Here is a 72,089-nt window from a genome sequence, read left to right as displayed (position 1 = left end):
GGTTGTCTAATCCTTTTTTTTTAGATTTCCCGGTTGCAACAAATTATCTCTGGGTTTCTAAAATCAATGCCTTTCCTGTAATCTATTAGTCAAAAGGATGCCATATGTCCTCTTTCATGCTGTTGTTTCTGTTAAGGCTACGGGAGACTCTTCTAAAAAGGCCTAAGGATAAAGAAGTGTACTGGGTGTATAATCTATGTTTTTTTAGATTTCACGGTTGCAACTAATGATCTCTGTGTTTCTAAAATCAATGCCTTTCCTGTAATATAAATTTCTAAAGGATGCCATATGTCCTCTTTCATGCTGCTGGTTTTGTGGAGGGTCCTGGAGCCTCTGCGAAAAAGGCCTAAGGATAAATAAGTGTACTTGGTGTATAATCCATTTTTTTTTAGATTTCCCGGTTGCAACAAATTATCTCTGGGTTTTTTGAGATTGCACGGTTGCAACTAATGATCTGTGTTTCTAAAATCAATGCCTTTCCAGAAATCTATTTTTCTAAAGGATGCCATATGTCCTCTTTACTGCTGCTGGCTTTGTTGAGGGTCCTGGAGCCTCTGCTACTAAGGCCTAAGGATAAATAAGTGTCCTGGGTGTCTAATCCATTTTTTTTTAGATTTCCCGGTTGCAACAAATTATCTCTGGGTTTCTAAAATCAATGCCTTTCCTGTAATCTATTAGTCACAAGGATGCCATATGTCTTCTTTCATGCTGTTGTTTCTGTTGAGGCTACGGGAGACTCTTCTAAAAAGGCCTAAGGATAAAGAAGTGTACTGGGTGTATAATCTATGTTTTTTTAGATTTCACGTTTGCAAAAAATTATCCACGGGTTTCTAAAATCAATGCCTTTCCAGTAATCTATTATTTACAAGGATGCCATATGTACTTTTTGATGCTGTTGTTTCGGTTGAGGCTCCGGGAGCCTCTTATTAAAAAGGCCTAATGAAAAATAAGTGTACTGGGTGTCTAATCAATGTTTTTTTCTATTTACCGGTTGCAACTAATGATCTCTGTGTTTCTGAAATCAATGCCTTTCCTATAATCATTTTTTCAAAAGGATGCCATATGTCCTCTTTCCTGCTGCTGGTTTTGTCGAGGGTCCTGGAGCCTCTGCTGAGCATAATTTTTTTTTTTTTTTATTTAACTTGACTTAATAACTGAAGCATGACTTCAGGAGTCAGGTGTGGTCATAGGTAGTGGTTGTTGTTAGCAGATTATTTTTATTGCAAATTGCAATTGCCACAGTGTGCATAAAATGTGCGTCACTAGTCCAAATTTTAAGTTTTTTTTTTCATGCAGGATTAGTTTGTGGACCGGCGCAATATTGGAAAGGCAAAAAACAGGTCTCCGTACCCGTTGATATAAGGGGTGACTACTACTGCTTTTACCAGGCTCCTCTTGGATAGCCCCAGAAAGTGTGACTATGAATCCCAAAAAGAAAATTAAATTAAGGTTGAAAACTAACTCCAAAGTAACTTGTAAGACCTGGAGCTCCTCAAACACACGTCCTACCGCAACAGCTATAGGCTCCGCCACCCACAAATCTTAACTTTTTCATGCCAATTGATATTGCCACAGCTGGAACAACAGTAAATAACATGTGCGTCACCACAGTCTCCGAAGCTGTTGTCGGATGTATACAAAAACACTGATAAAGTATTCCTTTAGGAGCGCAAAGAGATGGCTACCGGAACACTCCAGGAACTTCACAAGAGTGGCTGTATTGTGTTTCTGGTGATGTTTGAGATATCTGGGTAGTGTACAGAGAGGGCAAAAACCTCTCCATCTCTGTGCACCACAGGACAGGACGTCCTTGTCATCCATAAGCACATGAAATTGGTGGCATTTTCGTTGCTTCAAGAAGTTCAGTTTTTGTGGTGATAGATAGTACAGAATTAAATAAACTTTGGTTTCCTACCATACTCAAATTCGTACTTGCTGTGGGAAACAGTGGCCTGTCCATACCAGGAAGATGATTTAGACAGAAGTAACGAGCTCTGCTTGCAGGTGACACATGTTTATCGTCAATCATCAAAGGGGTTGCGTGCAGAATATGGCTGATGGCCCCTTATTCACATGTTTGTCCAGAGCCACAACATTTGCAAACAGCCAGAAGAAAGGTCGGTTCTCACCAGCCTTAAGTTGAGCTTCATTTACCAAATGCTGATATTCAAAAAAATAGACAAACAGTGCCTTAAATAACACATTTGCGATATGGATTCACCAGAGCAAGGTCATTGCAAGTACTAAGTTCCCACGATAACAAAATTAAAATGCCACAACTATGCAATCTTCACCTTCAGATTATTATTGTCACACTCCATTGTACTCCTATGCCCAGCTCCCTGCTCTTGTTTTTGTTGAGGGTCCTGGAGCCTCTGCTGAAAAGGCCTATGGATAATAAAGTGTACTGGGTGTCTGTTCAATGTTTTTTTTTATTTCCCGGTTGCAAGTAATTATTTCAGTGTTTCTAAAATCAATGCCTTTCCTGTAATCTATAATTCAAAAGGATGACATATGTCCTCTTTCATGCTGTTGTTTCGGTTGAAGCTCCAGGACCCTCGTATTAACAAGGCCTGAAGATAAATAAGTGTAACCGGTGTATAATGAATGTTTTTTTCTATTACACGGGTCATATAAATGATCTGTGGGTTTCTAAAATCAATGCCTTTACTGTAATCTTTTATTCAAAAGGATGACATATCTCCTCTTTCATGCTGTTGTTTCGGTTGAGGCTCCGGGACCCTCGTATTAAAAAGGCCTGAGCATAAATAAGTGTCCCGGGTGTCTAATCAATGTTTTTTTCTAATTTCATGGTTGCAAATAATGATCTGTGGGTTTCTAAAATCAATGCCTTTCCTGTAATCTTTTATTCAAAAGGATGACATATCTCCTCTTTCATGCTGTTGTTTCGGTTGAGGCTCCGGGACACTCGTATTAAAAAGGCCTGAGGATAAATAAGTGTAACGGGTGTGTAATCAATGTTTTTTTTCTATTTCACGGTTGCAAATAATGATCTGTGGGTTTCTAAAATCAATGCCTTTACTGTAATCTTTTATTCAAAAGGATGACATATCTCCTCTTTCATGCTGTTGTTTCGGTTGAGGCTCCGGGACCCTCGTATTAAAAAGGCCTGAGGATAAATAAGTGTCACGGGTGTGTAATCAATGTTTTTTTCTATTTCATGGTTGCAAATAATGATCTGTGGGTTTCTAAAATCAATGCCTTTACTGTAATCTTTTATTCAAAAGGATGACATATCTCCTCTTTCATGCTGTTGTTTCGGTTGAGGCTCCGGGACCCTCGTATTAAAAAGGCCTGAGGATAAATAAGTGTAACGGGTGTGTAATCAATGTTTTTTTCTATTTCACGGTTGCAAATAATGATCTGTGGGTTTCTAAAATCAATGCCTTTACTGTAATCTTTTATTCAAAAGGATGACATATCTCCTCTTTCATCCTGTTGTTTCGGTTGAGGCTCCGGGACCCTCGTATTAAAAAGGCCTGAGGATAAATAAGTGTAACGGGTGTGTAATCAATGTTTTTTTCTATTTCACGGTTGCAAATAATGATCTGTGGGTTTCTAAAATCAATGCCTTTACTGTAATCTTTTATTCAAAAGGATGACATATCTCCTCTTTCATGCTGTTGTTTTGGTTGAGGCTCCGGGACCCTCGTATTAAAAAGGCCTGAGGATAAATAAGTGTAACGGGTGTGTAATCAATGTTTTTTTCTATTTCACGGTTGCAAATAATGATCTGTGGGTTTCTAAAATCAATGCCTTTACTGTAATCTTTTATTCAAAAGGATGACATATCTCCTCTTTCATGCTGTTGTTTCGGTTGAGGCTCCGGGACCCTCGTATTAAAAAGGCCTGAGCATAAATAAGTGTCACGGGTGTCTAATCAATGTTTTTTTCTAATTTCACGGTTGCAAATAATGATCTGTGGGTTTCTAAAATCAATGCCTTTCCTGTAATCTATTATTCAAAAGGATGACATATCTCCTCTTTCATGCTGTTGTTTCGTTTGAGGCTCCGGGACCCTCGTATTAAAAAGGCCTGAGGATAAATAATTGTGTAACGGGTATCTAATGAATGTTTTTTTTTATTTCACGGGTCATATAAATGATCTCTGGGATTCTAAAATCAATGCCTTTCCTGTAATCTATTATTCAAAAGGATGACAGTACTACCAAAATACAGCCAATGAAGGGCCTTAGGAAGACTGAGCCAAGGTTGGATTGTAGTATTTGGTTAGGCTAATCATGATGGCCATGTAGACCACCACCACCGAGAGTCCTGGAAGTAACAGGGATGAGATGAAAGAAGTAAAAATATTAGAACTTGAAACAACAGAGTTAGCCATGGGTGTTAGTGCAAAAGCGCTTGGCTTTTTTTTGGCTTTGGGTGCGGCTATTCATGCAGGCCATATAGAGCTGCCACCAATCGGTGTCGTATCAGCTATTAAACTAATAAGAACAGTACTACCAAAACACAGCCAATGAAGGGCCTAAGGAAGACTGAGCCAAGGTTGGATTGTAGTATTTGGTTAGGCTAATCATGATGGCCATGTAGACCACCACCACCGAGAGTCCTGGAAGTAACAGGGATGAGATGAAAGAAGTAAAAATATTAGAACTTGAAACAACAGAGTTAGCCATGGGTGTTAGTGCAAAAGCGCTTGGCTTTTTTTTGGCTTTGGGTGCGGCTATTCATGCAGGCCATATAGAGCTGCCACCATTCAGTGTCGTATCAGCTATTAAACTTATAAGAACAGTACTACCAAAATACAGCCAATGAAGGGCCTTAGGAAGACTGAGCCAAGGTTGGATTGTAGTATTTGGTTAGGCTAATCATGATGGCCATGTAGACCACCACCACCGAGAGTCCTGGAAGTAACAGGGATGAGATGAAAGAAGTAAAAATATTAGAACTTGAAACAACAGAGTTAGCCATGTGTGTTAGGGCAAAACCGCTTGGCTTTTTTTTGGCTTTGGGTGCGGCTATTCATGCAGGCCATATAGAGCTGCCACTATTCGGTGTCGTATCAGCTATTAAACTAATAAGAACAGTACTACCAAAATACAGCCAATGAAGGGCCTTAGGAAGACTGGGCCAAGGTTGGATTGTAGTATTTGGTTAGGCTAATCATGATGGCCATGTAGACCACCACCACCGAGAGTCCTGGAAGTAACAGGGATGAGATGAAAGAAGTAAAAATATTAGAACTTGAAACAACAGAGTTAGCCATGGGTGTTAGTGCAAAAGCGCTTGGCTTTTTTTTGGCTTTGGGTGCGGCTATTCATGCAGGCCATATAGAGCTGCCACCATTCGGTGTCGTATCAGCTATTAAACTTATAAGAACAGTACTACCAAAATACAGCCAATGAAGGGCCTTAGGAAGACTGAGCCAAGGTTGGATTGTAGTATTTGGTTAGGCTAATCATGATGGCCATGTAGACCACCACCACCGAGAGTCCTGGAAGTAACAGGGATGATGAGATGAAAGTGCTAAGAATAGTACTACTTGAAACAACAGAGTTAGCCATGGGTGTTAATCCAAGACCGCTTGGATTTATTTTTGTATTGGGTGCAGCTAATCATGCAGGCCATATAGAGCTGACAACATTCGGTGTTGTATCAGCTATAAAAATAATAAGAACTGTACTACCAAAATACAGCCAATGAAGGGCCTTAGGAAGACTGGGCCAAGGTTGGATTGTAGTATTTGGTTAGGCTAATCATGATGGCCATGTAGACCACCACCACCGAGAGTCCTGGAAGTAACAGGGATGATGAGATGAAAGAGTTAAGAATAGTAGAACTTGAAACAACAGAGTTAGCCATGGGTGTTAGTGCAAAACCGCTTGGCTTTTTTTTGGCTTTGGGTGCGGCTATTCATGCAGGCCATATAGAGCTGACAACATTCGGTGTCGTATCAGCTATTAAACTAATAAGAACAGTACTACCAAAATACAGCCAATGAAGGGCCTTAGGAAGACTGAGCCAAGGTTGGATTGTAGTATTTGGTTAGGCTAATCATGATGGCCATGTAGACCACCACCACCGAGAGTCCTGGAAGTAACAGGGATGAGATGAAAGAAGTAAAAATATTAGAACTTGAAAAAACAGAGTTAGCCATGGGTGTTAGTGCAAAACCGCTTGGCTTTTTTTTTGCTTTGGGTGCGGCTATTCATGCAGGCCATATAGAGCTGCCACCATTCGGTGTCGTATCAGCTATTAAACTAATAAGAACAGTACTACCAAAATACAGCCAATGAAGGGCCTTTGGAAGACTGAGCCAAGGTTGGATTGTAGTATTTGGTTAGGCTAATCATGATGGCCATCTAGACCACCACCACCGAGAGTCCTGGAAGTAACAGGGATGAGATGAAAGAGCTAAGAATAGTAGAACTTGAAACAACAGAGTTAGCCATGGATGTTAGTGCAAAACCGCTTGGCTTTTTTTTGGCTTTGGGTGCGGCTATTCATGCAAGCCATATAGAGCTGACACCATTCGGTGTTGTATCAGCTATAAAAATAATAAGAACTGTACTATCAAGATACAGACAATGAAGGGCCTATGAAGACTGAGCAAAGGTTGGATTGTAGTATTTTGTTCGGCTAATCATGATGGCCATGTAGACCGCCCGTAACAGGGATGAAAGTGCTAAGAATAGTACTAATTGAAACAACCGAGTTAGCCATGGGTGTTAGTCTAAGACCACTCTGTTTTTTTTTGGGTTTGGGTGCAGCTAATCATGAAGGCCAGATAGACCTGCCACCATTTGGTGTTGTAACAGGTATGAAAATGCAAAGAACAGTACTACTTAACAAAACCTACTTACCATGGGTCCCAGAGCATATGTTTGGTTGTTATATTTTGTAAGGGTAATCATGCAGGCCATATAGAAAATGCCCGCTTAGAAGGCAAGAGTCCAAAATGAAATATCTAGGTATATATATATCCCCCGACCTGCAAGAGATATTTCAGGCCAATTACAAACACCTAGAGAGCACCTTAGTAGCAGACCTGTCAAATTGGAAAAACAAAACGATATCCTGGTTAGGCAGAATAAATGTTGTCAACATGAATATACTACCTAGACTCCTATATATATTACAAACAACACCTATCCCATTGCCGCCACATTTCATACCAAAAATCCAAGGTATAATAGAACAGTACATCTGGGGGGGCATCAGACCCAGAATAACTAGGAAAACGCTATATCTACCAAGGGATAGAGGGGGGCTAGGACTCCCTAACATATTGATGTACAAACAGGCCATTACCTTGAGGACATTGATAGACTGGTGTAATAACACACAGGGCAAATTATGGGTGCAATTATATTGTGACATTCTGGAAACTGGAAATGTTGGGGGCATAGCTTGGTTACCCAAAAAGAACAGACCAGGTGCGGTCTCCACATACCCATTGTACATAGCGTTTTTTGCCGGCTGGGACAAATTGATGAACACTAACACAAACATCTCATCCCCACTATCACCACTAACCCCCTTGTGTCACAACGTGGAGATACCATGGATGAGCAGGGAGTCTATTTTAACAAGCAGAGCACATATTAGGGAAAGATCAATCTCGACAATAACTGACAAAGGGAAACTGATGGCTCTAGAGAACATAAGTGACACAGAGATAGGAGAGAGCTTGAACTGGTTGGCACATTCACAACTAAGCCACTACTTGACAACACATAAACAGAAACACAACTTCCTCAGACCGCTTACTCCATATGAAACTCTATGTTCACGGGAAGAACCGATTACGCATGCAATCTCTCTATTATATAAATTACTATTGATAGATGATACACAAACCCTACCCACATACACAAAGGCATGGGAAAAAGAGCTAAACACAAACATTGACCTACAGGACTGGCTGACGGCATTTCAAATCACTAAGAAATCCTCAATTTCGACAGGAATACAAGAGTCCAGTTACAAATTCCTATCACGATGGTACCTCACTCCCCACAGACTAAAACAAATATATAAAACGACCACAGGAAGATGCTGGAGGGAATGCGGTGGGGCAGGCACTTTAGCGCACATATGGTGGGACTGTCCAGGCCTAGATCAGTTCTGGACTGACATACTAAACCATATCCAGACGGCGACAGGGAAACCCCTACAAAATAGCCCCACAACTTTACTGTTCCTCTCGTTACCCCCTTTGGAGAGCAAAGCTCTTACCGCACTCAGACTAGTTATGTTGGATGGGGCGAAAATGTTAATCCCCAAGCACTGGAAAAGCAAAATACTTCCAACAGTGAAAGAATGGACATTCTGGAAACTGGAAATGTTGGGGGCATAGCACAACAGGTAGACTCCCTATTACACTTAGAAAGGTACCACCATCTACAACACAACACAGTGGACATACACGAGATCATGTTACTACAATGGGAGGACTGCCAAAAAAGAGGCAGACTCAAAGATAGTTAAAGTAGCACTAACTTGTCATAGGGAACCCGGCGGTGGGGAATTACATAAATGATGTAACGGTTAACACCACATGTTTTTTCCTAAAAACCTAATCTGCACAACAGAATGCTGAAAGACCAGCGATATCTAAAAGCAGACAGCCAGGACTTGCAAAAATGAACATTTACTTTCACTTTTATAAACACTGGATCCAACCTAAACCATGGACAATATGAATCTTCTGCAGATAATGGACTTGATACCTCTATATTGTGACTTTCTTTCTGATGTATATTGAACAATATTTTTCGTATACCATGTTTGTCTATAATTTTCTCAAATAAAGCTTTTTTGAAACTTAAAAAAAAAAAAAAAAAAAAAGAATTTGACTATATGTAAATGTCCCTAAAATACCGTTTTTTTTCTGCATCCCCAAATTACATAAAAATATGCAAGATCCCCCCGGGCGTCCTATAATTTCGGGGATAGGTAGTGTCACTGAACATATTGGTAACTATGTGGACAATTATCTTAAACCTTTTGTTTTTTCTTTGCCCACATTTGTACAAGACACTACCGATTTGTTAAGACAACTAGATGGGATAGAAGTAGAGGAGGATACTTTATTAGTATCATTGGATGTGGAAGCTCTTTATTCCTCCATCCCTCACTCTTTAGGAATTGCAGCAGCCCAACATTTTCTTGAATCTAGAGGTATTCAGTTTGATAAACACAGTAAATTTGTAATTGATCTGTTAAAGTTTATCTTGGAAAATAATGTTTTTAAATTCGACAACAAGTTCTACAGACAAATAAGAGGTACAGCGATTGGGGCAACTTGTGACCCCTCATATGCATGTCTTTATTTAGGCTTATGGGAGCTTCTTGTCGTCTTTGAAGAATTCAATGAAATAAATAAATTCCTCAGTGTTGGTGTGGCGTCGCTATGTGGACAACATATTCATACTGTGGAAAGGTTCTGTGGCCATTTTAAAAGAATTTGTATCTAAATTGAATAACAATAATCTAAATATATTCCTTACTTATGAATATAATACAACCACATTACCATTCTTGGACATTATAATCAAAAAAGAAGGAAGTAAGCTTACCACAGAAATTTACAGAAAAACTACTGCAACTAATACACTATTACAGGCCTTCAGCCATCACCCACTGTCCCTCATTAGAGGAATACCTACTGGACAGTTCCTCAGACTTCAGAGGAACTGTTCTAGTAGGACTAAATACAAGACACATGCAAAAGAAATGGCAAACTGGTTTAAAGTAAGAGGATATTCTAATCGTAATGTAAAACTTGTAATGAATCAGGCGCTTAAGATTGATAGAGACTCCCTGCTGTGGGAGAAAAAGGAGAAAAAAAATAGGGTAAGGTTCATTACAGAATATAATGGACATTGGAATCAAGTCCGAAAGATCTTAAAAAGCAAATGGCAATTTCTACTCTCAGATGAAAATGTTAAAAGTGTAGTGGGTGATTTTCCATCCCTAGTAGCACGTAGGGCTCCCAATCTAAAAGATAGATTGGTTAATAGTGATTTTACACACAATCCAAAAGCACAGAATTGGTTAGAAAAACAACAAAAATTACAAGGTTGTTTCCAATGTGGTAATTGCGTGTTTTGCAGGTTTGTTGTTAAAACCAGACAGTTTGGTACTGGTGATAAAATATATGAAATCAGACAATTTATAAATTGTAAATCTGATAATGTAATATATCTATTGTACTGTCCGTGCCCTCTATATTACACAGGGAAAACTAAGAGAATTCTAAAAGATAGAATCACAGAACATTGTAATGATATTGCTAATGCAAAGGAAGGAATCATTAATAGTAATATAGCTCTACATTTTACATTTTAAATTATGCCATAATTGCTCTATAGATGACCTTAAAGTAATAGGCATTGAGAAATGCTCTCTTCATGGTAGAGGTGGTGATATAGACAATCTGCTTCTTAGAAAAGAAGTGGCTTGGATATACAGATTAAAAACTTTGTCACCAAAAGGATTGAATGAAAAATTGGATTTTGCCCCATTTCTCTAGTATTCTTTAAAATATTCATATTTCTCTAAACCCCAATACTACTATTAATAGGTAATAACAACCTTTAAATATACATTCCCATTATGGATAATGTATTTCCAATAGCTAATATGGGGACAGTGTGTTTTTCCTGATGCTCGTTTTTGCCTGTATCCGCTATGCTGGAGGTGGATCAAAAAAGCTTAACAATATAATTAAGTGCAAATATCGTTTGTATAAATTTATGACAAGCACTGTGAATATATTATTGGAGTTGAATAAATTCATTGATTGTGTGCGAATTGATACACTATACTTTCTTTTTTTTACTTTGTTTATTTTTCTTTTGTTGTGAACAGCATATAAATATATGTTGTGTTAATACCGCAAATAATTTCACCAATCCAGGAGAAGGGCTGAGTTTAAATAGAACAAGCATGGGACTTTGAATTATACGCCCTGAGGAAGCCCCAATGACGTTTGAGTCACGTGGGGGGTGAAACGGCCGTTGGCATGGTATGTCATTCTGCACAGCTGGGAATCAGGCCCCAATTCGTTGCTTGATGCAAGTTGCAAACACAGCTTTGGAACCATGCAGGTTGTAAACACAGCTCTGGAACCGCAATAAGAAGCAGGCTTTATACCCGGACCAAGTTACTTTATGAGGACATAACAGAGAAGGATCTCATTACCCAGAAGTCCTGTTTAAAGTATCTTTGGACTGTCGAGTCTATTTTTTAAATGGAATACATCCTTTGGGTAATAAAGTAACAGAATGAACCCTATTTGCAACAGTTTCAATATATGTTGCAATGAAATACAAGTAACTCTCTATAATTAGGGTGCAAATGTCCATTTTTTACCTGCTTGATATGTATAATGAAATTGGTTCATATTTGCTGTGATTACACAAGTACGGCTAGATTTAGAGTTTTGTCGGTAACGACCCGAAAAGCTAACGCCGGCTTTTTTCTGGCCGCACCATAAAAATAACTCTGGTATTGAGAGTCCACAGAATGGCTGCGTTAGGCTCCAAAAAAGGAGCGTAGAGCATATTTAACGCAGCTTCAACTCTCGATACCAGAGTTGCTTACGCAAGCGGCCAGCCTCAAAAACGTGCTCGTGCACGATTCCCCCATAGGAAACAATGGGGCTGTTTGAGCTGAAAAAAAAACCTAACACCTGCAAAAAAGTCGAGTTCAGCTCCCTACGTCTGCACCTAACACTCTAACATGTACCCCGAGTCTAAACACCCCTAACCTTACACTTATTAACCCCTAATCTGCCGCCCCCGCTATCGCTGACACCTGCATATTATTATTAACCCCTAATCTGCCGCTCCGTAAACCGCCGCTACTTACATTATCCCTATGTACCCCTAATCTGCTGCCCTAACATCGCCGACCCCTATATTATATTTATTAACCCCTAATCTGCCCCCCACAACGTCGCCTCCACCTGCCTACACTTATTAACCCCTAATCTGCCGAGCGGACCTGAGCGCTACTATAATAAAGTTATTAACCCCTAATCCGCCTCACTAACCCTATAATAAATAGTATTAACCCCTAATCTGCCCTCCCTAACATTGCCTACACCTAACTTCAATTATTAACCCCTAATCTGCCGACTGGAGCTCACCGCTATTCTAATAAATGTATTAACCCCTAAAGCTAAGTCTAACCCTAACACTAACACCCCCCTAAGTTAAATATAATTTACATCTAACAAAATTAATTATCTCTTATTAAATAAATTATTCCTATTTAAAGCTAAATACTTACCTGTAAAATAAATCCTAATATAGCTACAATATAAATTATAATTACATTGTAGCAATTTTAGGATTAATATTTATTTTACAGGCAACTTTGTAATTATTTTAACCATGTACAATAGCTATTAAATAGTTAAGAACTATTTAATAGTTACCTAGTTAAAATAATTACAAAATTACCTGTAAAATAAATCCTAACCTAAGTTACAATTAAACCTAACACTATACTATCATTAAATTAATTAAATAAAATACCTATAATTACCAAAAATTAAACCTAACACTACACTATCAATACATTAATTAAATACAATATCTACAAAAAACTACAATGAAATAAACTAACTAAAGTACAAAAAATAAAAAAGAACTAAGTTACAAAAAATAAAAAAAATATTTACAAACATAAGAAAAGTATTACAACAATTTTAAACTAATTACACCTACTCTAAGCCCCCTAATAAAATAACAAAGACCCCAAAATAAAAAATGCCCTACCCTATTCTAAATTACTAAAGTTCAAAGCTCTTTTACCTTACCAGCCCTGAACAGGGCCCTTTGCGGGGCATGCCCCAAGAAGTTCAGCTCTTTTGCCTGTAAAAAAAAACATACAATACCCCCCCCCCAACATTACAACCCACCACCCACATACCCCTAATCTAACCCAAACCCCCCTTAAATAAACCTAACACTAAGCCCCTGAAGATCATCCTACCTTGTCTTCACCTCACCAGGTATCACCGATCCGTCCTGGCTCCAAAATCTTCATCCAACCCAAGCGGGGGCTGGCGATCCATCATCCGGTGGCTGAAGAGGTCCAGAAGAGGCTCCAAAGTCTTCATCCTATCCGGGAAGAAGAGGCGATCTGGACCGGCAACCATCTTGATCCAAGCGGCATCTTCTATCTTCATCCGATGACGACCGGCTCCATCCTGAAGACCTCCACCGCGGACCCATCTTCTTCCGGCGACGTCCAACTGAAGAATGACGGTTCCTTTAAGGGACGTCATCCAAGATGGCGTCCCTCGAATTCCGATTGGCTGATAGGATTCTATCAGCCAATCGGAATTAAGGTAGGAATATTCTGATTGGCTGATGGAATCAGCCAATCAGAATCAAGTTCAATCCGATTGGCTGATCCAATCAGCCAATCAGATTGAGCTCGCATTCTATTGGCTGATCGGTACAGAATCAAGTTCAATCCGATTGGCTGATCCAATCAGCCAATCAGATTGAGCTCGCATTCTATTGGCTGATCGGAACAGCCAAAAGAATGCGAGCTCAATCTGATTGGCTGATTGGATCAGCCAATCGGATTGAACTTGATTCTGATTGGCTGATTCCATCAGCCAATCATAATATTCCTACCTTAATTTCCGATTGGCTGATAGAATCCTATCAGCCAATCGGAATTCGAGGGACGCCATCTTGGATGACGTCCCTTAAAGGACAAGTGCAAGTCTTGCCACAAGTTTCCATTCTAATTGCAAGATTAAATTATTTTGCTCTCTTATAAGCAAATGGTGAGTTTTTGAAGCACTTTTGGCATGTAACCTGCTTAAATTTCAATAAAAACTAAAGAAATGGAGATGTTGTAAAACAAAATGCTAAAAAAAAACAAATTAGTTAGCAGAATTTAAAGTTAGTAACTGCTAGCGTTTGATAAAATAAATAAATAACATATTGCACTTAGAAACAGTAATATAAAATGTATTTCAAGAAAAATTCTCACATTAACTTAAAATGAGAAGTGGGTTCCTCTGCATAATTTTAGCATCTTGCTGTTCTTTCTACTCCTCTTCCTTCACAACTCTATTTGCCTACTGCATATAAATCTCACACATGGCAAGCCTGGAGTTCCACCCTTGAATTTTCTTTCACTCCTCACATTTCCATGTAAAAACATTTTCAAAATTAGCCACTTCCTCACACAGAAGACAACAAAGATTTGAATCCACTCTCATTGTCTCCCTCCTTGACTATTGCAACTCCATACTCGTTGGTCTCCCTAGCCGCCATCTATCTCCTTTAAAATTTATAACAAATGCATCTGCCAGGTTTATTTTCCTTACACGTCATCTGCAGCACCTATCTGCAAATCCCTTCACTGACTTCCTCTAGCCTACAGAACTAAGCACAAAATCCATTCAAGGCCCTAAATAACACTGGTCCCCCTATATCTGACCTTGTCTCCAGAGACTCTCCTTCACTTGCTTTGCACATTACTTCCTCATATTCTAATCCACTGAACTTCTCCAGAATGATACTATTTTGTGGAACTCTCTGCCTAGCTCTTCCCTAGTTTTCAAAGTTTCACGCGCTCCTTAAAGATTCTACTTTTTGGGGATGCATACAATATACGCTAACCTCAGTTCCTCTTCTCCTTTTGTCATCCTCTTATCATGTAAGCCTACAAGCCCAGTTGTTTTATAGCTCCCCTAGCATAAGAGCTGATGACAACAATGCAACTCTTGGCCCTCTAGCAATTTGTCTCATAGAAATGCCACCTTTGCATATTATACTTAAAATCTGTTGGCACACTTCAAATATCTGATGATAATAAAAATAATGGTATTAATAATATTGATAGCCATAACACTATCTGCAGGCAATCCTGATTCTATCCCTGAGCCTCCCATTTCTAGTTACTAGCCCATACATTCTGGAAGTTATAATAATTGGATAGGTTTGAATACAATTGTAATGGCTATGAGGCTATTATTAACTGCATTTTACAAAAAGCAATCAAATACTTTGCATTTAGATCACCACTTACAATTTTTAAATAATTTATTAACTCTTTTTTGCAATCAGTTTTTATAAATGATTGTGGGTTAGATTACAAGTGGAGCAGTATTTTGCATTTTCGATATAGCGAAAACTCTGCTAAGATTTTCATTTTTGCGCTAGTCGGTATTACAAGTTAAAAGTAAACAGTTTTTTATCCAGCGGTAACACCCACTCTCACGCAAACACCATGGGGGATATTTATCAAAGCCTCAACTATGCTGCATTTGCCGGCACCAATACGCTCACCTAATATCGCGGCCGCGGACTGGAATACGTTGTCCATATTTATAAAAAAAGCCATCAAAAAGCCGCACACCAAGTACAGGGCAATGAGCATCAGACTGTTCTTAATTAACAGTCATCTATCTTGCTGCTATTCGGCTTTTTGCCAACTTTATTTATACCCTGTCACTAAATGCCGCCACTATACTAAAATGTTTAACCCCTATCCGGACCCCGCCACAACTAAATAATGTTTTTCACCCCTATCCCGCTGCCCCGGGCCCCGCCGCCACTAAAAAAATGTATTAACCCCTAAACCTCTGGCCTCCCACATCACTACCATTAACTAAACCTATTAACCCCTAAACCGCCAGCCCCCCACATCGCCATAAACTAAATTAAGCTATTAACCCCTAAACCTAACAACCTGCTAACTTTACCTTACAATTACAACATCCCTATATTATAATAAATTAAAACTTACCTTTAGAATTAAAATAAACTATATTAAACTATTAATTAACCTACCCTAACTATTATACTAAAATTACATTAAACTAGCAATTAAATTAACTACATTACATATTTAAAACCCCTAACCCTACTCAAATTTTTTAAATCTACTATTATAAATTACTAAGTTACATAAAAAAATAAACAATAAGTTACAAAAAAAAAAACACAGTATCAAAAATAAAAACGAATTACACCTAATCTAATAGCCATGTCAACATAAAAAAGCCCCCCAAAATAAAAAACCTAGCCTACAATAAACTACCAATGCCCCAAAGCTCTCATCCTATTGGCTGATTGCAACGGATGGATGAAGATAGAAGAGACCGCATGGATGAAGACTTTGCCAGATGAATAAAGATAGAAGAGGCCGCCCGGATGAAGAATTCTTGCCGGCTGGATAGATCCTTCAAGCGGAACTTCAAAAACTGTAAGTGGGTCGTCGGGGGTTAGTGTTAGGTTTATTTAAGGTTTTTTTTGGATGGGTTTTATTTTTAGAGTAGGGTCTGGGCAGGTAAAAGAGCTAAATGCCCTTTCAAGGGCAATGCCCATACAAATGCCCTTTTCAGGGCAATGGGGAGCTTAGGTTTTTAGATAGGCTTTTTATTTGGGGGGTTGGTTGGGTGGGTTTTACTGTTGGGGGGTGTTTGTATTTTTTTTCCAGGTAAAAGAGCTGATTTCTTTGGGGCGATGCCCCGCAAAAAGCCTTTTTAAGGGCAATCAGTAGTTTATTGTAGGCTAGGTTTTTTTTTATTTTGGGGGCTTTTTTATTTTGATAGGGCTATTAGATTAGGTGAAATTTGTTTTTATTTTTGATACTGTGGTTTGTTAGTTTTTGTAACTTAGTGTTTGTTTGCTTTTGTAACAGCGTTTTTTTTGTAATTTAGTAATTTGTAATAGTAGATTTAAATAATTTGAGTAGGGTTAGGGTTTTTTAATATGTAATGTAGTTAATTTAATTGCTAATTTAATGTAATTTTAGTATAATAGGGTAGGTTAATTAATAGTTTAATATAGTTTAATTTAATTCTACAGGCTCTGAGCAGGCGGACAGACATCGCCGCAATCATACTCGATCTGGTTGATTGACACCCCCTGCTGGCGGCCGATTGGCTGCAAATCTGCAGTGGGCGGCGTTGCACCAGCAGCTCACAAGAGCTGCTGGTGCAATGCTGAATACGAAGAGCGTATTGCTCTCCGCATTCAGCGAGGTCTGTCAGACCTGATCCGCACTGTCGGATCAGGTCCGACAGACCTTTGTTAAATAGGCCCCATGGAGTGCAATTTTTAACTCTCAGTACATTATGTTGTATTAGGCCTCACATAATCATTCTTCATTGGTTATTACAAGATGTTGGTTAAAATGTTTTAAAAAAGCAAACAATAACCAATATATATGAAACCTTATACTGTCAGAGGATAGTATTAAATGGAAGTCAAATGCTCATTGTGCCTGTTTTTCAAGTTAATGGATAAGTTTGCACTTGTGCGCTATTTATTCTTATTTGACAATTTTAAAACTAGACATGTGTCCGCCGGAAAATTTAAATGATTCAGTATTTTTTAATTTAGTTTCGGATGCATTCGCATCTATTCATTATATCGTTCATTAGTTTTGGATGCATTCGGATTGATTCGTTATAGCCGGCATTCGTTTCGGATGCATTCAGAAGTTTGGTATGTTTGGATTTATTCATTATGTTATGTTACATTGATTCGGATAGTTCCAACCAACACAAAAGGATTAATTTCACTGTTCTATCTCACTATATTTAATTGTAATATATCTCTATTAGTTTTTTTTAATAATAAATATGGAACGACAAAGAAATTGGGATTAGTCCAGAGTGTCAGACTAATTTGGATTTTTCGTTACAAATTGATTCGGATTAGTTTAGTTTTGTTACTAAGGTGATTCGGAGATTCGGATACATTCGAGTCTCCAAATCACTCAATTTTCATCCAAATTTTGATTCAGAATGAAACAAATTGCACATGTCTATTGACAACCTGGCATTCACTTTTAGCAATTTCTAGTGTGCATTCATATACACTTTAAAATATATATAGAAATAAATCATAAACTCCATACCTGAACAGAACTGGCTTTTTGCATTGTCATTATCCGACATGAATACATTTAACATGGTCCCTCATAGGAATTTATTACATGAGGGAAATTACACATTCGTACTTTCCAACATGAGTACTGTATTATGAATTATACTACTGTGATAAATAATAACTATAAACTGTACTTGCAACAACAAAATCCAATATGATAACAAATGGATTAGGATTAACTAACACATCTGTTATAACTACATATGTATAGAACAAGATAGATAGGGAGTTAGCATTCCCCATTCCCCGAATAAAGGAGTTTATTTGCTGATAATACACTCAAATATATATATATATATATATATATATATATATATATATATATATATATATATATATATATATACGTTGATTGGAGTAGCCGTGTTAGTCCAGAGATTTAGATATCAAAATAACAATTTAGATATCAAAATAACAAGAGTATTGCATTGTAATAAGTTTTATTAGACTATACATTTATAAGATGACAAGCTTTCGGAAGAGTGTCTTCCTTTTTCAAGTCTGAAGCAATACTGACCAATTTGATGGAATTTACAGAGGTCTGAATGCAGGGGGAGGAGGGTGTCGTAAAAATCCTGATGAGGGTTTAGGAGACAGGCAGATAGTGTCAGTAAAAGATTACAGGCAGGGGAAAAAATATGGTAATACACACAGCATATACTGACATAAAGTTATATATCAACATAGAATCCATATGAATAAAGATGGGAAATTAGGTATACAGGATATAAAATAGTCAAAAAAGGAGAAAGGAAAGAAAGAGGAAAAAAGGGGAATAATAATAATGACAAAAGTGTGGACATAGGCTTACCTGTGTACCTATGCATAGAGAGTGTGGAATATACAATGTAATTGACTACAGTATATGAAAGTACCACATTTAGTCCAGAATTTAGCAAGTTGAAGTGCAATATAATTTTCATTTCAAAGGTTTTTCTTTCCATGGTGCTTTTGAAGTTGCCTCTGAGAATCTTGATTTTGAGGTTTTGGATGGAGTGGTCAGGTTGGGTGAAATGGTGACCAACAGGGGTACAGTATTTTGTTTCACAGTGGTTTTTAAATGAGTGTCTGTGTAAGTTCATCCGAAGGTGCAGTTTTTGGCTTGTTTCTCCAATATAATATTCCCACTTCACATGCAGTGCAATGTATCAAGTATACCACATTTGCAGATATACATGATTATGCCCTTTTAATGTTATAGGATTTGCTTTTGTGATTAGCTGTGTTGCTTTCACAAATGTGTTGACATAGTTTGCAGAGAGCTTTGTTGCAGCGCTTGGTTCCGTTCTGGGTGTTCTTTCTATCAAGGGGTAGCTTTCTGTGGACCAGTTTCTGTTTTAGATTGGGTGGTTGTCTGAGTGCCAGGATAGGGGGTTTTGGAAAGATTTTTTTGAGTGTGGGATCCTCTAAGAGTAGTGGCTGTAAGTTTTTTATGATTTTTCGTATTCCTTCTACAGAAGGGTTAAATTTGACAACTAGTGGCATATAAGATATGTTTTTCTTCATGTGGGGTATTAAGGGCAGAGTTAATTTGTTTGTTTATAACCCTTGTTTGGTAACCTTTTTCTCTGAATGATTGGGACAGTGTGATGAGGTGTTTGTCACGGTCTTTGGTGTCTGAGCAAAATTCTGTGATATCTGATGGCCTGACTGTAGATTATGGATTTTTTTATGTGAATGAGGTGGGAGCTGGAGCCGTGGAGGTAGCTGCATCTATCTGTTGGTTTCCTGTATACAGATGAGTGTAGTTTGCCATTTGTGATGGATATTGTTGTATCAAGGAAGCTGACACAGTATCTAGAAAAGTAAATGTTAAGCTTGATTGATGCATGAAATAGATTAAATGATTTATGAAAATGTTCTAGGTTTTTTTCTCCTTCTGTCCATATGATGAAAATATCATCTATGTAGCGAAAGTATTTGAAGGGTTTGTGAGGGTGAGTAGCTAGGAATCTCTGTTCTGAATCAGCCATGAAGAGGTTTGCATAATGTGGTGCCATTTTGGTGCCCATGGCTGTTCCCATGGTTTGTAAATAGATGGAGTTATTGAAGATGAAATAATTGTGGGTGAGTATGAATTCTGTAAGTTTACTGACTGTAGAAGCGCTATATGTCTGGTTAGAGCTGTCTGAGGAAAGAAAGTTTAATCAAGCATCAATACCATCTTTATGTGGAATATTGCTGTACAGGGATTCCACATCCATTGTCACAAGTATAGTATTCTCTGGCAATTCTGTTATCTGGCTGATTTTGTTAAGAAAATCGGTGTCTTTTATAAAGCTAGTGGTGTTAATAACTAAGGGCTTAAGAATATTCTCCACTAGGCCCAATATTTGCTCACTCACAGTGTCCATGCCAGTTATTATTGGTCTCCCTGGGTTCCCTGGTTTGTGGATTTTTGGGAGCATGTAGAATGTCCCTATGCTAGGGTTAGAGGGCACCAGTTTGTCCAGTTTAAGTTGCCTGTGTTTAGGGAATGTTTTTATTAGTTTTCTAAGTTGCAAAGTATATTCCTGGGTGGCGTACTTTTCCAGTTTATTGTAATAAGTTTGATCTGATAATTGTCTATTTCCCTCTGTGAAGTAGTTCTGTGTATTCATGATCATCACTGCTCCTCTCTTGTCCGCAGGCTTAATGGTAATATTTTCATTGTTTTTTAAGTTTTTTATAGCGTTTTTTTCTAAATGTGAGAGGTTATACATTACTTTTTTCTGCTGTGTGTTAAGCAGGATGCTGTTCTTAACCAGATGCTTTCAATATAGCTGTCTAATTTTGTGTTGCGTCCTGGTGCAGGTGTGAAGATTGTGTTCTTTTTGCTTCCATTGTAGTCCTCCATAGTGCTGGTATTTTCTTTGTCATAAAAAAATTATTTTAGCCGCAATCTCCTGAAGAATTCTTCTAAGTCTGAGTACAGTTGTATGTTGTCTAGATTTGTACTTGGACAGAATGATAATCCTTTAGACTGTACTGATATCTCTGGTTCTGATAGGTGGTAGTTTTCTGAGTTACTTTCATGTAATGTTTTAAGATATAATCTGTAAATTCCATCAAATTGGTCAGTATTGCTTCAATACTAGTCCAATAAAAAAGTATCATTGCTCAATGCAATACTCTTGTTATTTTGATATATACAGTATATATATATATATATATATATATATATATATATATATATATATATATATATATATATATATATACATCAAGAATCACCCCCCACCACACGAGCACATACACATAGCACAGTTAAAGGGACAGTCAACACCAGAATTTTTGTTGTTTTAAAAGATAACCAACACAGTTATAATTATACATGTTTTACCTCTGTAATAACCTTGTATCTAAGCCTCAGCAGACTGCCCCCTTATTTCAGTTCTTTTAACCAGGGCCGGACTGGGAAAAAAAAATCAGCCCTGGAAATGTATGAAGACCAGCTCTGAATTCCATCGATAGAATGTACATGCCCCATTTTTCTCAAAAGGGATTACTGGGACACTCCTTCCCCAATATTTTTATTTTTCAGAATTAAATTATATTACTTTGTATTAAATAAAAATGTCAGATTGATGTTATATAGCAATGCTACAACCCAATTGCAACCATTAATCACCCCTTTAAATTGTAGCTTTCCAGCCCTAGCTGCTGCAGCCCACCGGGAAATCTCCTGGTATCCTGTTAGGCCAATCCGGCCCTGCTTTTAACAGACTGCAGTTTAGCCAATCAGAGCTGTCTCCATGGTAAATTCACGTGCATGAGCTCAATGTTATCTATATAAAACATGTGGACTAATGCCCTCTAGTGGTGAAAAACTATCAAAATGCATTTATATTAGAGGCGGCATTCGAGATCTAAGAAATTAGCATATGAACCTCCTAGGTTTAGCTTTCAACTAAGAATACCAAGAGAACAAAGCAAAATTGGTGATAAAAGTAAATTGGAAAGTTGTTTAAAATTACATGCCCTATTTGAAACATGAAAGTTTTTTTGGACTTGACTGTCCCTTTAATAAACCCATAAACATTAAGGGCTAGATTACAAGTGGAGAGCTAAATTATCACCGGCGTTCAATAATTAACCAGCCATTGCAAGTGGCTGGTTCTTGCTACCTCAAGCTCACAGTAGCAATTAGCACTCCGAAAATTAACCAGAGATTAGATCTCTGGTTCATTTTCTAAAGGTGCCCCAAATGCCTTCAAAATAATGTGCATTATGGTTTTTTATTTAAAACATGTAGCATTATTTTAAATAAAAAACAATTGCACTAGGAAGTTTTTGAGCGGGTGTGGGATGTTAGAAAAAAAAATCAGCAATGAAAGTGCCTTTACATTGAGTGCTATGAGAACTGTATGTTTGCAGTAAATATATATTTATATGCTTGCATACATATATATTTATGTGTTAATATGTGTATATACTTCTATACATATATATTTAAAGATGCTGCAATTGCTGCACTACTTACCCCTTCGCTGTGCGAGGTTCTGATGCCATCTCTGACGGCATCAGATTGAGGCTCACATTGGAGCCATGGAAGCACACACTCGTGAGCACAATGCTTCCTAGCAATGCAAAAGTGAGGTCACGTTCACATTGCTGACAACTTGTAACCAAGTAGAAATTCAGCAGCACAGCAGCAAATAATAGAACTAGAAGTTTATTTTTTCACATCAAACAGGTACAGCACATGGAATTAATGTCTAGACGTTTAATCCATGTGCTGTACCTGTTTGATGTGAAGAAATAAACTTCTTGTTCTATTATTTGCTGCTGTGCTGCTGAATTTCTACTTGATCTGTTCACAGCAGTTGTTTACAGCTTTCCCCGGCATTGCACTCGGCCCATGTGCATCATCATTACACTTGCCGTATGGACTTATGGCGTCTGACATAATTAGGGAGAGCCAATCAGGAGCGCCCCATGGTGAGTTTGGAGCGGCCGCTTTGAAATTTCTGCCTGACAACTTGTAATACTATTATTCAGTGGAGCGCTAATATCGCTTGTCCTAATTCAATGGGTGCAGGCAGCATGAATGAACATAATGCATATGGTCATATGCAGGTAGAATGGCTGCTGGGCATGTGAGTTTGTGCACACTGTTAAAAATTTGCAGCAAAACTATATTTTAAAATATAGTTAAACTCTCATTTTATGACTAATAAACATTATTTTACTAAATATTAAGCTCCCCTGTCACATAAGGATAGTTAATGCCGTTCCTTTCATGCCTTTTTTCTATAAAATACATGTATGTGATATAAATAATAATACACACTATTGTTCAATGACACTTTCAGCTCTGGTATTTAAATAACACTTCTTGTTTTCAATGTAGGAATTATACAGTAAATTAATTTTTTCCACAGTTTCTTTTATTACAGTAACACAAATACTTCAACGTAATATTTATGATGAAAACAATATATAGCAACTCTGATTAATTTCATGGAGACATATATTAGGATGAATTCATTCCAAGTGGAAAACACTTCTAACTCAGCATGAATGTTTTCACAATGACTTTTCAATACCTGTATTCCCGGTGTCAAAATTAATTTACGCATAAACAAAGTATACTTTAGTTAGTATATTTAAAGGGAGGGAAATTTAGGGCTCGATTACAAGTGAAGTAGGATTTTAATTTTTGCACTAGCCGGGTTGCCCTGGTATTACAAGTTGAAAGCAAACAGTTTTTTCTCTAGCGGTAACCAAAATCACAATTAAAGTCAAAATTCGAAAATCGTGATCACATTTTCACATTCCCCTATAGAAGTCAATAGAGAAAAAAAAGTGGAAAAAACCGTACTCTCTCGCACAAACACTATAGCCCTTATAACTTTTTTGTGCAATAGTTTTTATAAATAATTATTATTAGATGGTGCTAATATGAGAGTAACTGTACTTTGTAATTTATTATTGATGTGTTTTGTGCAACACTTAACCACAGCTCTGAGATCGCAGTAAGGATTGAAGTGTAAATCGCAATCCCGATTTCTCTAAACTTGTAATATCAGTGCAATTAAAAATGCTAACAAAAACACGATATCGCTTGCACAAAAATGTTTACACCTCACTTGTAATCTAGCCCATTATGTTTAAAACAATGCACACATATATACATACACATACATAGATATACATAGATATACATACACACACATATATACAGTATCTCACAAAAGTGAGTACACCCCTCTCATTTTTGTAAATATTTTATTATATATTTTCATGTGACAACACTGAAGAAATTACACTTTGCTACAATATAAAGTAGTGAGTGTATAACCTGTATAACAGTGTAAATTTGCTGTCCCCCCAAAATAACTCAACACACAGCCATTAATGTCTAAACCATTGGCAACAAAAGTGAGTACACCCCTAAGTGTAAATGTCCAAATTGGGCCCAAAGTGTCAATATTTTGTGTGGTCACCATTATTTTCCAGCACTGCCTTAACCCACTTGGGCATGGAGTTCACCAGAGCTTTACAGGTTGCCACTGGAGTCCTCTTCCACTGCTCCATGATGACATAACGGAGCTGGTGGATGTTAGAGACCTTGTGCTCCCCTACCTTCCATTTGAGGATACCCATAGATGCTCATTAGGGTTTAGATCTGGAGACATGCTTGGCCAGTTAATCACATTTACCCTAGCTTCTTTAGCAAGGCAGTGGTCGTCTTGGAGGTGTATTTGGGGTCATTATCATGTTGGAATACTCCCCTGTGGCCCAGTCTCCGAAGGAAGGGTCATGCTCTGCTTCAGTATGTCACAGTATATGTTGGCATTCATGGTTCCCTCAATGTAGTTCCCCAGTAAAATAAGTTTATCTTGGTCTCATCGGACCACAGGACATAGTTCTAGTAATCTATGTCCTTAGTCTGCTTGTCTTCAGCAAACTTTTTGCAGGCTTTCTTGTGCATCATCTTTAAAAGAGGCTTTCTTCTGGGACGACAGCCATGCAGACCAATTTGATGCAGTGTGCGGTGTATGGTCTGAGCACTGACAGGCTGACCCCCCACTCCTTCAACATCTGCAGCAATGCTGGCAGCACTCATACGTCTATTTAGCAAAGACAGCCTCTGGATATGACGCTGAGCATGTGCACTCAACTTCTTTGGTCGAACATGGCGAGGCTTGTTCTGAGTGGAACCTGTCTTGTGAAACCGCTGTATGGTCTTGTCTACCAAGCTGCAGCTCAGTTTCAGGGTCTTGGCAATCTTCTTATAGCCTAGGCCATTTTTATGTAGAGCAACAATTCTTTATTTCAGATCCTCAGAGAGTTCTTTGCCATGAGATGCCATGTTGAATTTCCAGTGACCAGTATGAGAGAGTGTGAGCGCGATAACACCACATTTAATACACCTGCTCCCCATTCACACCTGAGACCTTGTAACACTAACGAGTCACATGACACCGGGGAGGGAAAATGGCTAATTGTGCCCAACTTAGGGGTGTACTCACTTTTGTTGCCAACGGTTTAGACATTAATGGCTGTGTGTTGAGTTACTTTGAGAGGCCAACAAATTTACACTGTTACACAGGCTGTACACTCACTACTTTATATTGTAGCAAAGTGTCATTTCTTTAGTGTTGTTACATGAAAAATTATAATAAAATATTTACAAAAATGTGAGGGGTGTACTCACTTTTGTGAGATACTGTATATACTGTATATATATATATTTCCTCTGATGAAGCAGTGACGTAACCGCAAAACGCGTAAGGCCACGCCCACCTTGCGTCAGCTACTAACGATCAGCTGTATGCCTTTGCATTGCTTGGTCAGTTTTCACAATACACAGGCTATTTGAGCGGACTTTTACAGACTGAAGGAAATTGTGAGATCGCTCTGAACATCAGTAATATCCTGGATTTATGGTGAACATTTAAGCGTCTTGGACAGATCACAGTGATCAACAATCTTCAGCTGTATATTTACCGACACGCTTGTACATACCTCACATGTTTGAGGTTGGCTTCTGTGAGTAGATACCCTACAGGGGATTCTCTTTTTAATGTGTTAAACTTTCTGTATGATTAAATTGATTTGCACTATGTAGGTGCTTCTGTACGCTTCCTTTTTTACTTGCCTATATATATATATATAAACAATGAAGAATGCGGATTCTTTTTCCTGATATATATATATATATATATATATATATATATATTAAACCACACTTTATTTGAAGACCAGTGAGTACCCTCCTTTTGTTTCTATATATATATATAATCAACAAAGAATGTGGATCCATTTTCCTGAAATATATATATATATATATATATATATATATACTGTATATGTATATATACACAAATACACACACATACATAGATTGTTGAGCCCTTCCCAAGAGCTACTGGTGCAATGCTCAATACGGAGAGCGTATTGCTCTCCGCATTCAGCGAGGTCTGTCGGACCTGATCCACACCTGATCAGGTCCGACAGACCTTTATTAAATAGACCCCAAAGTGAGCATTAGAAATACTATTACAATTACATTGATTAAAATGTTTCTAATTCAAATATTGCATAAATTGAATATTACATTTAAAAAGAGCATTAGAGGGGGGCGAAGCCAAGCCATGGAGGAACATGGACGTGTAGTACACTACTTCCGTGAATGAATCCCTCCATTGTGCCTACCACAGCATGCCGCAGTGACTCTAACTACCTTACAGACCTCTCCTAAGAACCTGGGGACATTAACATCCAGACTGGGACTCCAGAGCCGTAGCTCATAACGGAGCCAGGCAGAGAACAGGCCGCAACCCAGAGGCGCCATCATCGCTGTACCCGGAACGGAGGTAAATCAGCCCTTACAGCCCCACCTTAACCACTTTACATCAGATGGCCAGATAAGTACCCTGGAAGGGGGATAGAAGCGGAGACCGCTTATCTGATTGCGCCACACAAAGAACGCCCACGATCCGGCAGTTTACTCCAAACCGAGGCTCAGAACGTGGCCTAACTTAAGCGACACACTGCTGCGCCTGAAAGTCCTAACCTAAGCAGGCCTCTAATACATTGTATTATTAAATACATACGAAGATCCACAAGACTGGAACTGTTTCAGTAGCTATAGACATAACGCCTAGCAGTGACTGTACACAGAAATGCAACTAGCAACACAGGCTTATAGATCCACAACAGATCATTTTTAAGGAGAATAAAAAATAAAACAGGGTACTCCTACAATATACGCATAAGACTGAGAAATAAAAGTAACTATGACATCCAAGATGCCTTCTTCTCTACACAAGAGATTACAGAAAAAGATTCTAAAAGTATTTCACCTACCAAAAAAGACACGACAACATTAGAACAGCCAAGTCATCCCCCAATGCTGACACAGGAACACTTCTAAACAAACATCTTATATAAGCCTGAGCTACCTGTACACTCCCACACCCATAAAACCAAAAAGACCAATCACAATAGCCCCTTTGTTTAATTGCTCGTTAATTGAAGCACCTGAACACTTCTCATAGTATACCCCAATGGGAAACAATAATAAAATAGATGAATTAATAATAATATACCCCAATGGGAAAGATTAGTAAGATAGATAAATTTAGAATACACACCAATGGGAGACAGTGATGAAATAGATAGATTCATATTATGGATACATACTATGTAAACTGTGCACATCTACATATATGTGACCGCACTTAATCTAGTGCTCGCCACACTTTACTATTTAATATAAAACAATCCTACCTATTTTTCCGCTGTGTTTATCACGAGACACAGCAACACAGCTAATGCTTTCATATACTCGTAACCTAGTTTCTCTACTTCATACCGAGTTTTTGAATGTGGATCCTTTCACATTATTCCACAAATATAAGCCCAATTCTTACACTCTAACATTTGAAAAAAAATGCCAGATGAGTCGTGTAAGGTAGGTGATAATCCCTGATTGAATGGCTTCTGACGTGGCAACAGATGATAGGTTAATTTACCCCGACCAACAGGCCAATCAACAACGTCAGCAACTACACTCCCCTACTGTTACGTGAACTGACATCTTAAGACTCGCGGCAGTAATCTAAGATAGTCCGATAACGCCCCCGACATCATCAGTGTACAACATCATTCACTTTAGGCTCCAGTCCGTCAGCGCTAACACTGGCACCAATCCGATACAACAGAGGGACACCGCCCCCACACTGAGCCTGTCACTGACAAAGCCCGCCTCCTCTCCACGTCACAGAGCTGTCAAAACAAGCTTCCACAAACAAACATCCATAAATAGATCCGGTCATAGGACACAAGGGAACCCCAATAAAAGCATCCATCCATGCCAATCAATTTATAAATATTGGTATTAATAAGCGTCTCATAGGTGAACAATACTGAGTCTTTTCAAACTCGCTAATGGAAGCACTTCAGTCTAAAACAATCTCTACATACACAAATCAACCCATATCTGCCTAATCCTCCAATCCGGAGCATTGACAGTTCGACCAGTCCTTAACTAGTTACCCTAATGGGTAATGGCAAATTAGTGCAGACCTCTTCTCTATAACATGACTATTGCTATAGTGTTGCAAACTACAACTCCATGTAAACACAATTACCTAAACAATAGTTATAATTTACATTCACAACCTAGTTCTTCTATAATGTCCTAAATCCACAAAAAAAAAAAAAAAATATCACACTGTATAGGCTATTGTACTCAATTAAAATGTGCTCAAAAGATTGAAGCCCCCCTATAGGGATACAATCTGTATACTAGTTAATGTGATATAATAAGGATACCTCAATCCCTCTCTAAACTACACTACAAAATACCCATTAAACCATAATAAAGTGGTACGATAATAATCATCAACAATAAGTATAACAAAAATTAAATAGCATATTAGTAATAATGCCCCTATTTGTGTATAGCCTAAGTACCAAAAATGATATGCTCAATGGTCATGAATATACAACCATGGTCCTAAATAGACCATAATAATAATAGTGCCTACACCCTCATTAGAATTATCTGTGATAATGGTACAACCTATACTAAAAATATATATTACTATATATTCTCTAGTGCTATATTGTAACAAATAATGATAATAATAATCCCCTAATAATAATAAATTATAACCAAAGTATCCATATATAATAATAATAAGTTATATAATAACTGTGTCCTCCCTATAATCGATAGATCTATTAAATTTATTTATTATGAGAAGTGGACAGATGACAACAGTCAATTAAACTCCAGTTCACAATAATATGTATGAGATCATACATATCATCCCTACAACCATCATAATATTCAGGTTCACAATGCATGTATGGATGGTCATTCTCAACCTAATAGGAGCCTATATACCCCCACAAATATGTCTATGTACTAAAAGACCCTCCCACGACCAAAATTGAACATCATACAAAACTAGCAGTATCTATCACTTCATTTAAACCTAGTGGAAATAAGGTTTTAAATTTGTAGATCCAATAGGTCTCTCTATGTCTAAGTCGTGAAAACCTATTGTATGAATGGCTAGATGGAATACTTTCTAGTGGGGTGATCTTAAAATTGCATCTCAATTGCAATATGTTCCTGGCAAATATGCCTAGGTACACTGTGTTTCAAAGATTTGTTTTTAATGTTCCTAAGATGTTCGCTCCACCTGATTCTTATTTTTCTGCAGGTTCTCCCAATGTATTGGAGCCCACATTCACAGGTAAGTACATATATCACATATGAAGAATCGCAGGATTCTTGTTCTCCCGTGGTGTTTGATTTAACACTAGAGGCTTTATGAGTAATATAATCATACATATAGCACCGGGTCTTCCCACACCTAAAACTACCTTTCAATAGGTGTCGGGTAGCTGAAGACTCAGATTTCTTTTTAGCATTCTTCTGTATTTCACCTTTAGACAACATGACCACTTTACTGGGTGCTAGTCTTTGTTTTAAAGTGGATGCCCTTTGAGATACAATTTTAGGTTGTGTGGGTAATGTTTTTTTCAGAATAGGGTCTCTCATAAGGAGAGGCCAATGTTTTTCTAAGGTTTTTCCTATAGCTTTATAATTGGTATTATATTGGGTCACAAAAAGAGGAATCTCTTTATATAAATCCACATTATTTTTCTCATCATAGTTCTTTGTTGACGAAAGCAGTTTTGTACGATTGAGTTTCCTAGCCCTATTATAACTGTTGGTGACTAATTGTGACGGATAGCCTTTCTCTAGAAATCTCGACATTAATGTTTTAGATTGTTCGTCATACTTATCTATAGAAGAACAATTACGTCTTATTCTACAGAACTGGCTAAAAGGTATATTTTTCTTCCAGTTTAATAGATGGTTACTGACAAAATGTAAAAAATTATTACAGTCAACTTGTTTGAAATAAGTTGCAGTACAGACCTTACCATCAGTATCCCATGAAAGGCTTAAATCCAAAAACTCTATTGTTGATTGCTGGATGTTGGAGGTAAATCCAATACCCATACTGTTGTTATGAAGGAGTGATACAAATTCTTTTGCCTAAGCTAGAGGACCATCAAAAATAAACAAAAGATTGTCTATGTACCGGCCATAGAACACCAGATTGCCCCACCAGTTCGAGTCATAAATATATAACTTTTCAAAATGACCCATAAAAAGATTGGCAAAACTGGGGGCAAATCTGGTGCCCATGGCCGTACCCTTAATCTGCAAATAAAATTCATCCTGAAACTGAAAATAATTATGATGTAAAATAAAATCAATCAATGTGAGTAAATATTCTTTTTGCGTCTTGGGCATATAGATATCTCCCTCAAGATAGAGACTAGTGGTAAAGAGACCTATCTCATGCGCAATATTGGAATATAAAGATCCATCATCACAGGACACCCATAAGGTGTTAGTATTCTGATTCCGTTTAATCTGTGATAGTTTATCCAGCAAGTCTTTGGTGTCCTTGATGTAGGATGGTAGATTACAGACATATCTCTGAAGAAAAAAATCAACATATTCTGACAACTTGTCAGTCAAACTGTTAATGCCAGCAATAATTGGTCTACCAGGAGGAACTTTATCATCCTTATGTAATTTTGGAAGATGGTAATAAAAAGGTATATCAGGATGATCTGGTGTCAGATATCTTTTTTCTTTTTTGTTTAGAATAGGTATGACCATATTCCAATATTTTGCCCAAATTCTTTGAAAATTCCAAAGTAGGGTCAGATGTCAACTTTCTGTAATACTCTTGATCCCAAAGGATGCGTTTGGCTTCCTTAAGGTAATCACATAAATCCTGTAAGACAATCCCACCCCCCTTGTCAGCCTGGCGATTGACCAAACTGTCATTCATCATCAGACTGCGTAATGCTCTTGCCTCATTTGGCCAGATTTTTTTATTTTTTGGAATATGGTTAGGAATTCTTTCCCAGTCTTCCAATACAAGCTGTTGAAACAGGTCGATGTAAGATACATCCTCCTTAGGGGGGGACCAAGTGGAAGGAGGATTGAGGGGAGTATGTATATATTCTTCAAAAAGTATTTCTGTAATTTGGCTAGGATCACAATAGAGAAGATTAGAAGATTAGCTGATTCTCTTTCTCTTTGCGTGTCTAAAATAATAGACATACCCGATATATTGCGTTTCTTCATCATTTTTAGCGCAAAATATCTTTGTAGTGACAACTTTCGTGTATATCTATTCAGATCCATGAACAAATTGAATAGATTGTGTGTGCTTGGGGGACAATAAGATAAACCCCTACCTAGAATTCTTACTTCATCGTCCGTGAGAGCGTGTGAGGACAGATTGAAAATGCCACTTTTCAATTTTTGTAATTGTGCTTTTTTGTGGGTTTTCCCTCTGCCTTGTTTTCCCCGTTTGGGTACGGTCTCTTTTTTTTATTTGATACTTGTGGTGTTGGTCTCCTCCAAAGAGGGGCCAACTGAGGGTCTCTAAAAAAAAACCCACCAGAGGTAGATGGTAGGTTGTCCCTATTCAAACTCTCTCCAGGTGCAGAACGATTATCATCAATCTGACTTAAGGGCTGGTATCTGTTATGTATAGGTATATAATTAGGATTGTCAGAATCCTGATGAGACAAAATTCTCCTATAGTCTCTATCACTATGGGGTGGTCTCTCGTTCTGTGGTTGGGAATTTCATGAATACCTATGATGATTTATATCATATCTGGGAGTCCACATATTCCCATTATGATTGTTATGGGGCCTATTTTCTATATCATGGCCCTCATAAGCTCTGTGGGGCTGGTAATTATTGTGACTCCAATAGTTTTGTCTAGGCCCCTGGTGTTGCCTAAAATTCCTATTATTTCCATTATTGTTATAATTGTTTGCTTTTTTATTGTTTTTAGAGTTTTGGTCTGTGGTTTATCCCTATTAAACGTGTATATTTCTAACTCCAAGCACTTAATGCATATACTTACGGTCAACACCAAGGGGTTAAATTCACCAAAAAAAAGAAATATAGCTCTAATAGACTTTAAGAGGCTGGCGGGTGACATTATTCTATTAGAGGAGACCCACTTTATAAAAGGGAGAGAACCCAAAACTTTTCACTATAAGTTTGGCACTAGCTATTATGCCTCCAATGCTAAAAAGAAAACACAAGGAGTGGGAATATTGATTAAAAAAGGGATACCATTCCAAGAAATTCAAATAATCAGAGACAGAGAGGGACGATATATACTGATTAATGGATTAATGTATGGCCGTCCAATGACACTATTATCTTTATATGCCCCATCCCTAAAACAACACCTTTTCCTTCAAAAAATAAACAACTTGATCTTTGAATTCTCAAAAGGCACACTGATAATGGGGGGAGACCTAAACTTGGCACTGCAACCAGAACTGGACTGCTCCACTACACACTCTTCCTCACCTAAATCCACCATACAAAAATCAAATATGCTCCTGAAGCAAATCGCAGTAAAAGATGTATGGAGGATACTAAACCATAAAAAGAGAGATTATACGTTCTACTCCTACCCCCACAAAAGATACAGTAGAATAGGCTACATTTTCACTGACGTCATAGGTCTTACTCTGTTCCACTCAGCAAAGTTACACACGACAACCTGGACTGATCACAACATAGTGCACTGCGCATTTGCATGGCCAAACAAACCAATTCGAGATTTCATATGGAGATTAGATGAACGCTTGATAACCGACTTAGATATCAAACTTAAAATAACAAAGCGTATTACGGAATACTTTGACCTCTCCCCAGACTAATTGGGAAGCTCATAAAGCGGTCATCAGAGGAGAACTCATTGCACATAAAGCCCGACTGAATAAAATAGGCAGAGAAGAAACAATAAACTTAATTCATACGATTTAGCAACTTGAGTCTCAACATAAGCTGACCCCCTCAAATACCCAAACATTAGATATTTTGACTTAAAAAAAAACAAGAACTAGCTAACATCCTTAACAAAGACCTAAACAAAAAATATATGATGATGAAACAATACGGGTACATAACCCATAACAAACCAGGCAAATCGCTAGCTAGACTAGTTAATAAAAAGTCGAAAGCATCCTATATCTTACAGGTTAAAAACAGTAAAGGGATAATGCAACATACATCACACGATATAGCATCAACCTTCAAAGATTATTTCCAAAAGCTTTACAATCTCCCACTTAACACATCAAGAGAACAAACTCATGTACAATAGAGAGCAGAGAGCAAAGACTCTTTTCTCGCACACCTTAATTTACCCAAAATCACACAAGACCAATTAGACAAACTGGAATCACCAATCACGGAAATGGAAATAAACAACACAATTAAAAATCTTCTAACGGGAAAATTACCAGGCCTGGACGGCTTTAGTTATTCTTACTACACCAAGTTTAAGACCCTACTAATACCACATTTGCTGACATACTTTATTTCGATAAGTGAATCATGCCGTTTTCAAAATCGGCTTTAGAAGCACACATTATAATGTTACTCAAACCAGGAAAGCCATTAGATAATCCCTCCAATTACCGACCCATATCTTTAATCAACGCAGACGTTAAGATTTACTCCAGAATTATAACAACACGACTAAATGCACTCATGCCAGAGATCATTAATCCGGACCAAGTGGGATTTATCCCAGGCAGAGAGGCGAAAGATGGCACGGTCAGGGCCTTGAATCTTATACACTATGCAAGTGAAAAAAAAATACCTATGGTTTTACTTTCAACAGATGCAGAAAAGGCCTTTGACCATGTCATCTGGGACTTTTTTAGACAAACCTTACAACACATGGGCCTGGGAAACATAACCATTAGCCGTATCTTCGCCATGTATCATCAGTTAAGTGCAAAAATATCCCTCAATGGCATACTATCAGAATCATTCACCATAACAAATTGCACCAGACAGGGGTGCCCCCTGTCACCACTTTTATTTGCATGTGTTATAGAAACCTTGGCCTCAAAGATTAGACAAAATGAAGATATACAGGGCGTGACTATCGGAGATCACACATATAAAGTCTCACTATATATGCCGATGACATCCTATTCACAGTCACTGACCCAAAAAATTCTTTGCAGAATATACTTCATGAATTACAATCTTTTCAATACTGCTCAAATTTTGTAATTAACCTATCTAAGTCGGAAATTTTAAATATTTCTATGGACACACAAATGGCTAAAATTATAAATGATATAACTCCCTTTAAATGGTGTTCCTTATCCATTAAATATCTGGGTATTTACCTTACACCAACTTTAGATAAGATATTTAGTAATAACTATTTACCCTTAAAAGAGTAAATAATAAACGACCTAACCAGATGGAGACATAAGAACATATCGTGGACCGGCAGAATTAATTTAATTAAAATGAACACATTTCCTAAGATCCTATATCTCCTACAGACTCTACCTATCCCCCTTCCTAACACCTACATCAAGTCCTTACAAAAAGCCTTTACTGACTTCACATGGAACAGAAAGCACCCCAGAATAAATAGGCAAATTATGATGTTACATAAAACCCAAGGTGGCATAGGCATGCCTAATTTGCAGGCATATAGAACAGAAATATTTCTACAAAGAATCGTAGACCTGTACACGCAACCACCCCATAAAAGGTGGGTACAAATAGAACTAGACTGTATACAATCTTCATATGTTGATCATCTATGTTGGTCATTCAACGCTAAACAAAGGACCTTGAAAACCACCAATCCTATAATACTAGAGACTTTTAACACATGGAAAACAGCCCTTAAACAATACCCCACAGTGTCTTCTAGACCCTCCCCCTTAACCTCAATGTATAAGAACGAAGTGATAAACTTACCGAACTTAACACCAGGACAAAGAAATCTACCAGCATACTTACTCATAGACAGTGAACAAATTAAATCACAGCAATCATTGACCCAACAGGGACTTTCCAAATTTGGGAATTGGTATATCTACCATAGGAAGCATAATTTTTTCACGACAAACCCACTAGCCAAAAACATGACGAGACCACGCACCAACTTTTAATTATTATGTACCCAGACTCCTACACCACGACACACAATATAAAATATTTATAAAATACTGACCCACGCCCAATCGGGTTATGTACATCACTATATGGAGAATTGGGAAAGAGATTTGGGTATCGTCATACTACCTCAGACATGTTTGCAAATATTCCAAAACACATTAAAAACATCTGCATCCTCAAACCTCACGGAACTTAACATCAAAATAATACATAGGTGGTTTTATACCCCCCGCAGGCTCCACCGTATGTTTCACACAGCAGAAAACAGATGTTGGAGATGCGGACATGTAGGTAGTGATATGGCCCATTTATGGTGGTGGTGCTCCTCTATTCAAAACTTATGGAGGCTAATAATCACAGAAATTGAACAAATTATTGAAAAACAATTACCCCTAAATCCCTTAATTTGGCTCCTAAATAAACCACCAAATCTAAGACATAAACCGACACAGAAACTCTTCTTTATTATAACAAATAGCATAAAGTCTTTGATAGCGAAAAATTGGAAAAGTAAAGAAATCCCTAGCATTGCAATGTGGAGGGATAGGGTCTCTGAGATACTGGAGCTACAAGAGTTTCACTATATACAACATGAGCAAATGGAGGTATATGCTGAAATAGCAACACTATGGGAAAATTATAATAAGACACTGAATAACTCCTAACCGTAACACCCTTGGATGTTAACTTACCTACATTAATAGAACATATAGTTTGATGTAAAAATGAGAGCACATAATATACATAATTAAGGATTGCAGCTACAATTAAGCCTACGACATTAAATTAAGAAACATTGTTTTGGTTTGTGTAAACGGTTTTATAAGTTATTATGATTAAAAAGGAATCAGCATGTATCTATAAAGAAGGAGCTGCGTCTCCGAACTTGTAACGTTTTAATACACAAATAAAGCTGATTTAAAAAAAAATTAAAAAAAAGAGCATTAGAAATACTATTAAAAATATATAGATTCGAATTTTCGAATTTGAATATTGTATAATTCAAATCGAATTTTTCATTTAAAGAAGGCATTAGAAATACTATTACATAAAACAAATATTTCAATGTTGTGCAAACATTCAAAATTCGAAAGAACGAACAAATGTGTTAAAGTTCATTTCAATTTTCAAATGTTGCAAAACATTCACTCATCCCTAAATGCAAAACAACTCACTACTTGTAATATAAGCACTAATAGCGCACCCTTCACTACCCATTTAAAGTATAGTGCGGGCTAAAAAATATCAGCCGTGTTAAGAATCTTTTGTAAACTTTTTTTTACCATTCACTCTTAATACCAGATTGTGTGCTATTCTTAATGCAGGGTCAGGGTAACACACCCTGATGGTGACCTATACATGTTCTAAAATCAGGTCCGGAATCGTTATATCTTCAATATTTTAGATTGAGATGAAGATGCAGTTCAAGCAAATGTCCGACTTTGGAATCTTTACTCTCACCCACACAACTGAAACAAGGATGTATCACAACTAGCAGTTCGGAGATGTATAGATGTGGTCATATAAAATGTAGACCATGCGAATACATGGATAAGACCAAAACATTCACTTAATTTGTTACTGGGGAGAGATTTGACATAAAATCGTGCATGCATTGCATGACAACACAGGTAATACACATGATTAGGTGTGATTCTTGTGGGATGCAATATATAGGACTCATGTCTTTCTGTAGTATAGAACATTGTTTCTCAACGGCGGTCCTCAAGTACCCCCAACAGGCCAAGTTTCCATTATAGCTGAACCAGTCCACAGGTGACATAATCAGCTGCTGGGTGAGAGCAGGTTAGTAACCACAGCGTTACTGATGAGTTGATTACTTCACCTGTGAACTGGTTCTGCTATAATAAAAACATGGCCTGTTGGGGGTACTTGAGGACCGCGGTTGAGAAACTTTGGTGTAGAAAACCTCCTCACCCATCCATATCCCTGACCCCCCCAAACCACTTTCTAACCATCCCCTAACCTTTCTAACCAAGTATGTTGCTAGACTTAAAGGGCCATAATACGCAAATGTTTAAACACTTGAAAGTGATGCAGCATAGCTGTAAAAAGCTGACTAGAAAATATCTCCTGAACATCTCTATGTAAAAAAGAAAGATATTTTACCTCAAAAGTTTCTCAGTAGCCACCTCCCATTGTAAAGGATTTCTAAGCAGCATATTAGTATGTCTGTCCTGGGACAGCTGAAAGGATGAGCATCGTGCACTCTCATATTATTTCCCTATTCAGCTTACTATGAAATCTCATGAGAGTTAAGTCAAATCTCATGAGATCACAGTAAAAGAGTTCATGACCTCAGCACTGCTGATGCTGATTGGCTGCTGTTCATTTCTTCATTTATTTATTTTTTTACCTGCAGCTGGGAGCAGCTGAGTATAACTTTTTACACAGAACTTACTCTGCTGAGCTGAGGAGAATGTGAGGTAAAATATCTTCCTTTTTTACATAGAGATGCTCAGGTGATATTTTCCTGTCCGTTTTTTACAGTTATAATGCATCAGTTTCAAGTCATTTAGCCCATGAGTATTATGTCCCTTTAAGCAACGCATGATATTGAGAACATGATTTAGCGTTTTCATATTTCACAATATTGCAACACAATTTCGCGTTTGTAATATTCATATTTCATAATATTGCAATTGCTTGATCATGTTTTTCTTATAATATTGCTATTGCACTATATATCTATAGATATATTTTAATATAGAACACATTTGCTACAGTGCAATTGCAATATTATTAGTAAAACATGATCAGGCAATCGCAATATTATGACATATGAAAATTACAAATGCAAAAGTACAATTGCAATATTGGGAAATAAGAATATATAAAACAAGCAATCACAGTCTTAAAATAAGTTAAAATACACTCCTAAGGACACAACATGAGATTAGTACATTCACGTTTACAGTTTACATAATATTCTAACATTATACAATACAATCTCCTGGTCCTATTGTTTTAACAGGAAGTTTTTTTGTTTAGTTTTTTGTCTATTTTAAAGTCGATCGCAGACATATGAATATATAGGAGTTCCGTGGGAGTTTACTGGGCATTCCATGGGAGTAAACTGTATGTTAATAGGGAAACATCACCGTGAGTTTCTAATATTCAAAGCACTGCCTTCCATCTTAGCTATCCCTTTTCAGCTATATCCGTCTCACCTGCTTTTCAGTGGCGATATTTCCCAGTGTGACAAATTTAGTGAATGTGCAGTGAAACTGAATATAGATAGGCATAATCTGAAGTGTTTCTACACAGAAAACATTTTTATTTTCGCAAACATACACTCTATTTTGTGTAAACAAGCTTTAAAGACAATTGACAAAAAAACTGATTTGTTTGGGATACTCCAGATTTAAAGGGACCCTAAACCCAAAATGTTTCTTTAATGATTCAATTTTAAACATTCCAATTTACTTATATTATCTAATTTGATTCATTCTTTAGATATCCTTTGTTGAAGAAATAGCAATGCACACAGGTGAGCCAATCACATGAAGCACCTATGTGCAGCCACCAATCAGCAGCTACTGAGCCTATCTAGTTATGCTTTTCAGCAAAGGATATCAAGATAATGAAGCACATTAGATAAAAGAAGTAAACTGAAAAGTTGGGTTCCATGTCTTAAAGGGACACTGAACCCAAATTTTGTCTATCGTGATTCAGAGAGAGCATGCAATTTTAAGCAACTTTCTAATGTACTCCTATTATCAAATTCTTTTCATTCTCTTGGTATCTTTATTTGAAATGCAAGAATGTAAATTTAGATGCCGGACCATTTTTGGTGAACACACTTGGGCCTATTTATCAAGCCGTCAACCTCAAATACGCGTAATAGTGGAGACCTTGATTCTCCATATTTATGAAAGCCTACAGACAGCCAAAAGTAGAATTTTGTGACGTAACATACGATCCGCCGGTCTCAGTCCGACACAGATCGATGCTTACGTCATTGCAGATGTTCCGAATGCAAATTCGGCACTATCTGACTACTTTTGGAAGTTAACAAATATCCACCATGTACACTCGCCACTATTCCAGCATAGCGTACCTGGTTTTTAATCTGCCGCCCTGGAGGTGGCGGATGCCATAGGAATCAATGAGAGTCTGAAAGAAGCGGAAGCTCATGTTCGCTGCTGCCCGATATCCCATTGATTCCTATGAGAGAATAAAGTTATGTTTACACCTAACACCCTAACACGTACCCCGAGTCTAAACACCCCTAATCTGTCACCCCCTACACCGCTGCCACCTACTTTATACTTATTGCCCGACGCAGAAAAGACCAACCACCCCTGTTGAAGGCCTTCTCCGAGTCGGACGAAAAGAGGATCATGGGCGTCCCTGAGGACTTAGCATGGTTTATTATTTGTATAATTTTAATGACATTATCTCGAGCTTCTCGCCCTGGAATGAATCCGACCTGGTCCGCTCCCGGACCCAGCTGCAACAAAATAAACTTATTAACCCCTAAACCGCCACTCCCGGAGCCCACCTCCACCTACATTATGTTATTAACCAATAATCTGCCGCCCCCTACACCGCCACCACCTACATTACATTTATTAACCCCAAATCTGCCACCCCCAACGTCGCCGCCACTATTCTAAAGGCATTAACCCCTAAACCTAAGTCTAACCCTAACACCCCCTAATCTAAATATTATTTAAATAAATCTAAATAAAACCTACAATTATTATCTAAATTATTCCTATTTAAAAATACTTACCTATAAAATAAACCCTAAGCTAGCTACAATATAACTAATAGTTACATTGTAGCTAGCTTAGGGTTTATTTTTATTTTACAGGCAAGTTTGTATTTATTTTAACTAGGTAGAATAGTTACTAAATAGTTATTAACTATTTAATAACTAACTAGCTAAAATAAATACAAAAGTACCTGTAAAATAAAACCTAACCTAAGTTACAATTACACCTAACACTACACTATAATTAAGTTATTTCCCTAAATTAAATACAATTAAATACAATTAAATTAAATGATCTAAAGTACAAAAAAAAAAAAGCACTAAATTACAGAAAGAATGTGAGCTCAATCCTATTGGCTGTTCCAATCAGCCAATAGTATTGAAGTTCAATCCTATTGGCTGATTGCATCAGCCAATAGGATTTTTTCTACCTTAATTCCGATTGGATGATAGAATTCTATCAGCCAATCGGAATCTAAGGGATGCCATCTTGGATGACGTCACTTAAAGGAACCTTCATTCGTCGGGTAGTCGTCGGCCAAGGAGGATGCTCCACCTCGGATGCCTTGAAGATGGACTCGCTCCGTGCCGGATGGATGAAGATAGAAGATGCCGTCTGGATGAAGACTTCTGCCGTCTGGAGGACTACTTCTGCCCGGCTTGGATGAAGACTTCTGCCGGTCTGGAGGACCACTTCTGCCCGGCTTGGATGAAGATGTCTCCCGGTAAGTCGATCTTCAGGGGGTTAGTGTTAGTTTTTTTTAAGGGTGTATTGGGAGGGTTTTATTTTTAGGTTAGGGTTTTGGGCCTGCAAAAGAGCTAACTGCCCTTTTAAGGGCAATGCCCATCCAAATGCCCTTTTCAGGGCAATGGGGAGCTTAGGTTTCTTTAGTTAGTATTTTTTTGGGGGGGTTGGTTGTGTGGGTGGTGTTTTATTTATTATTTTCTGTAATTTAGTGGGAGGGGTTTTTTGTACTTTAGATAATTGTATATAATTTAGTTCATTGTTTTTCATTTATTTAATTGTATTTAATTGTAGTGTAGTGTTAGGTTTAATTGTAACTTAGGTTAGGTTTTATTTTACAGGTACTTTTGTATTTATTTTAGCTAGGTAGTTATTAAATAGTTAATAACTATTTAGTAACTATTCTACCTAGTTAAAATAAATACAAACTTGCCTCTAAAATAAAAATAAACCCTAAGCTAGATACAATGTAACTATTAGTTATATTGTAGCTATTTTAGGGTTTATTTTATAGGTAAGTATTTAGTTTTAAATAGGAATAATGTAGTTAATGATAGTAATTTTATTTACTTTTATTTAAATTAGATTTAAGTTAGGGGGTGTTAGGGTTCGACTTAGGTTTAGGGGTTAATACATTTAATATAGTGGCGGCGACGTTGGGGACGGCAGATTAGGGGGTTAATAAGTGTTATGTAGGTGGCGGCGGTGTAGGGGAGGGCAGATTAGAGGTTAATAACATAATGTAAGTGGCGGCGGTGTAGGGGGCGGCAGATTAGGGGTTAATAAGTATAATGTAGGTGACGGCGGTGTAGGGGGGGCAGATTAGGGGCTAATAACATAATATAGGTGGCGGTGGTGTAGGGGTGGCAGATTAGGGGTTAATAAGTATAATGTAGGTGGCGGCGGTGTAAGGGGGGCAGATTAGGGGTTAATAACATAATGTAGGTGGCGGCGATGTAGGGGCGGCAGATTAGGGGTTAATAAGTATAATGTAGGTGGCGGCGGTGTAAGGGGGGCAGATTAGGGGTTAATAACATAATGTAGGTGGCGGCGGTGTAGGGGGCGGCAGATTAGGGGTTAATAAGTATAATGTAGGTGGCGGTGGGCTCTGGGAGCGGCGGTTTAGGGGTTAATAACTTTATTTTGTTGCGGCGGATCCGGGAACGGCGGTATAGGTGTAAAACAGTATAGTATAGTGTAGGTGTTTAGTGACAGTATACCAATAAAGAGAAAAAGCCAAAGAGCAGCGAGATCGATGACTGTTAGTTAACAACAGTCCGCTGCTCATCGCCCGTACTGGTGCACAGCTTTTTGACAGCTTTTTTGGTAACTTTGGAGAACGAATTCAGGTCCGCGGCAGCGATGTTAGGCGATTTTAGGCGAGCGTATTGGTGCTGGCGAATGCAAGTAAGTTGACAGGTTGATAAATAGGGGCCACTGTGCTGTTCTTGCTGATTAGTGGGTAAATTCACCTGCCAATAAACGAGTGCTTTCCATGGTTCTGAACCAAAAAAATAGCTTAGATGCCTTTTTTTCAAATAAAGAAAGCAAGAGAACAAAGAAAAATTGATAATAGGAGTAAATTAGAAAGTTGTTTAAAATGACATGCTCTATCTGAATCACGAAAGAAAAAATGTGGGTTCAGTGTCCCTTTAACCTTCAGCTGTGTTCTTGACCTTACTGCCTGCTCTATCCTTTGACTGACTATTTACTATGCCTCTGTCTCAGGCCCTCTTTAAAGCTGCAGTACTTCAGTTCTCTATTATGGGCTCAGTCCAGATAAGGTTTTGGCAATAATCCTATAAGCTAAGCCATCTGTAATTGCTATTTCACCCTACAGCTTCTGGTATTACTCTGCTTATTTGTCTGTTAGATTCTTGCTTAATTTCTGGTGGATACCTCCATTGTTGTTTAAAAAGTTATCTAGAGTATTCATCATTTGCAATTATCAGAATACATTAATGTGTCTAAAAGTATGGCCACTTTTAGTTTTAGAAATTCTGTTTTGCCTTAATCCACTATTGTCCTCAAGTTCCCAAATCCTGACACTACTTCACGCATCACACACACACACACTCTCACCACTCACTCACACACACACACTCTCACCACTCACTCACACATGCATACACATACACAAATACTCTCACTACTCACTCACTCACACACGCACACACATACACACACTCTCACCACATCCTCACACACGCACACACATACAGAAAGACTCTCACTACTCACTCACACATACATGCACACACATACACAAATACTCTCACTACTCACTCACACACGCACACACATACACACACTCTCACCACATCCTCACACATGCACACACATACACAAAGACTCTCACTACTAGCTCAGGCACACACACACACACATACACAAATACTCTCACTACTCACACACACATATACACACATACCCTTACCACTCACTCACACACGCACGCACACACATACTCTCACCACTCACTCACACATGCACGCACACACATACTCTCACCACTCACTCACACATGCACGCACACACATACTCTCACTACTCACTCACACGCACACTCATACACACACACTCACACACACACTCTCACCATTCACACACATGCACACACACACTCTCATCACTCACACACATGCACAAACATACACACACATACTTTCACTACTCACACACACTACATATTTATAGGACAAGATATATAGGGAGTTAACATTCCCCTAATAAAGGAGTTTATTTGCTGTTAAAACACTAAAATATATTTATACATCAAGAATTACCACCCTCCACACACACACACATATACATACACAGACACACACATACACATAGCAGAGTTTATAAACCCATAAACATTAAGGGCTAGATTACAAGTGTAGTGTAAAATTATTGCAGGGGCACGATAATTAACCAGCCATACAAGTGGCAATGAGCACTCAGAAAATGAACCATTAGATCTCTGGTTCATTTTCTAAAAGTGCCCCAAATGCCCTCAAAATAGAGTGCATAATGTTTTTTTATTTTAAAAAATGTAGCATTATTTTAAATAAAAAACAACTGCACTAGGCAATTTTGGGCTGGTGTAAAAACAGCACTGAAAGTTCCTTTACATTAAGAGCTATGGAAACTGTATGTTGCCAGTAAATATATATGTATATGCTTGCATACATATATATATATATATATATATATATATATATATATATATATATATATATATATATATATATATATATATAAATATATATATATATATATATATATATATATATATGTGTTAATATGTGTATATACTCATATACATATATATTTATGTGCTAATATGTGTATATACTCATATACATATATATTTATGTGCTAATATGTGTATATACTCATATACATATATATTTAAAAATGCTGCAATCGCTGTACTACTTAACCCTTCGCTGCGCTAGGTTCTAATGCCATCCATGACGGCATCAGAAAGAGGCTTCCATTGGACTCATGGAAGCGCGCACTCGTGAGCGCAATGCTTCCTAGCAATTCAAAAGTGAGGTCACGCTCGCATTGCTGATAACTTGTAATACCATTGCACATTAGCGTGCGCTGGTATAACTCAGTGGAGCGCTAATATCGCTTGTCCTAATTTTATTGGGTGCAGACAGCAAGCAGGAACATAATGCATATGGTCATATGCAGGTAGAATGGCTGCTGTGCATGTGAGTTTTTGCACACTGTTGAAAATGGGCAGCAAAACTACATTTTAAAATATAATTAAACTCTCATTTTATGACTAATAAACATTGTTTTGCTCAATATTAAGCTCCCCTATCACATAAGGATAGTTAATGTCGTTCCTTTCATGCCTTTTTTCTATAAACATCCATGTATCTGATATAAATAATAATACACACTATTGTTCAATGACACTTTCAGCTCTGGTATTTAAATAACACTTCTTGTTTTCAATGTAGGAATTATACAGTAAATTAATTTTTTCCACAGTTTCTTTTATTACAGTAACACAGATACTTCAACATAATATTTATGATGAAAACAATATATAGCAACTCTGATTCATTTCATGGAGACATATATTAGGATGAATTCATTCCAAGTGGAAAACACTTCTAACTCAGCATGAATGTTTTCACAATGACTTTTCAATACCTGTATTCCTGGTGTTAAAATAAATTTACGCATAAACTAAGTATACTTTAGTTAATATATTTGCAAATTAAAGGAAGGGATATTTAAAGCTAGATTACAAGTGGAGCGTTATTTTGAAATTTCGCTATAGCGAAAACTTCGCTAGGATTTTCATTTTTTCAGTAGCCAGGTTGAAAGTAAACCAAAGTCGCTCTTAAAGTCGATATTCAAAAATTGTGATCACGTTTTCGCATTCCCCCTTAGAAGTTAATGGAGAAAAAAAAGTGGAACACCCACTCTCTCGTGCAAACACTATAGCCCTTATAACTTTTTTGTGCAATATTTTTTTAAACAATTTTTTATTAGATGGTGCTATTATGAGAGTAACTGTAATTTGTAATCTATTATTGATGTGTTTTGTGCAACTTTTTAGTTTCTGAAAACAGTTAACCACAGCTCTGAGATCGAGGTAAGGATTGAATCATATATTTTGCTCAACTTATAATATCAGTGCAATTAAAACCGCTCACAAAAACATGATATCGCTTGCGCAAAAATGTTGTGCCTCACTTGTAATCTAGCCAATTATGTTTAAAACAAGGGACACATACATACATACATACATACATACATACATACAAATACATAGATAGACATTTATACACACACACACACATATATATATATATATATATATATATATATATATATATCAGTATCTCACAAAAGTGAGTACACCCCTCACATTTTGTTAAATATTTTTTTAGATATTTTCATGTGACAACCCTGAAGATATGACACTTTGCTACAATGTAAAGTAGTGAGTGTACAGCCGGAATAACAGTGTAAATTTGCCGTTCCCTTCAAAATAACTCAACACACAGCCATTAATGTCTAAACCATTGGCAACAAAAGTGAGTACACTCCTAAGTGGAAATGTCCAAACTGGGCCCAAAGTGTCAATATTTTGTGTGGCCACCATTATTTTCTAGCACTGCCTTAACCCTCTTGGGCATGGAGTTCACCAGAGCTTCACAGGTTGTCACTGAAGTCCTTTTCCACTCCTCCATGACGACATCACGGAGCTGGTGGATGTTAGAGACCTTGCGCTCCCGCACCTTCCACTTAAAGATGCCCCACAGATGCTCAATAGGGTTTAGGTCTGGAGACATGATTGGCCAGTCCATCACATTTACCTTCAGCTTCTTTAGCAAGGCAGTGGTCATCTTGGAGGTCTTGGGGTCATTATCATGTTGCAATACTGCCCTGCGGCCCAGTCTCCGAAGGGAGGGGATCATGCTCTGCTTCAGTATGTCACAGTACATGTTGGCATTCATGGTTCCCTCAATGAACTGTAGCTCCCCAGTGCTAGCAGCACTCATGCAGGCCCAGACCATAACACTCACGCCACCATGCTTGACTGTAGGCAAGACACACTTGTCTTTGTACTCCTCACCTGGTTGCCGCCACACACGCTTGACACCATCTAAACCAAATATGTTTATCATGGTCTCATCGGACCACAGAACATGGTTCCAGTAATCCATGTACTTAGTCTGCTTGTCTTCAGCAAACTGTTTGCGGGCTTTCTTGTGCATCATCTTTAGAAGAGGCTTCCTTCTGGGACAACAGCCTTGCAGACCAATTTGATGCAGTGTGCAGCGCTTGGTCTGAGCACTGACAGGCTGACCCTCCCACCTCTTCAACCTCTGCAGCAATGCTGGCAGCACTCATACGTATATTTCCCAAAGACACCCTCTGGATATGATGCTGAGCACATGCATCCAACTTCTTTGGTCGACCATGGTGAGGCCTTTTCTGAGTGGAACCTGTCCTGTGAAACCGCTGTATGGTCTTGCCCACCATGCTGCAGCTCAGTTTCAGGGTCTTATAGCCTATGCCAGAAAAATGAAATGCCAGGAAATTAAATTTAAAAAATTTCCGCACACCTTGTTCCAATCAGCCAATAGAATGTGACCTCAATCCTATTGGCTGATTGGATCAGCCAATAGGATTGAACTTCAACAGCCAATAGGATTTTTCCTACCTTAATTCCGATTGGCTGATAGAATTCTAAGTATAATGTAGGTGGCGGCGGTGTAGGGGGCAGCAGATTAGGGATTAATAAGTATAATGTAGGTGGCGGTGGGCTCCGGTAGCGGCGGTATAGGGGGTAAACAGTATAGTTTAGTGTGGGTGTTTAGTGACAGGGTACCAATAAAGCTGTGTAAAAGCCGAAGAGCAGCAAGATCGATGACTGTTAGTTAACAACAGTCCACTGCTCATCGCCCCGTATTTGGTGCGCAGCTTTTTGACAGCTTTTTTGGTAATTTTGGAGAACGTATTCAGGTTCGCGGCAGCGATGTTAGGCGATCTTAGGCGAGCGTATTGGTGCCGTTGAATGCAAGTAAGTTGATGGCTTGACAAACTCACACACACACACTCTCGCCACTCACACACATATACACACACTCTAACAACTCAAAGACACATTCTCACCACTCACTCCCACACACGCACACACACATACACACACACTCTCACCACTCACTCACACACACTAGACATGTGCATGCCGAAAAAATTTAGTTCGGTTCAGATTGAAAATTTGAATCAATTCGGTTCGGATTCGTATCGGATTTATTCAGATTTGAATAAATTCGGCTGGATTCGGTTTGATTAGGTTCGGTTCGGTTTGGAAATTCGGAATTTCGGTAAGTGTTAGGTGGGATGTGCTGTGTATTAGACTAGTATTATGTACTGTATATTAGGTGTAACCCATAGCAGAGTGATATAACCTAATATACTGTACAATACTAGTGTAATCCATGGCCATCCGAATCTACCGAATAAATCTGAATAAATCCGAACTAATTCGGATTTATTCGGTAGATTCGGCACTATTTTAATTCGGAAATTCGAATCGATCCGAATCCCGCATTTTATGAATTCGGCCGAATTTCCAAATCGATACGAATTGCACATTTCTAACACACACACACGTAGGTATGAGCAATCAATATTACAGTAATAAAATACTTAAACATATTAGAGCATTTTATTATTGGTATTGTATGTCTCTTTTACTACATAAAGTAGCGAAAACAAATTAGCATTTACTTTAAACAAGTTGTACCTTTGAAATCCAGAGATTGACAGTTTATACTTGACCTGCTCTTTTCGCACTTGTTTTTATCTATCATGAGATTTGTGTACTTGTGTTACATATTCTTTACAGTTTTAATGCAAAGTGAATCATTGTTTCAAAACTGCTTTGATACATAGATATTTATCACTTATTTTGTATAAGCTAGACCCATCAGAGATAAAAAAAACTCTGAAGTTTTTTACATATATTAACAACATCCAAAGCATCTCCGCAGATCATACATTTCCTATGAGATTAATTATATCCTTTGTTATCAAATTAGAAGATCTTTGTTCTTTACTCAAAGCAATAATTCCATTGCTTTATCCTTGTTCACGTTCTGAATGTTTTCTTAGCACTTAATATAGTTTATCAGCAAACATGGTTATTATACAAGAATTAAAATTAATATTTGTTATCTTTTGTCTTTGTGCTTAATCCACTACTGTATTGTTTCTCTATCATGATATGAAGCTGTCACTTTTTAACATGTTATAATGCTAATCACTCTAAAAAGTTGTTAGTGTATTTTAATTGGTAAATTCTAATACAGATTTGAAAACTGGGTAATTAACACCAATGTTTGTTTTGTGCTCAGATAACTCATAAATTTAACATTCAGTTCTAGCATACAAGTGGTGCGCTAACATTTGCGTGTCAGCAATAATGGGCGAGATGGCGAGTGGAGCGCTATTTAGCACTTTTGCTAGAGTGCTAATTGCGCTAGAAGTAAACTTCTTGCGTGCGTCGGGTTACGCTCGTTTTACAAGTTGAAAGTAAAAAGTTATCACACTCGCACTAACCCGATGCATGCAAATAGCTTACTTCTAGCGCAATTAGAATATAGAGCACGCTATAATGTATTCCCCATAGAAGTCAATGGAGCAAAAAAGTGGGGGGGGGGGGGGACTAACACCCTACTCATGTGCTAAGCTGAACTCCTGTTCTCAAGGGTGCTAAACCGACATGAAGAGATCTCAATGTTAAAGCCCTTTGCTGTCTTTTTTTGATAAAGGCTTCCAAGGAAGCTGAAACACGTAGAAGAGACTTGTTGGAACTCTACATATTCACTGATCCCTTGATATATAGAGCGCTCTATGAAGAAGAAGGGAGGACATTCTACTTTGGAACCACATACAGGCATCATCATGCACAAGCATCAGCACGGAGTTTGAAGGCGAAAAAACTACCCGTGATTGGCTAACCCCTATCCAGGTGACACCAGAGAACTGAAACCCGGAAGCAAGAGAGATACTCACACGAGGCGCACGTCGCTACAGCGGTCTCTGTAAGGTACTGGGAGGTAAAAAATAGCCATTAAAAGTGGTATATTTGTGGGGTAAGGAAGATCTATAGCCATTTTTGAATATTATTTGGCACAAAGGAAAACTCCACCGAATATTTAAAACCACACTGCGGCCTTTTTCCAATCTCTACGAACTGATACATATATGACTTTTTATACCCGCTGAAAGCGATACTATCGACACATAGTGTTACAATTTAAGGAACAATGTATCCTTCTTTTGGATAATCTGGAACTACAGGTAGCCCTCAGTTTACACCGGGGTTAGGTTCCAGGAGGAATGGTTGTAAATTTAAACCGTTGTAAATTGAAACCCAGTTTATAATGTAAGTCAATGGGAAGTGAGGGAGTTAGGTTCCAGGCCCCTCTCAAAATTGTCATAAGTAACACCTAATATATTATTTTTAAAGCTTTGAAATGAAGACTTTAAATGCTAAACTGTATTATAAACCAAATAATATAGATTGTATCATCATCAAACTAAGTTTAATGAACAAAAACATTTGCTAAACATCACCTAATAAAATAATCACACAACAGACTGCATCATCAAACTAAGTTTAATGAACAAAAAGGTTTTTTTACTTGCATTTTTCTGCAATCAGTTCTCTGCATTGTTAGCATGTTAGATAATATTGGGTCTGCACCTATTCTATACATTTCAATCTGCAGTGATTAAAAAGCAGTTAGGCACCCTCACCTCAAGCTGCTGGACAGGAAGATAATAGGGAAGTGCCTGCTAAATTTTGCTCGATAGATCTTGTCTGATCTGTGTACACAAATCCATTTAAAGCTGTTAAGTTGCATAACTTTGCTGCAAAACAAGCGGACAGCTCCACCTACTGGCTATTGTAATTAGTGCATTGCTTTCCAAAAGCTTTTCAATAGCAGTCACATGATTGAAAAAAAAGGTTGTTATTCTGAAACGGCGTAAATTGAACCAGCGTAAATCGAGGGCCACCTGTATTATCAAACAGAGTTTTGTTAAATACCTATTGAGGAGATTGGCATTATTTTTACACATTTTTTATACATCTTTACCTTTTTATATATGTCTTTTTTCTAAGAGTCCAATTATTTGTTATCATATGCGCATGTAGCTTTAGAGAATCGTAGGTTATAATACTAATTAATTACCTTTTATTATTTACCACCGGTGGCTGAATATGTGAATTCTATGATTTTATTATATATTGTATAGAATAAAATTTCTGACATTTCGTATATCCAACTGGTTGATGTGTTTTTGCTTTTAGAGCTTCTTTTAGTTTATTCTAGTTATCTATCTTTTTAAACAATAAAGAAAAAAGTAGACTGTCACATTAATCAAAAAATATACACTGCTTAAGTAGAATGTTTTTGCTTCCTTAGCTTAGAGCTTGAGTGTTATCTGACATGAAACTTTATTGCATGCCCTCAGAGAAATGCATTGGGGGCAAGATTACAAGTGGAGCGATATTTATCGCTCCCACTCTTACGCTATCTCTACTAGAATTAAGCTTTTTGCGCACTTCAGCTAGTGCAAGTTAAAATATAGTGCCCATATTAATGTATGCCCTCAGAGAAATCAATGGAGCAAGAAAAGTGGAAAAAAAACACCCAACTCCGAACCCGATCTCATATTCTCAAGTGCGCTTACACAACATGAAAATATTAATATTTCACATTCGAGTGTTCTTCATATGAAGAAATTGTATTTTGGTACAATATGTATCTATAAATATATGCTGTGTATATACAGGGAGTGCAGAATTATTAGGCAAATGAGTATTTTGACCACATCATCCTCTTTATGCATGTTGTCTTACTCCAAGCTGTATAGGCTCGAAAGCATACTACCAATTAAGCATATTAGGTGATGTGCATCTCTGTAATGAGAAGGGGTGTGGTCTAATGACATCAACACCCTATATCAGGTGTGCATAATTATTCGGCAACTTCCTTTCCTTTGGCAAAATGGGTCAAAAGAAGGACTTGACAGGCTCAGAAAAGTAAAAAATAGTGAGATATCTTGCAGAGGGATGCAGCACTCTTAAAATTGCAAAGCTTCTGAAGCGTGATCATTGAACAATCAAGCGTTTCATTCAAAATAGTCAACAGGGTCGCAAGAAGCGTGTGGAAAAACCAAGTAACTGCCCATGAACTGAGAAAAGTCAAGCGTGCAGCTGCCAAGATGCCACTTGCCACCAGTTTGGCCATATTTCAGAGCTGCAACATCACTGGAGTGCCCAAAAGCACAAGGTGTGCAATACTCAGAGACATGGCCAAGGTAAGAAAGGCTGAAAGACGACCACCACTGAACAAGACACACAAGCTGAAACGTCAAGACTGAAATATCTCAAGACTGATTTTTCTAAGGTTTTATGGACTGATGAAATGAGAGTGAGTCTTGATGGGCCAGATGGATGGGCCCGTGGCTGGATTGGTAAAGGGCAAAGAGCTCCAGTCCGACTCAGACGCCAGCAAGGTGGAGGTGGAGTACTGGTTTGGGCTGGTATCATCAAAGATGAGCTTGTGGGGCCTTTTCGGGTTGAGGATGGAGTCAAGCTCAACTCCCAGTCCTACTGCCAGTTTCTGGAAGATACCTTCAAGCAGTGGTACAGGAAGAAGTCTGCATCCTTCAAGAAAAACATGATTTTCATGCAGGACAATGCTCCATCACACGCGTCCAAGTACTCCACAGCGTGGCTGGCAAGAAAGGGTATAAAAGAAGAAAATCTAATGACATGGCCTCCTTGTTCACATGATCTGAACCCCATTGAGAACCTGTGGTCCATCATCAAATGTGAGATTTACAAGGAGGGAAAACAGTACACCTCTCTGAACAGTGTCTGGGAGGCTGTGGTTGCTGCTGCACGCAATGTTGATGGTGAACAGATCAAAACACTGACAGAATCCATGGATGGCAGGCTTTTGAGTGTCCTTGCAAAGAAAGGTGGCTATATTGGTCACTGATTTGTTTTTGTTTTGTTTTTGAATGTCAGAAATGTATATTTGTGAATGTTGAGATGTTATATTGGTTTCACTGGTAAAAACAAATAATTGAAATGGGTATATATTTGTTTTTTGTTAAGTTGCCTAATAATTATGCACAGTAATATTCACCTGCACACACAGATATCCCCCTAAAATAGTTAAAACTAAATAGAAACTAAAAACTACTTCCAAAAATATTCAGCTTTGATATTAATGAGTTTTTTGGGTTCATTGAGAACATGGTTGTTGTTCAATAATAAAATTAATCCTCAAAAATACAACTTGCCTAATAATTCTGCACTCCCTGTATACAACTACTGGAAAGGGGGCACTCAGATAATTATTGTGTCTTGTGTTATATCCGTGCTAACAGTCCCAAATAAATATGTACCACTTAAAAAGATAGAGTTCTGTATAACGTATAAAGAACCAAAGAAGGACAAGGCTGCACAGGATAAAACTTTAAACCAAGCGTTTATTATATAGGTGGTAAAGACACCGGGTCTGCCTTCACTAAATTCACAATATTATATACCAGATAACAGGTGAACCAGATAATAGTACATCACAATATCATTGATTTCAAACATTACCCCCTACATAATGTAATCCAGGCTCATAGTGTAAAAACATGCTCCGTTAATATAGAACTGGTACCGTCCCTATACTCCTCTGCAATCCGGGCACTTGAGTGTAAATACACGCTCCGGTAACAAGATATAAGTCCGGTCTCCTATATACCAAACAGGACTGCGAAAAAACTTCCAGCTGAGCAGCGTAGTCAAACACAATGCTGATGGGATACTACCAGTTGCAAGACTTAAACCACACGGCTTACCTTCACCTTCCTTGATTTATGGGGCAAATGCCATCTGGCTACAAATTACCTCCATGATCCTGTATTTCTGTGATGCCGATGCGGGTCTTCACTTGCTGAACTTCGGTAGAGATGAATTTAGTGAACAGGTACAATCAAAGCCACTTCACCTGATGGTGTCCTCCATGCTGCAAAGTTACAATCCACCCATCTAAACTAATCTAATAAACGTTTAGTTTAATGTGTTATCCTGTGCAGAGTGGTACATATATATATATACTCTCTCTGTGCAAAGAAAATCACAAAGACAAGGGTGCCTCCTCGTGTGATATAGTTTGGACAAATGTAAAAATAGGTGAATACAGATTTTACACTCACAAGTAAAGCAGCACTCTGTTGTGCTTATAGAGGCAGACTGGGAGTTCACAGTGTCCCAGTTCACTGACCAAGGCAGTGCAACAAATCACTCCAGGGTAGATTTCAATCAAGCTCAGGCTCTCAGCAAAGAGTTAAAATACCATAGTTTAATGGTGCAGTAAAATACAATATAAAATGTCACAAATGTGACCGTAACAATGGATAAACAAGCAACTAGTTTCTCAGATCTCTGTCTGTTTCCTCAGGCTTCTATCCAAAGACTGAGAGCTCTGGCTTATAAATGCTAAATGACCACTCTAAGAGTGAAACATAACCACACCTATTCAGGTGTGGAAGTGAACCTGCCTCATCAGGTGTGTGAGTGCACACCAGTTTCAATCAGACCATAGTTAGAATACAATGATTAAAACCATTTCCAAATAATTCACATTATACTAAAAAACAAACAAGTACTGTAAAAATTGGTTAATAAAGGATGTAAAAAACAACAACCATAGCCAAACATTATCTTATGGTGGATATCATGTCAGCATCATATGTTATAGGATATTATTATGGTATTCTAAAATAGTAACATTAAAAAATTGTTCCCCACCCTTTTTTAAAAATAAAATATACATACATACATACATACATATATATATATATATATATATATATATATATATATATATATATATATATATATATATATATATATATATATATACACATACACACACATACATATATAAAAAGTACATGATATTCTAATTCTTGGTGTTCATACCAAATGTCTTAGTATGTTGTCAGTTAGTCTAAATAAATTAAAGTTTTATTAAAGCACCTATTGATGTTAACAGCCTTTGGTCAAATATGTATAAGCAAGATTTTCTATAGGAGAGAGCCCTTTAAATTATGCAGGCCTTATTGAAAAAAAAAAATATATATATATATACACATACATCCATATCTACACACACACACACACATATATATACAAACACACACATATATACATACACATTTTAAGTCAAATGCACCTGGTGTTCCCAGGCAGTCTCCCATCCAGGTACTGACCAGGCCTGGCCCTGCTTAGCTTCCAAGATCAAACGGGATCAGGTACATTCAGTGAAGTGTGGTAATATCTTAATGTAAGCGATATGTATTAAGCAATAGATAAGTGTACTTAGTGAATATCTATTAACCTACTCTAATGTGTAAAAACGGGGTTGTAATACATTATGTTCAATATACAAAAAGATGGTATAGAAATACAGTAGTAACAATATTGTTTAATGTGTTGGAGATAATGTTGAGGTGTATATTGTGAGTGCAGACTTAACTAAAATGATACAATAAAAATAAAAATGTTCAGTGAACAGTGTATATGTTTTCTAATGTGCAGCATATATATTCATAAATCCATAATAGCATGGGTGTATTACATGTATTAAACCGGTATATCCTATGTTGGTATAACAAACCCATATCTTGAAGTGGTATATATAGATATACATACACATACATATACGTATATATACACACACATATATACACATATATATATACATACACACATATATATATATATATATATATATATATATATATACATACATACATATACATACATACATACACACACACACACAAATACACACATACATACACACACACATATATATATATACATATACACATATATACACACCCACACATACACATCGCATGTGCCCTAAATGATTGTGTTATATACCAATCATGACTATAATGTGATCAACCTTATGTGATGTATGATACATAAATGTGTGCTGTGATATATAAAAGTGAAGAAGAATAAATGTATGACTATAAAGTCAATATGTGTAGTATATAATATAAATTTGTACTGTGATATACAAAGAGGAGAAAAATAAATGTATGACTATAAAGTCAATATTTGTAATATATAATATAAATTTGTACTGTGATATACAAAGAGGAGAAAAATAGCTATAAAGTCAATATATACACCTCTGATAATACCTGTGTAATATTAAATAGCTATAGTGTTGCATGGAAAAAAATGATGACCTGATAATCCACAGCAAGATGTACAAAAATATTATATTCAAAAAGCAGACATATCTATGTTCTCATTCAATCCTGTGGGAAAGAGAGTACCAAATTTATAGATCCAGTAGGTTTCCCTTTGACATAACTTTTTGAACCTATTAGTTCCTTGCTTGTATTGTATTCTCTCTAGAGGGGTTATGCAAAATTGACATTTAGTACCACAATGATGTTGAACATGATGTCCTGATACACTATGTTTGAGTGAACCTTTCTCTATGTTTCTAAAGTGTTCTCCCATCTGCTTCTGACTTTCCTTATGGTTCTACCTAGGTATTGCATCCCACATTTACAGGTTAATAGGTATATGACATAATTAGAGCTACAATCTAATCTATCCTTAAGTTCATATGTACATCCTGTGATAGAAGAAGTGACACTAGTTGCCCCATGCGTGACATATTTACACATGTTGCATCTTTTAATTCTACATTTAAAAGCTCCTTTTTGTTGGTGTCTATTGTTGGACAGACCTCTTATTCCTGATGTTCTTTTGGACATTATGATTTTGCTGGGGGCTATTTTCTGTTTAATGGTTGGGGCTCTCCGAAATGTAATGTTAGGGGAATCATCCAAAATCCCTTTTAAAATCGGATCTTTTTTAAGAAGGTACCAGTGTTTCTTAATTATTTTTGTAATGGCTTTATAGTTGGAGTTATAGTTAGTAATAAATGTAGTCTGCTTTTTGTTACTATTACATCTATTTAACCCATTATAAGGTAGCGGATTAAGAATTTCATTTCTATTTAGTTCTCTTGCCCTTCGGTAACCTTCTTCTAAGAGCATTGGAGGGTACCCTTTTTCAAGAAATCTATTTTTTAAGATAAGGGATTGCTCATCATATGTCTCTAATAATGTGCAATTACGCCTAATCCGTCTAAACTGACTAAATGGAATATTTTCCTTCCAACTCTTTAGATGGTTACTTTGATAGTCTAAAAAGTTATTGCTATCTACTAATTTAAAGAAGGTTTTGGATTGCACCCTATTATTTATATCCCAAGTGAGCACTATATCAAGATATTCAATTTCTTCCAAATGTATTTTGTGAGTGAAGGTTAGACCAAAATCATTAGTATCAAGTTTAAAAGCAAATTCTCTAGCTGAATCCAATGACCCATTCCAAATGATGATTAGATCATCTATGTATCTACCATAGAAGACCAGGTTCTCATCCCAGCTTCCACCGTTGATATAAATATCTTCAAAACAGCCCATTACCAAATTAGCGAAGCTGGGAGCGAACCTGGTCCCCATGGCAGTACCCTTGGTCGGTATATAATAATTATCTTGATATTTAAAATAGTTATGTTTTAATCTAATTAGCTTCAATATATATTATTTCTGAATATCTGGCATATAAAAATCTTCATGTAGATATTCAGAAACACATTTTAACCCTATTTCATGTGATATATTGGAATATAGTGTGTTTACATCGCATGTCATCCATAGGTATTTACTTTTTCTTGTAATATTAGAAGGTTTATGAAGTAAGTCTGTGGTGTCCTTAATGTATGAGGGAAGTTGTCTAACATATTTTTGCAGAAAAAAATCCACATATGCTGATAGATGATCTGTGATACTATTCATACCTGCTATTATAGGTCTACCTGGTGGTGTTTGTAGATTTTTTTGGATTTTGGGTAGGTGGTAAAAATATGGAATACTGGGATTTTTTGGTGTTAAATATTGTTTTTCTTTCAAGGTCAAGATACCTTCTTCAAATCCAAATTGAATAATATAATTTAATTTCTTAGTGAACAGAAGTGTAGGGTCTTGATCTAGAGGCCTGTAGTAATCAAAATCCTTTATTATTCTATCTGCTTACTTCAAGTAATCTTGATAGTCCTGTAGGACTATACCGCCCCCCTTGTCCGCCTGACGTATGACTATTGAATCATTTTTTGACAATTTTAGAAGGGCTCTCTTTTCATTAGGCCAAAGATTTGAATCACCTAGAACATGTTTAGGGATATTGGCTAAATCCTCCAGAACCATATTTTGGAATACATCTATAAAAGAACCTTCTTCCCGAGGGGGCATGAAGGATGAGGGTAGGCATTTGTCTGAATGAATATAGCCTTCATAAAGGTTATCCACTAGTGAATCAATATCATTGTGAATCACTAACTGGGGATTTCTTTCGGCCATAGCATCTGTTACAATAGGTATACCTTCAATACCTTTGTTTTTCAAGATTTTTTTCGTGAAATATTTTTGTAAGGAGAGTTTACGAGTGAATCTATTTAGATCTACAAATGTCCCCTCTCCCTCTTCTCCCTCTTGATCGTGTGATCTTTTTATCCCTTGGTTGGGCCTCTGATATTGAGCATCTTTCCTCCATAGGGGTGCTAGATTCAGTGGGGGTTTGTCTAAAAAACCTTGCTGATAGGTGCCATTTTCAACATAGTTAGTTGATGTGGAAGGCCCTTCCATAGGGTTTGGGGAATTAGGCTGCCTATTGTTCCTATCTTGCATATTAGGGTCTCTACTATTTGATTGTAGAACTTCAAATCTATTCTGGGTGGAAATAGGCGATGGTGCATATTGTTGAACTGTAGGAGTTTTGGGGGGAGCATTACCATTTACCTTATGATGTTGTGGTCTATTAAAAGTATAATTTTGTTGATTGTTGTAGCCAAAATGTTGATTTTTTAAGATAAGGGATTGCTCATCATATGTCTCTAATAATGTGCAATTACGCCTAATCCGTCTAAACTGACTAAATGGAATATTTTCCTTCCAACTCTTTAGATGGTTACTTTGATAGTCTAAAAAGTTATTGCTATCTACTAATTTAAAGAAGGTTTTGGATTGCACCCTATTATTTATATCCCAAGTGAGCACTATATCAAGATATTCAATTTCTTCCAAATGTATTTTGTGAGTGAAGGTTAGACCAAAATCATTAGTATCAAGTTTAAAAGCAAATTCTCTAGCTGAATCCAATGACCCATTCCAAATGATGATTAGATCATCTATGTATCTACCATAGAAGACCAGGTTCTCATCCCAACTTCCACCGTTGATATAAATATCTTCAAAACAGCCCATTACCAAATTAGCAAAGCTGGGAGCGAACCTGGTTCACTGAACATTTTTATTTTTATTGTATCATTTTAGTTAAGTCTGAACTCACAATATACACCTCAACATTATCTCCAACACATTAAACAATATTGTTACTACTGTATTTCTATACCATCTTTTTGTATATTGAACATAATGTATTACAACCCCGTTTTTACACATTAGAGTAGGTTAATAGATATTCACTAAGTACACTTATCTATTGCTTAATACATACATTTCATATCGCTTAGATTAAGATATTACCACACTTCACTGAATGTACCTGATCCTGTTTGTTCTTGGAAGTTAAGCAGGGCCAGGCCTGGTCAGTACCTGGATGGGAGACTGCCATGAAACACCAGGTGCATTAGACTTAAAATGTGTATGTATGTGTGTATATATATATATATGTGTGTGTGTGTGTGTAGATATGGATATATATGTGTGTATGTATGTGTATATATATATATGTATATATACAAAGTCAGAGAAGGGATTGCAACATCATACTGTTAGTAAGAGCCATGGTGCGCTGCAAATATTTCTCCAAATTGTATCCAAACAGCAGGCACTCACTGGACTTTATTATAAAATATAAATACTTCATTGCATCAGGTTAAAACCGACAAACGTTTCGGCACTGCATTGTGCCTTTGTCAATGTCAAAAATTACACAATAGCACACAACCAGAGTGCAGCTCCACACCCCAGTATTTATATTTTATAATAAAGTCCAGTGAGTGCCTGCTGTTTGGATACTATATGTATATAAGTATATATATATTTTTTCAATAAGGCCTGCATAACTTAAAGGGCTCTCTCCTATAGAAAATCTTGCTTATACATATTTGACCAAAGGCTGTTAACATCAATAGGTGCTTTAATAAAACTTTAATTTATTTAGACTAACTGACAACATACTAAGACATTTGGTATGAACACCAAGAATTAGAATATCATGTACTTTTTATATATGTATGTGTGTGTATGTGTATATATATATATATATATGTATATGTATGTATATATATATATATATATATATATATTTTTTTTTTTTTTTTTTTTTTTTTTTTTTAAAGGGTGGGGAACAATGTTTTAATGTTACTATTTTAGAATACCATAATAATATCCTATAACATATGATGCTGACATGATATCCACCATAAGATAATGTTTGGCTATGGTTGTTGTTTTTTACATCCTTTATTAACCAATTTGTACAGTACTTGTTTGTTTTTTAGTATAATGTGAATTATTTGGAAATGGTTTTAATCATTGTATTCTAACTATGGTCTGATTGAAACTGGTGTGCACTCACACACCTGATGAGGCAGGTTCATTTCCACACCTGAATAGGTGTGGTTATGTTTCACTCTTAGAGTGGTCATTTAGCATTTATAAGCCAGAGCTCTCAGTCTTTGGATAGAAGCCTGAGGAAACAGACAGAGATCTGAGAAACTAGTTGCTTGTTTATCCATTGTTACGGTCACATTTGTGACATTTTATATTGTATTTTACTGCACCATTAAACTATGGTATTTTAACTCTTTGCTGAGAGCCTGAGCTTGATTGAAATCTACCCTGGAGTGATTTGTTGCACTGCCTTGGTCAGTGAACTGGGACACTGTGAACTCCCAGTCTGCCTCTATAAGCACAACAGAGTGCTGCTTTACTTGTGAGCATAAAATCTGTATTCACCTATTTTTACATTTGTCCAAACTATATCACACGAGGAGGCGCCCTTGTCTTTGTGATTTTCTTTGCACAGAGAGAGTATTTACCCAGACTGGTTTTGTGACAAGGAGCTGACTGCTGCATCTAAGGGAGAATCTTATATATGTGCTACCCAGGAGGACTAATAAACCTCTGAACTGCCCTCCTAATCTTGGGACTGTCTGAGCATCAATATCATATACAGATAAGAACTTATTAGAGACTTAATACTATTTATTTATTATATATTGTTTTAAGCTGCATTTTCTGTTTATATTGATCACATCACATTTGATGAGAGTCCATGTCTCATTTTTTCTGTAATTTTCATTATTATTTTGTCTTTATACATTATTATCTGATCATTGTATATTATTTTTAAGTTTTGATTGCTTTTACTATACTTCAGTATTATCCTACAGATTGTTTTATATATTTCTTCTAGCGCCCCCTAGAGTTACGCTTGCATAGTGTAACAAGTATTTCCATATATATATATATATATATATATATATATATATATATATATATATATAAAATATAGGTGCATTAAAGATGGATCTCCTTTATTTGAATATTAAACTAGCAGATAAGGGAGGTATGAGAAACATTTTTCCAACATTATTGTTTAAATTTTAAATTATGCATTATTTTATGGTATTTTATCTATACATGGGACTAAATATTTGTATCCTAGCTGCCCCTTTACCCAAGTTTTTACTGTCTAACCAGATTCCATAAATACACTAAAAACCATCCAAGGTATGCCAAAATTCCAGGAGAAAATTGGAAACTATGTGAATTTCCTTTTAGTTCCCTTTCTCTCCTTTTTACAATGCTATACTCTAGATACTGACGATTAAAAAAAACTAAATGATGTTTCAGGGCCTGATGATAAAAGATTCTCCTGCTTGGAGACAATTTGCAATGCAGACTTCACGGGGGCTGAACTAAATACTAAAATAAAAAGTGCGGAACCCTCCAGCACTGTGAGATCTTTTAAAAGACAGGCATGTTTTACTATATTTCTCTGAGGGGTGTTCTCTGCATTTCCCTATGTGAAGAAGAGAAAAGCCCAGTGCAATATAGACTAACAACATGCTCTCTAGGAGCAGGTGTCGCAATGAAAAAAGTGCACAAAAGAATTAAACAAAAAATGTTAAATGGAAAAATAAACAATAAATCTTCATGAGAAGAAAATAAATCAAGATTTAGTACTTCAGTCCAAAAGATGTTCAAAGCTGTCCATCCTAAGGTAGCATGGATTTCAAGTAAATCAATCCAATGATCAAAGAACAAAATCTTGAAGTGTAGCAGTGTAACACAGAAAGCAGGGTCTTTAACCTAAATTTACACCAGGATATGGCTGCTCCTCTTCTTAACCTGTAAAGGTAATGCTAATGATCAAACGTTTCTGCAAAGAAAGCAAATGAAACGGTGCATCATGTGTGTATCGACAGACTGAAGATTTGTGACTGAACCACTACAAATCTTCAGTCTGCGTTTATAAGCACAATTGAGTGCTGCTACCAAATGGGAGTACCCTGTATATATATTTTTTTTTTTTTAAATAATTTTTTTATTGAAGTTAAAGCATATATCATCACAGCAAAAACTCGCCCTGAGGCCAAAGTTACAACAAAGAAAATAATACATTGTTTACATAAAGGTATTATTAAGTAAGCAATATGCATATATATTTCAAATCTGGATATGAAAATAGACAATATCTTAGGCGAGATGAATTAGAACTTCATTTTATATTATCAGTGTATGAGCTCCACAATCTAATAATATTTTACCTAAGACCAACATATCAACTTGTGGAGATTTAACATGAGTATCAGCCACTCTTGGGCCGTGCTATATAGGGGGGAGGGGGATATTCAGCGTGTAAGCACTGCTATGTGTATAGGGAAAGGAGGTGGGGGGGACAGAGCCAAGTATAAATGTGAGTAACTTAGGATGTCTGGAGTGGATTTAGAAGTGCCTGATCGTAAAGATCTTATGTTATTAGAGTTTAAGTATTGTCAATGTACCTTACAATATATATGGGACTAAGTGGGGAGGCTACTAAAGTCTCCTGAAGTTACATATAGGTTAAGGAGTAGATGGTTTGCAGACAGGTTGTTGTAAGTTGCAGAATTCATGTGTCTATACGAGATGGAGCAAATGTTTTATTGTCTGGGCTAGTAGCTATTGTCTTGGGTATAAATATCTAGTTAATGGCATACGTCAATACTTATGTGGTATCAAATAGCAAAAAAATCCATCTATCTTAGTACATTTGAGAACTATTTTAAGCTTATCAAAGACTTAGAAAACCTGAGGAAACCAGGAAAAAACAGACATTGTATAGCATAAGAATTGTATATCAATTAGTCAACATGAACAGATACCTGTAGGTCTAAGAATAGAATTAAGTCTATATAACACCATACAAAGAATAGAGCATACTTAAACATAAAGCTAGGTTTAGAAGCAGGTGTAATATCAGAGACAGTTCCTATAGCAGGTTAACAACTGTACCAACATCATAATTATGTTATATAGAGCAGTGAACATGCATCTCTCTGAGACTTACACTATAGGTGGTTACCCTGTGCTTGAACATTAAATACATAAGAGTATGTGACAGCTAAGGGGTTACATGACATATGACTCAAATACTATATCATATCAGTAAATAACAGAGAACATTGATACGAATCATATGAATGGGATTGCCATTGATGTAAAACAGCGGTATAGCCACCAGAAACTGATGATGAATAACATGAGCTAGAGGATTAGTTTGGCCATCAAGTCTAATACAAAAGTAAGGTGCCCTAATTAGGGAGACATAGGACTTCCTGTGGGAGGAGCGCTGAGAGAGGTGTGCGCGCTCCGGCTCGTTTGTTTGTAGAGCCGCCAAACAACTGACTCCCAGCCACAGAGCCCTATTGTCGGGTAAAAGATAGACCCGGCCTGGGGAAATTAAGGTGGTCACAGGAAGCCAACAGATCCCTTTAAGGCTGTTTGGTAGCAGCCGCAGAGACAGAGCAGAGCTGGAAGAGATCTTGGGGAACCAGCGTAACTAGCTATGTATGAATAGCAGTGGACAGAAAGTGCAAGCCCCATTTCAAGGAGCGGGTCGTGCACCTGGATCCCTGTGTACCCTGTGCAATATTCGTTGTACCTAGGTGAGAGAGTCCTGGTGGTGAGCGGCGCAGAAAGCACGGGGCCAGGGTGGGAGGTCGTACAGCCTGGACGGTGGAGGTCAGAACTACCTTACCCCCTTGTAAGTCGGCTCCCGCAGCTGACGTCACGCCCACGAGACAGTCATCGTGTAAAGAACCCCGGAGAATCGTCGCCTGGTCGCCTAAGAACACACTGGCTGCGGGTGATGTGCAGAGCTTCAAGTCCTCCTGAGAGGTATGTCTACTAACTCTAATATGCTGCTCAAGCCGTGAAGATAGCGGGGGTAAGTTGCATCTGCCTTGTTATATCTTAACCTGCAAAACTGCACTCTGTTGACACAAATTCTACTGGGCTATATTTGAACTTTTTCTCCTTCTCATAAACTCACAGAGGCTTTAACGTTAAAAGTGCTAGGAGGCGGCATTGCAAAGAGCTCCGTATCTCAGCAATAATTTTTGACATCTAACTTCGCCAACGTTTGCCCTAAAAGCCACTAGTCTTAGCAGAGTGCCACCAGGACCTGCCCGACATCGATAGTGAATTAATAAGCTGTATCTTTTGCCCTCTTTCTAAATTTGGCTTGATGCACTCTGATTGCAACAAGAGACTGCATGACAAATAACTGGAGATTGCATCAGACAAGCCAAAGTGGGCAATAGCAGGTCGTTGTCATACTGGGATTGTGGACATTACTCGCTTTGTATTGAGCCCCTGAGAGTTGCCTAGGCAATACAGCCTGTTGAAGCCTAACAGTGATTGCTGCCGTGACAGGGAATGTCAGTGAAACAACAAGCTGCCTAACTTTTAAATCTCTGTATTAACCTGGCCACTAACTTTTGCTAGTCCAATCTGCATATAGCAGGACTTTTGATAAAGGTTAAAAGTAAATATAACTAAGTAATCTTGATACCATCGCTCTCTATGCAAATACTTAGTCCCTACCTGCTGCAGAGGGTATCTTATATTAATCTGGAAAACTGGCCATAAAATCCACTAGCTGGTTAAGACTGAATAGTAAAGGCAAAGGAGTGCACAAAAGCTAACGCACATCTAGTAACTGTTGTTATGAAAGACAGAGCAGGCAGAATAAGGAGCATTGTGCTATAAGAGAATTGAAAGGCTCTGTCTCCTGCAATATTTAAACTTATATCGTCAAGAATCTGTTGCCTTTTTTTCCCCTGTTCTTTTTTTTTTTTTTTTTTTTTTTTTTTCTGATGGTTTATTTTTTTTGTGTTTTGGTCCTCTCGGATCTGGTTATTTGATATGGTTTGTGCACATGTTTTCACTTATTTGAATAGCTACGTTTTTTAACGTGCAAAATAATAGCATATGGTTGATACTGGAATAGTATTAAGCAATTATAAAATACAAAACACTTGAGTAATACACGATAAAAAGGCACTATAACACAAGGCACTGATATCACAGGTCTATTTCTCTATTTTTACATAGACCATAAACAAACTTATACACCTGCATAGGGTTTTTTTTTTTTTTTTTTTTTTTTTTTTGGTACTATATTCAACACTAAGCACGGGAAAAATCTAAAGGGTAAGGGGTCAGGAGGGCAGACAAGGGGGGGATAGGGCATAGGACTATGGGATCAGGAGAATTTTTGACACACATATAGTTTGGATAGAACAGGCTGCAAAGTTATAAAGGTGATTGTATGAAACCCAATAAGATTACACATAACAGAGCTTGGCGCTAGTGGCAGTAAGGTATGTGAACAGGCCTATACAGGCTAAAGACAGTCAGAGGTTTAAAAGTCTACAGACAGGTGTACATAACAGGGAGGGCTAGATACCTGAGTACAGAGTATATCTATCTAAAAAAAAGAACTCACCTCCCCAATCCTCCATGGATAAATATATGACAGGGGCAAAAAATAAATCCCCCGCGATGCCCCCCAGGAGAAAACCAAAAATAGGTCAAGATACAGGGACTGAGGGCAGTTTTGAAAATTCCTGTATAAATCAAGATTCACAAATGACAATAAATCAGTTAGCAGAACTCTTACTCCCTCAATTTGAACTGGTTAAAAAGGAGATTACAGATCTATCACAGGAAATAAGGCTGTTCTCAGTTAGAATTTCAGAAATGGAGTCCAGGGTCTCAGAGGCAGAAGATAAGCTAAACACCCAAGATATAATTATAGGGGAGAACACAGATAACATCAAAGCACTTTTAGTGAAAGTGGAAGAACTAGAGGACAGATCCCGCCGGAACAATGTCCGGGTAGTGGGACTCCCAGAGAGTAGAGAGTTTGAGGATCTGCTGAAATTTGCTGCTACTACACTTCCCAAGGTACTAGGGATCCAGACAGACAGAGACACACTACAAGTAGAACGGGCCCATAGGGTGGGAAATGTCAGGACCTCCACAGAGGGAAATTCTCGTCCTAGGATGGTTATAATTAAGTATCTAAACTTCCAAGACAAGATTAGCATTATGCAGCATTACAGGAAACTACAAGGATTAACAATTGAGGGGAAAAAAATCCTGCTGTTTCAGGATTTTTCTTCTGAAACAGCTGCCAAGAGGAGGATAATGGCACCATTCTGTTCAGGGCTAATTAAGGCTGGGTTAAGAGCAATGTTGATATATCCTGCAAGAATTAATGTTTTAACAATGGAAGGGAGAGTAATGCTAAACTCAGTCAAGGAAGCAAAAGATTTCTGTCAGGAGAATAATATAGAAGTCTGAAGGGAAGTTTTTTTACTCAATAAGTATGTGTTATACAAGGATGACGCATCAGAATTTTAGAAGGTTATGCGTAATAAAAAGGATCAGAGGGGGGGGGACAGTGGATGGTTACCGGGGAGGGGGGATTGGGGTTTTTTTTTTTTTTTTTTTTTCTTAACAATGCCCTGCTTTTTCAGAGACGGTTTTCAGGGTTAAAGGAATAAAATGGTAGAATCCTTAAAAGTAGTTGCATGGAACGTGGGGGGAATAACTTCCCCCATAAAACGAAAAAATGTTTTGAGATTATTGAAAAGAGAGACACCGGATATCACTTTTCTCCAAGAACTGCATTTAAAGGGCCACGAAATAGAAAAATTAAAAGCGGACTGGGTGGCAGAAATAGTAGCAACACCTTGCAGTAAGCGCAAGCGGGGGGTGGCCATTATGATAAATAGAAAGCTGAATTATAAAATCCTGAAACAAGAATGCGATCATCTAGGTAGGTTTATAGTTCTTCAGATACAGATAGAAGGGGTTAACTGGGTTTTCTGTAATATATATGCCCCCAATAAACTTGATAAAGATTTCTGGCAAAAAATACAACAAAAACTTCTACCATATTTAGAGCAGAACTTGGTTATTGCTGGGGATATGAATCTTACTATGTATCCAGAGATGGATAGGTCGAAAACTAGAAGCAGCCAGTCACATAAAAGGGAAGCTAAATTTTTCAGAAATTATGTAAAGGCATTAAAATTGAGGGATATTTGGCGGTGCCAACACCCGGACGATCAAGTATATACGTGTGAGTCTAAGGCATATAGATGCTTTTCACGTATCGACCTGTTTCTGATAACTCAGCAAGTAGCAAGACTGGAGATTGAAACTCAGATATCGGATATCTCGATATCCGATCATGCCATTATTAGCTTACAGGTTTGGCCGGGGACAAAAATCAGAAGTCCTGGGAATACGTTTAGCTTTCCAACATACATGAGTCAAAATGCACAGTTCACGAACTGGCTGAAAGTAAAGTGGCAGGAGTACGGGGAACAGAATAGGGAATACCAAGACAAATCAGAAACCTTCTGGGAAGCAGGGAAAGCAGTCATGCGTGGAGAAATTAAGGCTTACATGGTGAAGCTAATGCGCAAATTTAAAGCAAGGGAGTCACAGTTAGCAAACCAGCTCAGAAACGCATATAATAGATTTCTCCAATCCCAGAACCAAGTAAACTGGAATAAATATATTGCCTTTAAAACTGAACGAGAGGATTTTCTTAGAGAAAAATGGGCCAGGGAAGATTTTAAGGTTAGAGCCAAGTATCAAGGGTATCAGGGGGTTTCAGCTAAACACTTAACAAAAATAATAAAGTTTCGACAAAAGAAAAATATTATATCAGCAATTAAGGACGGGAATAAGGTATTAACGCAACCTGCAGACATTCGGGATGCCTTCTTCAAATACTTTCGTAATATTTATACCAGCGGCGGAATAAATGAAAGGGCTAAGGCACAATTCTGGGAACAAATTAAATTACCTAGTATTTCAGAGGAGGATCTTAATCAAATCAATGCGTCAATAACAGAGGTAGAAATAGTTAGGGCGATACAAAGGATAAAAACAGGAAAAGCACCTGGCCCGGACGGCCTTCCGATTGAATTTTATAGAATATTATTAGACACAGTGGGCACTGTACTAAAGAACCTATATAATGACTACTTTTTAAGACAAGCTTTAAAATCCCCATACTTCTCAGATTCTATCGTGACTCTTATACACAAGAAAGGGAAAGATCTAGATGAGTTATCATCATACCGTCCAATTTCCCTGCTAAACCAGGATTATAAAATTTTTATGGCAATTATAGCCGACAGGTTAAAAAAGGTCATGGGTAAGCTGATTCATACGGATCAGGCAGGCTTTATCCCGGATAGGAACGCGGTCCGTAACATGAGAAGAGTCCTAACAGCGGTGGACCACTGTCGCCAGATCTGCCAGCCGGGCAGTAAAGATTACCACAATTCTATAAAAAAAGATCTCGCTTTAGTCACTATAGATGCTGAAAAAGCGTTTGATTCCATTGAGTGGAACCATCTTATAACCTCTCTTGAAAAATTTGTTTTTTCTGGCCGGGTGGTGGATCTGGTGAGAGTGGTCTATAGTAAACCGAGATCTCAGCTTTTAGTGAATGGGGAGTTGACACAGCATATTACTTTAGAAAAAGGAACACGTCAGGGCTGTCCGCTATCCCCGCTCCTATTCGACCTGGCCTTGGAACCTCTGGCAGTTCATTTACGGCAAACAATACAACCAGTTAAGATAGGCAATGAAAAGCTACTTATATCATTATATGCAGACGATATCCTCTTGTTTTTGCAGGATACTGCAAAGTCTATCCCTTGTGTCCTTCAAATCATTGCAGACTTCAGTACCTTTTCAGGATACAAAATCAACCCTAAAAAGTCAGAGCTATTATGGGTAAACAAAACAAGGCAAAGCACTAACTATATCTTTACAGAAGTTATGGCCATCAATTATCTAGGGGTTAAGATCACTAGGAACCCGGGTGAATGGTATCAACTAAATTATTCTGAATTATTTGATAAGATCAAAGTCGATTTGAATAAATGGAATTTATATTTTCTGTCAATATCGGTCAGATGTATGATAATTAAAACAATTATATTTCCGAAAATATTATTTTTGCTGCAGAACCTTCCCCTCTTCATCTCAAGAAAAGATATAAAGAGATATAATAAAGCTTGTAACTCTTTTATTTGGGGGAAAAAGAGACCAAGAATAGCCCTAGATAAAATGAGTAATGCAAAACAATACGCAGGGTTTGCTCTCCCCAATATCAAGCATTATAATTTAGTAGCCCTGGCAAAATTTGGACTAGACTGGCTTGCAAAAGCAGATTATGTAACATATTATAATCTAGATGCAGAATTAATTAGCCCTTTTAACCCACAAGCTATACTACACTGCCCATATAGGAAGCTACCTCAGAATATAGCGGCAATGTTAACTTTTGTCAATATTATTAAAGGCTGGCAGTTATACTGTCTTTTAGTAGGACAGGAATTTCGTGTGTCCCCACATTTACCGATTATTGGGTGCGTTAACTTCCCATCGGGCTATAATTATGGAATATTTACTGAATGGAAGGAAAAGGGGCTGAGTTATTTCGCGCAGCTGAAGAGTGATAGGGACGGACAGACCTGTACTTTTCAGAGATTAGCAGAACAATATCACTTACCAACAAATAATTTTTATGCTTACTTACAAGTACGTCATTATATTGAAAAAGTTAATAGAGAAGTAACGGCTGAGTGGGGATTCGCCCAAATAGCATCGGGCGTTAAACTTTATCAAGCAGGCAAACACTCAATCTCCTGGTGGTATCAAAAAATTTTAAGTATAAAAGGGCCGATATATATCAATCAAGCGAAAGATAAATTCAATAAATATTTCGGCACGTTACAAGCTGAAACAGTACTAGAGAGTATTAAATTAGCAGCTGAGGCGACCTCATGTATTAGCTGGAGGGAGTCTCAATGCAAAATAATAAACAACTATTATCTGACCCCAGCAAGAATGGCCAAGTGGACCGAGGCAAATAGTGGGAACTGTTATAGATGTACCAAGGCAGGAGCAGATCTTCTGCACTGTATCTGGAAGTGTCCTAAAGTTAGGCAATATTGGGCAAAGGTTCAGTACTGGCTGAACTGTCATCTCCAAAGTAAAGTGGAATTACAGGCAGAGCATATATTCTTTTTAAAAAAGTCAGCTAACGTGGGTGAGAGGATGCTGGTTAATATAGTAATACTGGTGTCACGTAGTTTGCTGTTTAAAAAATGGAGGCAAAAAGAAGTCCCCTGTATTAGGGAAGTCAGTAATATAATTAAAACCCAGATGCTTGTGGAAAGACAGAATCTTAAGAGTGACTCAGAAAAACAATATAAAAGTTATTTTAAAAAATGGAGGAGCGTGATCAGTTCATGGGCCCCAGAGAAGCAGGCCCGATTCCTGGAGCCTTTTCAGAATGCAGTTCCATTTCTAAACCTGATTATATCCGGGGTAATACCTAGGTCCTGGTTAAAGGAAAGGATTAATTGATAGGGGCTAATTATAAAAAAAGACAGGAAGCCGGCTCCCCCTTTCCCTTTTTTTTTTTTTTTTTTTTTTTCTCTCTCTCCCCACCTCTCGTCACTTCCCCCCCCTCCCCCCATCCCCTCTCGATTCTCTGATATGTTTAACTGGGTGTACTGTCCATATAGTCACATATAAAGTAAAACTTGGTGTTTTGTCCCTTTTGTATTAATCAATTGAGATGTATTCTAGCGTTTCTTTCTTCTTTCACTATTTTTGTTCTCTCTGTGGAATAAACGTCTTAGAAGAGAGCCATATGTCTAGAACATAAGTGGCTCAGGCTAGGAAAAGGGAGGTTAAGACCTAATGTTAGGTTTGATTTTTTTTTGTATATATAGACAGGGATCTTTTTGTCACAGAAAAGAATTTGTATAGGTGACATATATTTATTTTGTTAGAAGTACCCTTTTTTCTTGGTTTGTGTACATTGTGTATTTTTTGATCTATGTTATAATCTGATTTTAACCTCAATAAAAGAATATGAATAAAAAAAAAAATTAGGGAGACATAAGCCTCAGGACAATATCTGGATAGTAAATAAACATAATTGATGCAATAGCAGGTAGACATTTAGCTAAAGAATAAGCCCGTGGGGTCAAACAGAGAATTTAACATCAATAGGCATATTGGGTACAAGATATCAGTTATTAATATATAAGGTAAATAACAGGGTTTTACCCTGTAGCATCTCTGAAAGTTGTATACCTAATTAAAATATACAATATGAGCAAACCTGCAGAGGACATCTCTTGTTGAGTGGATTTATAGGGAAATGCTTCATGCAAGTAATTTTAGTTTTAGCAAACAAAACCTCTGTCTATAAGTATATACCAGCTTAGATAATATAATGGGGCTACAGCCTATGTTAAACTAAATAATTGCTCGACGCTAATGTTAACATAGAGTAGCCCATTAAAAAGCATGCAGTATGGATCTATATGTAATTAACTAAACAGAGATTTAATAGGATCTGGTCTGAATGCTATAAATCTGTACTTGAACAGGGAAATTACGGTTCAGACCAATCTTGTATAAATAATTGACTGTGCTCCCCATAAGACCACATACAGCATATCATAAGAACATATACCTCATATTGGCAGTGGGGACAGGAGCAATCATAAAATTACATAGTTTGACTATAAAGAGGTTACAAAGAGAAATATGTGAGATGGCTAGAACAGTAAATAACATGGCAGATATCAGTTGCATAGAACTATATATGAACAAACATGAACACTTGGGATATATACATATATGCAAATTAGTATAATAATTGTAGCAGACAAGAGGCTGCAAACACCGGTTTCTCTAAGCTGCTGAAACACAGGAACATGGAGCGGTCAGGGAGTAACATATCATGTGACATATAGATCTTAAACCTATGTGGTACTAAGATTAAAAACATTTGTTCTCTTCCCATATATTGGAGCTAAGAGAGTTTTAGGTTAAACTAAGTAAATTATAGGGAGTCTTGGGTAATATATAACCTGACAGTGAAAG

General features: G+C 37.4%; 1 pseudogene; it reads right to left on the bottom strand.

The window, feature by feature from the left end:
• Nucleotides 1–54,694: 54,694 nt before the first annotated feature.
• LOC128665254 (uncharacterized) lies at nucleotides 54,695–54,810 on the bottom strand (annotated as a pseudogene).
• Between the last annotated feature and the right edge of the window lie 17,279 nt (nucleotides 54,811–72,089).

The sequence above is a fragment of the Bombina bombina genome, chromosome 6 (genome assembly GCF_027579735.1).
Source record: "Bombina bombina isolate aBomBom1 chromosome 6, aBomBom1.pri, whole genome shotgun sequence".
In the NCBI taxonomy this organism is placed as follows: domain Eukaryota; kingdom Metazoa; phylum Chordata; class Amphibia; order Anura; family Bombinatoridae; genus Bombina; species Bombina bombina.
Note: the sequence above shows the minus strand (reverse complement) of the source record. Positions and strands in the feature narration are given on the sequence as shown.